The following is a 70,283-nucleotide window of genomic DNA, read 5'->3' as shown; positions in this document are numbered from 1 at the left end:
TTCATTTATTCACAAGTTCACAGGAACAAAAAAAATTTGTTACGGAGAATAATAGTAAATATCTAAATCTTTTTTTTGTCCATTCGCAACTGCTCGGAATACCTTGTACAATTTTCAACGTTATCATTCGACAGGCTTGGGGTAATGCTTAATGTAATGGTAATGCATTGGAATGCAATTACATGTTTTCAAAGTAATGCTAGTAATGTGTAACGCCATAAAGGATTTAAATTTGCATAACAAGTAATGATAATGTAATGCATTTATTTCCAAAATCTAATGTAATGCAGGCATTATTACATTGCATTACTATGCTTATCTATGCATCTTCATTTTTTGTCCCCCGCCGCAACGCGGAGCGGGGACATAGAAATGCCGGGCGTCCGTCCGTGTGTCCGTGGGTCCGTGCGTCCGTGCGTCCGTCCGTCACACTTTTTTGTAAGCGCTCTCATGCCTACAAATTTTGACGGATTTTCATTAAATTTATACCAAATGTTTATACCACTATTACCTTGGTCAAGTTCGAAAATCAGCATTGGTCGATACTTCTTGTTGGAGTTATGGGACTTTGACCACAATAATGACTCCGTTTTATCCAAAACTTGACCTTGTAAGCGCTCTCATGCCTACAAATTTTGACGGATTTTCATTAAATTTATACCAAATGTTTATACCACTAATACTTTGGTCAAGTTCGAAAATCAGCATTGGTCGCTACTTTTTGTTGGAGTTATGGGACTCTGACCACAATAATGACTCCGTTTTATCCAAAAATTGACCTTGTAAGCGCTCTCATGCCTACAAATTTTGACGGATTTTCATTAAATTTATACCAAATATTTATACCACTAATACCTTGGTCAAGTTCCTAAATCAGCCTTGGTCGATGGACTCGTTACTAGTATACTGCTTGACCGGCGGGGGACCCAGGAATTCTATTCTTGTTAAACTTTCAATTTTGAATTTAATGACTGGAATCGTATTTAATAAGAAATTATTTTAGAGAAAAAAAAAGAAAGAATTCTTCTGATAAAATTAATTTCGTTGTATTATCAAAAAAATAAAAAAGTCCATATTTAAATTGTCAGTAATAGCTAAAACAATAACATTTAATAACAATATTGTTCTTAAGAGTTTGAAATCATTTGAAAATGTAACTCTAATTAGCTGCGCATTAAATTAATTCTTTACTGTGAAGAATGTTTCAACAAGATACAATGCCTTCAGGTTTAAACAAAGTATCCAAACAGTCTATTGTTTTTAAGAAGTGCTAAACACCCCAAATCCCCTTCTCTTGGCTGTGACCCAATAGAACATAGGACATACATGCACCAATGAACGCACTATCCAACTATGATTTCTGGAAGCTTAAATTAAAACACTTTCAATATTATAACTTATTTGAAAACGATGACTCTCTCTCTCTCTCTCTCTCTCTCTCTCTCTCTCTCTCTCTCTCTCTCTCAATATTTGTAGTGTATATTGAGTACTATAGTTTGGACTGATAGAAAATACATATAACATGTGCAAGACTCCTGTATTCTTTTTATCATTGCCTGAACACCTAAGATAAAGATTGCCAAAGAGTGTTTTTCAGCCCCAGCGTCCACTACTCCCGTCAAACGTTTACTTTATATAACTGGTAGCTCATGGAAGATTTTCAAATCCAATAGGATGCTGTTGAAACTCTGATGATCATAAAGTCCAACAGCAATCTTGTATATTAAGTCATTAAATTTGAACCCGATAATGAACATGAACCTGTAGATATGATTATGTTAAAGTGTGTTTTATATTTGAAACATTTGTAAAACTCTTTATTTAGCTTTACTTTTTTGAAAACTTATTATGGACTTTTCAAAAAGTAATGGTAATGCATTACTTCAAGAAAACTAAGTAACGGTAATGGTAATTTATGCCCAAATTCATGACGTAATGGTAATGTATTGCATTACTTTACAATGTAATTCGCCCCAAGCCTGTCATCCGGGCTATTTCATGGCTTGCTGCAAATTTAGCAAAATCACCGTAGACTTTCTATTTTGGTTTGTGTATTAACCTGAGGCAAAAGAAGGGGCGTTTCAAATCAGATAATCTGGACATTTTTTATATTAGCGGGTGAACGTAGTTTGAGCACAAAGGTATTTACAATTATCGATATATCAAGCAAAAAGTGGTGGAAGCAAAAATTTGGGACAAAGTATAGTCATATGACCAAGATTAGATACTCGGTGGATCGATGTAAATATAAGATGACTGAGATAATTCAACTATACGTATGTGTATGGCACGCTTATAATGAATAGGAAATGTTAATTATATGGTTTACGGGTTATAAAATTTATCTGATAGACATTCAAGGAGATACACAGCTAAATGCGAGAATTGGAATATCTGGTGACTCTTTCTTTAAAACTTTAATTTACGACTCAAACTACAGTTGACAATAGTTTTGTTCGTTTATCACAGTTTATACGTTCCTCAAGATTTAGTAAAGAGTGTGAATGATTTGTAGTAGACATGTTTATATAATTTACAAATTTAAATCAAAGTTTATTTGATAAGTTTTAATTTGACCGTATGATTCACAACTCTAACAATAGAAAATGTAAATTAGAGTTCACTGATATTACAGTATTACAGGCACGTAGCATCGGGGTGGGGGGGGGGGCAGGCCCCCCCCCCCCCCAACTTTTTCTAGCAGCAACTATTTTTTTTAATTTACATATAAAATATTGAATTACTAGTATCATGGAGTTGCGCCCCCCCCCCCCCCCCCCCCCCCCCACGGAGATTAGGATTTGAAGTTTTTGGAAAATACAAAATTTCCTTCTTTTTTTTTTTTGCTTGTCAAGATTTTTTGGATGAGTCCCCCCCCCCCCCCCACACTTTCAAAAACGATGCTACGTGCCTGTATTAGCGATTAGTATGAAATTAATTAGAAGAGCATTTGTGCACTATTTAATTAACAATAGTTAGCTGTAGTTTTTTAAGATATATAGACTATTACCAGAGACATATAACTGATCCGTACCGTACGTTAACCAGTGGCGTAGCTACCATGTATGCTTATATGCCTGAGTATGCACATCATTTTGGAAAAAAGGAAGAAACTCAGCAAAAAAAATAAAGAAAGAAAGAAAAATTAAAAAAGAATTCAAGTATTAAGGTCCACACTTAGTTATTCCATCAACCCGTTTCCGTTACCCGGTCCTATTTTATCCGGCATCTTTTCACCTACACTTTTTTATTAAGATAATGGGGTCTTACAGTATCATATTAAAGAAACAGCACACAATGCATGTACATAATAAAGCAAAGATTTATTTTGCATTTGATTTTAGTTTTACACATCATTTTAAATTTCCCTCATAGAATATCACAGCTTTATTGAGATATTCATTACCATAAACTAGGTAAAAATGAACTTAAGAATAAAAGCTTTGAGTGGGTCAAAAACAAACGTCAAAAGTTTTTTCTTCTTTTAGTTTTTAATCAGTTTTGTGATTTTATTTTATGCCTAAACTATAACCAAAACAATTTTAACTGCCTAAAAATATGTTTAAATAGTGAGCATTCCTTTCAATTTCTGCGATGATTTTTAGTGTTAAAAATCGTCAGAATCCATGAGCTTACGGGGCCTCCCCCCCCCCCCCCCCCCCCCTGTGACCCCACCAGGCTTCGCCCTGGACCCACAAGTTCTTAAGCATGCACTTCGTTTCTGGTCTAGCTACGCCACTGTAACAACTGTAGTTAGCAGTCGATTAGTCAATGAATTATTAGTGAGTCCTCATTGTCAAAACTTTATAAAGTTTGGCGCGCCACACACATTTGTCAGTACGCTGCTAAATTACCCTGTTACCAAACATCGAGGAAGATTGAATATGACTCGATTTGTGCATCATATTTATGACATGCGCAGTGAATAAGATTCACTAATCGTGGAACGTTCTGAATAAAACTTAGTTGAACGGATATATTATATATAAAGAATGTAAGTTGGTACGTTTCGAATAAGGACATCCAACTAGCATTAGCTTGTAGGTATACACTGCATTAATTATTGATCTTTAATTTGATATTAATGAAGTGTGACATCAAGATGTGACTGTTATATTCTATTTAAATGTGAAAAAAAGTTTTATGATGGGGCAGAGTGCGCATAACGTTATATGCATATCGTCATTGACTGAATAATGCACTGCACCAACTATCGCTTTGTTTTGAAAGGCAGACACTCGTTTAGTTTTCTATGGTTGTCATTTTCCTGCCTTGCTTGTTTTAAATCAAAATCTCTTTCGTGTGTAAAACGGTGGTTTACACTTTGTTTTGGTACCCGTTTTACCGAATACTAGTGTACTCTTTTGTATAAAAGGTAAAATAGGTCATGTGAAGTGAAAATAAAACTAGAAGTAAAAGTTGGAAAAGTGTTTTCAGTACAACTAAACTAATCAAGGTATATATTTAGGTATCTTTGAATGAAATATTCATCTCAGTCTATGCACAATGAAAAAGTGCATGTGGCATGGATGCGTAAGCAGAAAGATTCTGTATTTGATATTGCTACCTTGTATTTCAGTGCCTTGGAGAAACTATAAATCATGCTGAATCGGGAGGTGCAGGTGGGGGGGGGGGGGGGGGGGCTTTGTGAATTACAATAAGTTTCTGTAAGAAATAGACCCCTTCACAATAACTGCGGTACTGCTCTCTTGCAGGGCAAAATGATATACTTTGCCGAAATTTCAGTAGGTAGATAATTAAATGACGTAAATAAAACAATTGACGTTACGTCATATTTCACCAAACCATGTCATTTTGCCCCGCAAAAGAGCAGTACTGCAGTTACCGTGAAGGGGTTGATATGGGGATATTTGTATTAATTTAGTAATTGAATAAATTTATAGTAAATATTTTAGGAAAGATGGAAAAGACAGATTTTGAATTGAGAAATATTTATGAAAATAAATAATTTTGTATTGTTAGATTTTAATAATTTGAATCAATTTGTTATAAAATATGTATATTTCATAACTTTTCACATCTCCAGGGCTCAAAATTATTTCGCTGTATCCCTTAATTAGTTATGATCAAGTTCTTAAATGTAAAATTTTACAAATATTTGTTAAGAGTTTTGTAGCATACTCCACAGAATTGCAGAACTTCACTATATGCAGTATTTTGATATATCTGTGTTTGTCTTAAGCAAGTATTACTGTACAGCATTCAAACAATGAATTTTGATCTCGGAGTTAAATTACTTTCTTAGAGTATGTAGTTGCATGAGCCATTGGCAACACTGGTTTAAAGACAATTATAAGTTTTTCTTTTACCTTAAGAAAGAGAGGTTTTCTTCAACTAAGTTTCCTTCTGTTTATATTTTAAGTTATGAGGATTGCTCCCTTGATACCGAGAGCCAGAAAAGTTGGTATCAGTGCATTATCCTGGGCAAATAAACCCTGCTTTTCAAAGTCGGCCAGTAATTCCCTGATATCTGATAGTGTTGTGAGTTGTTTCTATGTGTGCTTTTTGAAAAATTGTTTGTTTGACATTATTCTTTGTGGTTGATATTACAACTTATTTTGCCTGTTTGCTCAGATTTCATCACATTATACTAACTTACATGTACATTGGTTTATGCTAAAGTAATCCATACACTTAACAAACTTCTCAATGTTCACCCTGATAAATAGAACAATTTGATGATTTTATAACTGATATAGCTTCTCATCTAAACCAAAATGAAATAAGACTATACCAGTTGAAACTAATTATCTGTGACAAAATGTTGGATATTAGTCTTTGATAATAGTTTTTAAAGAAAAACACTTAAAATGTGCAAAAAAATCATTGAGGAAAGGAATTTTGGGATGTTGGTGTCATGATTGTTCAAACAACCAACTATTCTCACTTTAAATCTGCTTTTTATTTTGTCCTTGGCATTGTTTTAAATAATGAGCAATTGAAAGGATAGTTTATTTTAACATAAATTTTCTCTTTTATAAGTGTATCATCATTACCATTGGCTGAAAACTCTGTAGGAAATTCAACCAAATTAGATATGTAACACTTCTACCATCTTTTTAATAGTTTTTTTTAGATGATAGACAGTGTAATAACCAAAACAAAACAAAGACGAACATAAGCACATATGACAATGACATCAAATGTTTTCTTTTAAAGATAATAAAAATAGTCAAAAGGACTATGTGCGGTTTTATGCATTTTTTCCCCCCTAAAATCAAAGTTTTAGAAAGAGCTTTACAATTAAAGTGAAAGATAGTTAAAATCATATTGGAAGTAAAGGTGTAAAAGGTTATCACCACAGTGACGTCATAATGTAGGAATGACGTCATGAAGATTGCATTATTTTGATAAATTGGTATTTTGCAGCAAAATATGGGTGTTTTCCGATGGTTTTTCGACTGGGAAACATCGAGCGCAGGCTTGCTCAAGTACCATTTTTTAGTATAACGTGTATAACTATCTAAAGAAAAACATACGTTAAAATCGCACTTGAGCAGACCTGCGCTCTATACTTCCGAATGCAAAATATAGAGCAAAAATGAGAATATTTTCATTTGTTTGCAAATTTGCGGGAATTGGGCCATTTAGGTGACGTCATAGATAAACAGCGAATGGGCAATGATGACTAAAATCAATATTGAAGTTATAGGCATCCTCTATACAATGATTTGTGAAGATTTTATTTTTATACGATACTATTTAAAAATTGGTTGAAATCGGGGGCAGATATTTGACCATACCGCACATAGTCCTTTATAGGCTTAGAATAATCAGAATATACAATTATGAATTTTCATTGTTATTAAACTTTTTAAAGTTAATTAACTTACTCCATTGTGGTCTAAAACATGAAAAAGATTGACTGATGTTTCTACTGTGTTTTCCTCACAAACCGCATGAGACACTGAGTTTCACAAATCTCTACACAGGGATACAAACAGAACATACACAAATTTCACAACATGGACAAAAACGGATAAACACACAAAATAAGCAGTGTAACGGCACAAGATATGTTTAGAATATCCAGCAAAGGTCAAGGTCATATCCATAGGCCAAGTTCAATACATTTTTCTAATTTACCGGTACTTGAAACTTTAGTAGTTCTAAATCAGTTAACCCAATGGCAAAACAAATGAATGTTTGATTTCTTACAGTGAAACCATAATATTGGGTGAACATCTAGAACTTAGGTTCAGTGTACATGTGTATTTTCAAACACATTTGTTTCATTGAAATCTTTATAGAACAGTAAACTTAATCATTCTCTCCATTATGGAGGATTCTAAAAGAATTACCTTTTTTGTTGAATTTTTAATCAGTAAAGAGATGTCTTAGACTATCAATTAAGTAGTACATACAGAAGCCTTTGGGGGCTCTTGGTATAATCAAGTCTTGAAGATTAGTGTGAAACAATGTATGGTGTTAACTTTAAAAACACCACTAAATTGAATGAATTATAACTTATTTGTAACTAGATTTTTTTCTTCTAGAGAACCATGTCTTCCAAACTTAGTGGTGCCAATCGGATCAAGGGCACAGAGAAAAACATATGGTCAGTAAAGTTAATGTTAAACTCTGCTTTTTTTTTTTTTAAAGAGAACTCATGATTTATGGATATTGAAAATTGTTTGTTTTTAATGACAGGGTGGAATTTGGAAAGTTAGCAGTTGAGAATAAAGCTCTAAATCTTGGCCAGGTAATGACTGGGTGATGTATGAAGTACAGAGAGCAACGTATACAGTTCAGATCAAGTTGGGAATCAGTTCTTGTTTTTATTTGTACTTGTTTTTCTGTCCCACTTGTGTACCAGCATATACTGGTATTCAGATTTTTAATTAGAAAAACTCATAGGTAGATTTGTTTACCTTAATGTTATTATCTTGACCAGAGATAATTTGATGAGAGATATTAAAAGATTCTACATTAATTACAGTTTATTAGACAGTTTGGGGTTAATTACATTTATTTAGAAATTGTTTTCGTGTTTGTAGGGATTTCCTGATTTTAAGCCTCCACAACATGTGATAGATGAAATGATGGCAGCTGTTGCCAGTGACAACCACCTCATGCATCAGTACACCCGCAGTTCTGTAAATATAGACACACCATTTTAAGTCTTAAGACACTTCAAATTGTTTTTGAATCCCACCCCACCTTACTATAAGACCAATCCGAATTGCCATTGCAAAACTAGTACATGTAATGACACGCAGAACCCCCATAATTATGTGACATTGTTTTTGCAGGGTCATCCCCGACTTGTATCAGCTCTCTCTAGGTTATACTCGCCTCTGATTGGGCAGCAGCTGGACCCCAATAAGAATGTGACGGTGTCCGTGGGGGCGTACGGTGTTTTGTTCTGTGCCGTACAGGGACTGATAAACCCCGGGGACGAGGTGGTGATCATCGAACCATTCTTTGACTGCTATGAACCGATGGTGAAAGTTGCTGGAGGAATAGCTCATTACTGCCCCCTTAGACCTGTAAATATGCATATTGATAATTTAATTCAATTTTAAAAGTATTTTCCGGACTTGTTGACAAAATTTTCATTAAAATTTACTCAGTGCTTAAACATTTACTGATAATTAAACTATTCTTTTGTATGATGTGTAAAATTTCTTATTGAATTTAATACCCAGTACAATGAGTACATATTTGAAATCCTATACAAGTACATGTAAATAAAATGATCATACAATTACAGTCGTTGAAAATCCACAGAATTAATATTAATGTACTCTTGTATGGCAAGACTCAAATATTAATCTTTCAGACGAAAACAGAGGGTGTAACTTCAAGCAAAGACTGGATTTTGGACCCAAAAGAGCTGGAGAGTAAATTTAATCAGAACACTAAGGCTCTTATTGTCAACAATCCCAACAACCCCCTGGGAAAGGTAGGAATACTAGTATGTCTTCCGACAGTCTAGGAATACTAGTATGTCTTCCGACAGTGTATGACTACTGTACAATCCTATTTAAACGCGAGGAATTAATATCCGCATGAAATCGCGGGAATCATATCTCGCGATTTTTAAAATCTCACTTTTATTTTTTGGACATTGTAAACTTCATGAAACTATGATTTATTGGAAAAGGTCTGAATCGCAGAATTAAGTTCTTGCGTAAATTAAGGAATCTACAGTATAATTCACTCGGAATTCACAATCTTTAGCTAAAAAGTCAAAGAAGAGATGTTTACCTTATGACTATTGATAGCTTTGATATCTAGGGAATAATGTGAAAATCTCTAGTTACCGTGTGCCCTATTGTAAAGTTGCCAGAGTTCTTTTATGGCATTCTTTAGCTATATTGTCCTTTATAATTTGTTACGGTTTACCCCAGAATTTAAATTTATATGCAATATTGTATTTTGATTAAGGAATATTCCTATAGTTTCTAGTTTTTTAGATACATGTAATTAGATTGTGTACCGGTATATTTTGAAGAATGTATATTTTTGGGATAATTGTGTATCTTTAGACAAGATGAAATTAGCTCAGTTACAGTACATGTATAACTTTTTATACACACTTTACTTAATTAGGTTTTCTCTCGAGATGAGCTCCAGATGATGGCAGACTTGTGTAAAAAGTATGACACGATATGTCTGTCTGATGAGGTATACGAGTGGATGGTGTATGACGATAACAAACACATAAAGATAGGTAAGACAGCCATACTGTACCTCAGATTAGGTGTCTGACAATAACAAACATATAAAGATGGGTAAGTTAACCATACATGTACCTCAGATTAGGTGTCTGACAATAACAAACATATAAAGATGGGTAAGTTAACCATACATGTACCTCAGATTAGGTGTCTGACAATAACAAACATATAAAGATGGGTAAGTTAACCATACATGTACCTCAGATTAGGTGTCTGACAATAACAAACATATAAAGATAGGTAAAACAACCATACATAACCCCTGAGATGAGGTGTCTGATTTAACAAACATATAAAGATGTCTGAGTAAAAACTGTAATAATTAATGAAACATTGGTAGTATGAATGCAATACTTTTGAGGAGAGGTTTGATGAAAAAGGATTAAAAAATATCTACGATGAAATATCTGTTGTTTACTATTACTGTATGCAGGGCCTTTTCATCTGTGTTTTTTTTTCACCCAATTAAACTTGCAAGCGGTTTTGCCCAGTTTTGAATTTGTCCAGGTTCAGTTGTGTTAAAAGAGATATCCATTTAAGACAATCTAATTAAAATAAGATCAAAGATCTATTTTTAATTAGATGGTATTTGTTACATTAGAATTCGCCCAGTTTTAAATTCAGCTGCTTTCAACAAGGGTGAAAGGGTCAAATTTAAAATGGGGGTGAATATTTCCCTGTATACAGTATTACTGGTGAGACAAAAATGCTCCTGATACTGTATATTTTGAAATCTGTTGTAGAATTATGGGAAACTTCTCATTGGAAATACATCTAGTCAAAGTGATGTACAATATATGAAATTATATTGTATTCTTTTAAAATAGATTGAATGCCTTTAATGTAAGTTTTACATGTTAAAATGTATATGTAGTTTTGAACCAAGAAGTTAAACTTTACTGAGAACATAAAGAAGACTGGATAGTGTTGCATCATTGGTATACTGTAATACAAGTACCTGGATAGTATAAATGTTGATGTATGGTACATATACATGTAGTACCTTATATACAGTACATGTACTTTCTTATATACAGAACATGTAGTACCTGATCTACAGGTGTTATATGTCAGTTTTGTTTTGATTACTCTATAACTCTCCGTCGTTTCCTTACCCAGCCTCTCTGCCGGGTATGTTTGAGCGAACAGTGACCATGGGCAGTGCCGGGAAGACTCTGAGTGCCACGGGCTGGAAGCTGGGTTGGGGTATCGGCCCAGAACATCTGATTGCCCCGATGCAGGTCCTTCACCAGAACTGTACTTACAACTGTCCCACACCTGTGCAGGTGAGAAATAAGTGTTTTTACTGGAAAATATCCATGCATGATGCTTGGATTACAGTGTTTCAATGGTTTTTTTTATCACACAAGACCTGACATGTATTTTTAAATTAGAAATATTGTTGCTGATGTTAGAAATGTTATTTTTTCTGTGAGAATGTGGATTTTAGCAGTTTGAAAGTCAAAATGGTCATTTTCCAGATCATTGCAGACCCCCACTGATTTGATTTTCCCCTTTTCTTCCCATGCCAATCACATCCCTGTAGGCATGAGGTACATGTACTACACGGGATATTCTTTGTTAGTGGAAGCTAATACTGCAGTTTACGGTACAGGTTTACAAAAAGCTAACACTTCAGATCCTACAGTCAAGGGTACCATTTTCACAGTGCAACACAGTACTAAATTGTACGGTCTGTTTTTCAGGAAGCTGTCGCGGGAGCATTAGAATTTGAAATTGACCAGATGGACCAGCCCGACAAGTGCTATTTCTTCTCTCTGGCCAAAGAGCTTCAACCCAAGAGAGACAAGCTTGCCAAGATCTGCCAGGAGGTGGGCCTGTCTCCCGTCGTGCCGGAGGGCGGCTACTTCATGATGGTCAACACCGGCAACCTCAAAACCGATCTCCCTGACGATGGGACAGACGATCCGCGGGACTTCAAGTTTGTGAGGTGGATGACAACAAAACTGGTAGGTGTGGTACTCTAAAATGTAAATAAAGAAGAAATCTAGGCCTCAGAAATCTGTGCTAGACATCTTACGTGCCTTTATATGTTTTATTTTCAGAAACTTGCCGCCATTCCTCCTTCTGCCTTTTATCATCAAGAACATAAACATCTGGGGGAGAATTACGTCAGGTTTTGTTTCATCAAAGTAAGTGACTTACTTTGTTTGAACTACAAATTGCTTTCTTTGTTGAATCATATATGTATAACATTAACAGTTATAGGTTTTTGAGAAAAATCAAAACTCCAGTCAGCTGGTGGTGTAAATTTTTGATGCCTTGAATGCATTTGTTTTATTCGTTTGAATCAACAAAACAAAGCAGTTCATTATTTATGTTTAGTACGCTTTTCTATAAAATATTCATGTAAAGTGGGTAAAAGTGTGTATTAAGAACAATAAGTACATGCATGTTACGATGATAGAAGAGCCATTTAGTTCACATTTTACCTTTGGCACAGTCCCAAACTTGGTCATAAAACTCTGTCTGAATCTCCCATTAAGATAATTTGTTCCTTATTGTGAAGAACTACTAGTTTTCTTATCGTGAGAATTTTCTTGAGGAATGTCGGTACCTGTATTCTTTTATTAAAATTACATGCTGATGCACAAACCCCACTTTGCATATAGCAAAATTTTACAGGATATCCCACATGTTATCATTTACAGTAGATATTAAAGAATGAATTTTTGAAAAATTAGGATTGTCAAAAGTAAATACATTTTAAATTCAAAATAAGGCAAAATGTATACTCATTCACACCATTTCAAAATTTCATATTAATGTCCCATATGATTTAAGGTGGAATAACACACCTGGAAAAAGTCACTGAAATTAACAGGAATTTTTTGATAATGAAAGATATAATGATAAATAAACTATACAAATGTCAAATATTAAGCGAAAAATTTGCAGTTTGGGAATAAAAAATGAATATCTAAAATAATTATTCCAATAAGTAACAATAAAAGCCCCTGTGGGATTCTAACTCGGGATGTACGGATCACAAGTCCGTCACCTTATCCACTCGGCTATGGAGTACGTTACATGTTTCAGTCCATAAAATCCTTTTAATAAAATGAAATGTTGTTTTGATCAGCGGTCAGCCATTTTGTGATGATGTGTTATTCCACCTTAATTTTTCAATTTTAAGTATTCTTACATTAACCTTGAAGTGTTAGAAACATTACAATCGTGTTAACAGAATGTTTTTGCTTATGCAATGACTAGCTTTCTACCTATTTTTGTAGAAAGATGAAACCATAGAGGCAGCTGGTGATATTCTCAAGAAATGGTTTGGTTCAGTGAAAAAATAATCGCACCAATTGAAACACAACAGTGTGCCAACTGGGAGGTGGCCATGTCATGTGATATGTGTGTTGTGGACATATGGCACAGTCTTCCATTCTGCGAATCTTTCAAGCCTTGTTTCCATGCATTACAACAAAATGAATTTCCATACACCGTCATCTCTCTTCCGATCTACATGAATATGGCAACTTTGTGTGATTACGGATAAACTTGTCTGTGAAATTTACTGGGCTGTATAACTCATCAAATTTCTTGTTAAGTAGTTGATAGAACAGTGTAGGTGCACTCCTATGGAATGAAACCTTGCCTCCTCCTAGTCAACAAGAAACTTTATCTGTATTTTACCTGTACATGTATTTGTTGTCTGCTGTTGCAGAATCATTGTTAGATCTCAAGACTGTGTTGACATATGTGTTGACATACCAGTACATTTTTATACCCCTGCTCAGAAGGAGACTAGGGTATACCGTTTTACCCTTGTGTGTCTGTCTGTCCATCCTTCTGTCTGTCGTTCTGTCTGTCTGTAACAAAAATTTCTTTCATGTTTTTTTCAGCAACTATATATGGCAGATGGTTGAAATTTTATCACACTATTTTTTTAGACATGCCATATTGTAAGATATTTTTTTGTACCAATTGGACATCAGCTTCCTGTTTAAAGGGGCATTACTAGTATTACTAGTGAGCATTGGCTCACAGATATCTTGTTATAGAATATATTACATATTAGCTGTGTATTACTATAGAAAGGGAAGTAACTGACTGTAATGCTTTATACCTTGCTGTATAAATTATATTGTCATCTTTACAGTGTTGTTGTTAATTGATATTTTAAGATTGTTGTGATGAAAAACTGTTCTAACAGAATAAAATTTTTATTATCCCAGTAAATGTTTTTAATCAATACTCTACTTTTGAATCAACCAAATACATCATTCATTCAACTTAAATGTGCGTTTCAAATTGTTTTTGTGTATTTGTTCAACTGAATTAGAGGCTCATCTAAGGTTTCCTGATCAACTTTTGTCTGTCTCTATTTTATTGAATGCAGAATCACTGAGCCAAAATTCAAACTTGAATAAAGGGCTTGCAAATTTCCTTCTTGAGAACCAAATAATGGCTATTTAATGTCGAGGATAATCAATGCATACTGTATATCTGGTAATTTTCGTGATGATCTAATTTTTGCTTTTTTCACAATCTCTTTCAAATCACATTGAATATGCAGAAATTATATCCTGTATTATTTTCTATAAGAAACTTTTAAAATCGCAAAAATGACTAATGCAAATTAAAGATGCTGTATATTTTCTTTGACTCAAAAAAAAAAAAAACCCCCGATATATGGTATGAACTTCTTTTTTTAAGTACAAGTGTACTTATGAAAATGTATATCTCATTTAGGAAAGAAAGCAGCAATACTTAAAAACAAATGTCATTGCAAACATCACAACTCATGACTAGTATTTTTATTTTATTACACAATTTATCATAATTGATTTATTCATGCTATAAATAATTATATCTGACTATATGAACTAATAATGCATAATAGTGTGCAATATTGAGGTCTTCAACACAGGTTTCTTGTTAGTCAATATATAAACATGCATGAAGTTTAACAGCACACATCTAAAATGATTACATATGATGCAAGGTAGAGCATTCAATATGATAAAATCAATTGGTAAAAAATTAGAAAGTTTCTTTTTCTCTTTGAACTTCGATTGGCAAGCAATGATGCAAAGTGCTTCATATCTTACAGCCCCCCTCACTTCTCTTATAGGTTAAATCTACCTGATAATAAGGCCAGGACAATGTTGAATTTAGATAAAGTTAAAAAGAGACATCAGGTGAAAACTGGGCATAACACAAAACAGAAGTTAATGTTCAAGACAAAGTTTAAACAATATATATATGCTACTACAATTTCTTCAGTTCTTAGAAAAAAGAGTTGTTTTAGCTGGACTTTGTATTGATTTAGCCTGATAATGAATTAATTTTAAAAGTTCTAAATTTATTGTTCCAATACCTTGGAACATGATATAAATAATCATAAGCCTACACAAAAGAGTGATTCTTTTACAGTACACATCTTCAATATGTCTAGTGAAAAATTGCCAAAATTAACTTGAAGTTATACATACAAGATGTTCATGCTAATTTCTTTTGTGTTCCTGCATTTATTAGCTGCCTGTGTAGGCACTCGAATTCTTCATTTCATTGAGCACAAAAACTGTCTTTGATTGAGCAAATCTCTCCTACCCGCAAAGCAAGAGAGTTGGGTGTATTGGTAACAATCTAACGGTAAAGACCTTGTCAGATCAATCAAGTCTCTTGTTCAGTTCACAAAATAGAAAATAATATCACCATTTATAAGGGTACAATATATAAAAAATGCCAAAGTACATACCGGTTAAATGTACATGAAGAGATAAATGGAACGAAATAGTAATTGTCTCATTATTACATGTACACTGAATGCATACATTGTACACATTTATTCAAGTACAAGTTCATTGTATGATAATTAATCCAAAATTGCATTACAACAATAACAATGGGTAATAGCATTGCACAGAATGAAACAAGAGAAAACAACAAATATGAACAACAGCCCAGAACATAACTGCTTTGAGTAAAACAAGTATGTAAATAATTCAGTTCACAGCCAACAAAAGCACAGTTAGTTAATTTTATTAAGATACACTGTTTTGACAGTGTTCATTGGTCATAACACTTGTTTCAGACGATAATCTTAATCACAAATAAGGAAGAGTGTTTGCTTTGATTTTGCAGCTACACATTTTCCATAACTATAAACAAAGTTTAATGAAGAGTTATTAGCTATATAATAACTGGTATCATTCCAGTACCGGTATATGCACATATATGTAATAAAGATGGGGGATACACAACTGATATAATCAAACATGTTTAACATAAATACATCAAACACCAATTACTAAAGCATTACTGTAAAAAGGGACACACAGAACCATGAATTGATTAGATTTACTGTGTATCAGAGTCACGTCTCAATGCGGGGACTATCACACTTGTCACAAATGTCATCAACACTGACTCGTCACAATTATCACACCTGTAATTAACACCGACTGATCATACTTGTCACACCTGTAATGTATCACTAACTCAACAGCCACAGCTGACCACTACACTAGCGGTGCTGGAGGTGGGTGTTCAGTGGGCTCTGAAGGGAGGGCTGCCAAAAGGGGGTGTTCCGAAACCACGGCAGTGCTGAGTTTGATTCGCTGTACAATAGCTCCTCGACACAAGGGGCACTCTTTGAGGGGAACAGAGCACTCGTTACAGCAGCAAACATGGCCACAGGACAAGAAAATTACAGCAGACTATAAAATAAAATACAAAATTCTAAATTCAACACAATTTGCAGAATTATTCCACAGACATGCTTTGTAAAATATTTTCATGTAAATTTTCAAGAAATATAATATGAGTTCTGCCTTATTTTTTTCACCCATCAGAATCATGAAAAGAATCCTGCATACAGGATATCAAATACTTTTATACACAATACAAACAAGACTTGACTTTCTACATCTTTCACATAATTTACACTTTTAAATTTCAATCTATCCATGGTTGATGGGAAAGAATGGAAAAATGCAGAGAGGGTTATCTCAATGGTTCATTGGTGAATGTTTCTAAAGTGCATACACATTCATTTGCTTTTAAAACAAAATATGAAGTACTGTACCTGTCTGTCAAGACATATCACACATTCTGAGTTAAGTCCCCTTGCTAGAATGGACTCTTGTCTCATTAGAGGAGCCGAAGGGGCTGGGTGATCAAAGGTCACATCCTCCTGAAACAGAGAGGATTGTTGAACGCATGTATATACACGGTACATCTACAGCCCATGCTATGCATACATGCCAGTACATTACTGATTTGTTATCAATCAAAATTATGATCCACACAAATATAATAGAAGTATTGTGTTTTAATTCTTATTTATGGGCATTGATTAACTTTCTTAAATTTCTTTAAAGTCACACTTTCAAGGATATGTAAATGAATGGCCAATGATATGAACATTTAATGTTGTGAATCAACTCAACGTCAAAATCCAGATAATTGGAGACCACAGCATCATTATTGATTTATCAAAGCGAATTGGTTACCGTATTTCTGAATTTGTCCATATTGACGTGACTTGGACCTGCTTCTGCCTCTTTTTGTACTGAGGCTCTTTTTGATGTCCTAAAATTTTCAACATTTTTCAAAATGGATTTTCGTAATCCAAGCTCATGAACTCCCATCTGAAAATTTACAAAGTATACAATTATATACCATAGAAACAAGCGACGATTTTAAAGTTACACATGCAAAAAACCTGCTAATCACTGAACCTGTTTAAGGTCATCATCTGTCATTTGCAGCAAGGTTTCTATGGTGATACGATGTCTAGCAAACACAGGGAGGTAATCCTGAGCCCCAGAATCATCTAGCACTGTTACCACGGCGATCTCTAAGCGATGCTCCTACAGAAAACAAAATTACATTAACAAATCTTTGTTTAAAAAAAAAAAATCTACCATATTAATAAACAAGATTGGTAATTGCCGCTGAGATAAACAACAGACCTGGTCCATGAGAGCCTGTGGTTTGCGGTCCATGAGTCGCTGGTACTGAACCAACCAATAGTCTGTCTGTCCATCCTCCTTCTGTTGCTCCATCTCAGCCTTAACACAGAGAGACATACATGTACACTGAGTATACTCAACAAAACACAGTCAAACATACAATGAGTACACTCAGTAACTCAACTGTCAATCCATAAACTGTGAACCTTAGAAATACACTAACACTGAGTATACTCAGTACCTTAATGTAACCTAACAACACACAGTCAAACATACAATGAGTACACTCAGTAACTCAACAGTCAACCCATACACTGTGTACCTTAGAAATACACTTCTAACAAACACAATGTATACTCAATAACTTAATGTAACTTAACAACACAGTAAACATACTGCATACAGGGTTATTCACTTACATGTATTTTCACCAAATTACAGATTTCTGAAATTTTCCCCCAACAGATTGGCCCTCACACAGTACCGGTAGGTATATTCAATTAACCCCTAAGGCCTTTTAAATATGCCCACTGTCAATGAGAGCCATTAGGGTCACAAAAAACCCATGTATCCAGGAAACTGAGCACATGTATACTCAGTATTTAGTGAAATAGTCAATGATTATACTCGGAAAATGATAAGAACATAGTGCAACATACCCAGACTGAATTTAACCATATCAAAAAACCTTATGGAATCTTGAAGTAAAATGGATCTAGAGTTTTAAGCATAAACTAATGTGCTTATTGCACTTTGCAATTAAACTATGAGGTCCATGTTTAAATCCATACACATTATTTGTAATGAATTTAGCTGTTAAGTTTTAAAATGGCTCACAACATTATACAGAGATTTCTCTGATGACATTAAGTTAAGACGATTACCAGTCGCTTTCTGAGCTCTTCTCTTCGGCTCTCCTGTTCACTCATCAGTTGAGACAGTAATCCCAATAGTTCTACTCTCTTCTCAGCCAGACGATTCTGTTTTAAAACATAAGTAAAATGCTAAATTTCATCTCCCTGGTGCCAAAAAATACATTTTGTATTTTGAAGGTTAAGAGACACCCTTCCTTATTGAATTCCTCTTAATAGAGTAATAATCCATGCTTACAATTTCATCGTCGGTCCGTTCCTCTTTCCTCTGAAGCTCCACTAGAGTGAGACCAGCGAGTTCTTCCTCTATCATATTAATCTGCTGACTAATTCTCTGGGTTTTGGCATCCTTCTGAAGCTGTAGGGCCTCAAAAGCATCTCTCTGGAACTCTTCCTGAAAATCAAAGATTTGCATACCATGTAAAACTGGTAGGATGAAAACATAACTTCAAAGGTGCAGATATATATCAATCTCCCTTAAAACCAACTTGGAGATGTTTGATAACAATCAAGGTTGAATAAATCACCAGCCAATATTGCACAGAACTTGAGAGTACCTGTTTCTGTAGGACATCTATCATGTTGGTGAGGGCGAGGTCCTTGTTATGGAGAATGCTGTGGACCTGCCCCTGACTCGTCACCTCCTCACTGAAAAATCAACTCAACAGTCACAATCATCATCTAGTTTTGTTAAACCTCAGTCGGTGAATATTTTCTATGTATTAAAAATTACAACAAATAAACATGCTATTCTATCTAACTGTGAAATAGTTTCTGTGCTATCTGCCTATTTGGACGATTGCAACTTTATTGTCTTCTTCGACAGCAACTAATTCCCTCGGCTTCGCCTCATAAAATAGTTCCTATGTCGGGGGACAATAAATTTGCTATTGTCCTCATAGCAAGTAAATAGGTACATGTATATAATATTGCTGAATGCACCGCACATATTCCAACCAATCAACACGAGTCTTTGACTAATTGTACTCACTCATGTAGGGCCTGTCTGAGAACGTTGTCCTTATTGTTGACATAACTTGATCTGAGACTCTCAAACATGTCCGACTCTTGTAGCATGGACTCCATAGCTCCTATAATAGATTCAACCCAAACTTTGATTTATCTGGTATTTTGTAATAGTAAATAGTAAGAGTAATTACTAGGTATCATAATGATACCTGTAGGTCTTTATGCTGATGTGTTTTAGCAAGAGACTTGACAAAAAACTTAATTAAAAAAGCGGAAATTACATTCCACCTAAATCACTAAACAAAATACACAGCCAAATGTAAAATATTACAGTTGTAAAATAATAGGTAAAATAAATTTTATATTCATAGGTCTTTTATAGATCTTGTTTTTTTATATTTAATGCTGTACTTTCTGCTTGCACTCTTAATGATCTCCGATCCTCCGCCATGTCTATTAACTCTAAATTATATGTCATTGGGGGGTTTTATCGTACAATAAATCTGCCTTTTATATAACTTTGTGAAATGCATGGATACCATCAATAAATTTCAGAATCTTTTTATTTCATTTCATTTTTAACATTTGAAGGACAAATAACATCTTTATGGTGAAAAAAATACATTGAGGCTGAGGGTCGGAGAACCTAATTCAGTGAAATACAAATGAACTTCAATAGTGAGTAATACGTACTCAGGACTTCCTGTTTGCGTAAGTTCTGCATCTCCTCGTTGCGGACCACAAACAGCTCCTCCTCCTCGATCCGTTCACGCTCCATTAACTCCAACAGTTCCTCCGTCTTCCTCGCCTTTTCTTGCATCTCCAGCATGTTTTTAATTAACACATCTGTACCGATCTCAACTGAACAGGATTAATAACAACAGTTATGTTTATCATTTAGACCTGGAGTTCATGCTTTATTTTTTTCACAGTACATCAGATTATTTTCCTCATCAAAAATATATATTATCAATATAATATTGCATCAATTTCTTAATACTGTATACTGTTAAAAGGATAATATGACTAAATTCAGCAAGTAAGATATTACTATACAAAATAATAATTTGTTAATCTAAAATCATCAAAAAGTTTCAATTTAGGAATATTTTGTATGCATACAGAGATATAAGACAACAAACATAAAATATAATAGCTTACCTTGATGCATGTATTCTACAAGTTTCTTTCTCTCTTGCCCCTTTCCATGGAAAATAGTCTCCAGTTCCTTGTCCATCTTATTTTGATCCTAATAAAATAAAATGCCACCACAAAAATAAACAACCATGGTATTTCATGTTGAATTACTTTGAACTGTATGATCACTCACAAACTAATCACAACTGTAAGTGCTGAATTTTTCGGAATTAAATGCCCCTTGTCTACAAATAATAAATCATGACTGCCCATGTTGAACATCTTAACTTAATGCCCATGGCCTACAATGCTGACCTGAGCCATGGCCTCTATGAAGCGCTGCTTCTCCTCTATAGCCTGACTGGCCAGCTGTGCCTGCTCCAACATCTCCAGCTCCAACAGTCTCTCCAGCTCTATCCTCTCCTGTCTCTTCTTGTCCTAAAACATTTGAAAATAGAAATTAAGAAATGGGTATTTCTTATTGCCTCTATAAACTTTTCAGTTTGACTTATGGTAGTATGATGTTTTGTTATGTGTATCAGTTATTATATAAAGCTCACTTACCATTATTGAATTGTAACTATCAATGTTTTTCTGAAAGAAAAAAACAAACCAGATAGTGAATGATCAACTCAATTCAAAAATCTTTTTTTTTAAATTTTACATTTACATACAAAAAGATCATTGCAAAAAAGGCAGAATTTAAATCTCCTGGGCAAAAAGAGCTCTGTCTTGATACATACGTAAAATTAATTGTTAAAGCGAAAAGATTTCATTTTTCTCTTTAATAACAATCTTATGACTAGAATTAACATATCAAAATATTCTAGGTAAATCTGATAGGTAAAAATAGCCCATCCTGCCTGCTTTAAAACGAAACCATGTATCAAGTACATTGACACTAAAAGTCTACATAGAGTCATACCTGTAAGGCATTCTCTTCCATTTCATAGGCTTTCGAGAAGGAGGATTCCTTGGGGGTCAGCATTAGATTGGGGGGTTCCAGAATGTCTAACAGGAACTTTGAGGGTGGTTCATACTCCATTTTACACTCTTTAGAAAAACCAAAACAATGAACTACTGGTCTATGTCAAAAATACATGTACATTGAATCATTCTCCAAGCATAAAAAAACCCATTCTCATGATTAAAATTTCATCAAAGCCATGAATCTTAGCACTTACCAGAGCATAAAAACATCATTATTTTCTCTGTGCCCTGTTTACATATATCTAAAAAATAAACAAAACAAATTTCATATGAATTTATTTAAGTTAAAGAGGATAACATCATCATCAGTGTTTAGAACAGTAAAACATGCTTATAATGAATTGCCAGGGACAGAAATTTTGCTTCATTAAAAACGTAATACGTTATATCTGATAGCTTAACAATATGTTTAAAACCCATGGAGAATGTGAATCACTTCACTATAAGGATCAATTTATTATAAGTGTGTTCGCTATAAGCATGTTTTACAGAACATGGTATAAAAAATATCAGTTAATATATTGGTTGTGTCATTGTTTACAGAGTACACACCATTAGAGGGGTAAGTGATCCTGTGGACATCAATGACTAGAGTCTCCAGTGTTCTAACATTACACAGCTGTGGAGGCAGGGAAGTGATCTTATTCTCAGATAGGTCCAGTGTCCGTAAACTCTTCAGGCCACAAAGAGATGGACTCACAAGTTTAAGTCGATTTCCTGTATCAATCAATCAGTTTAACAATGTGAAGAACTACTGTAAGCTGTAAGTATTAATGAGCCAAGAATCATGTCAACAATAAGAAAATACATGTACATCATTACCTTTCATATTCAATGTTTGCAAGTGCTTCAGATTTTCAATACTGTTTGGCAAAATTGATATTCTATTTCTTTCCAAATTCAGGACCTGCAAAAGAAAGAGTACATGTATGTGTTTTTTGATAAAAACATTCATGAAAAACATAACTCCCTGGTTTTAAAAATAATTTTTAAATTGCAATTGTAATACCGGTACACAATTTAGTTTAACTAAATATATAACTATATAAGACAACAAAGTTATCCAAGACACATTTGCATTACAGTACCTGTAAACAAGTCATATTTCCAATATCTGTAGGTAAAACTTTGATTTCATTGTTGTGGAGGTCCAAAACCTGTAGGGTGATAAATCATTGTGAACAGTAGCTTTTATTATTTATTTTTCTAAAAGCCCAAGCCAATAACAAAGATATAAAGCAGGGTTTAGTGTCCATTTACATTCCAGAACTATCTGCGTCAGTAAAATGTACACTAAACTTGACATTGTGGCTTATGAATTTTGGATAACAGCAGTCATCTTAGATATTATTTAGTTCAGTGCCTTAACCCCAAACTCGAAGGCATGAGAGGAACACAATTAATTAAAGATAAATATTTTGTCTCTGTAATGCTCAAAGTAGACTTTGGAAAAGATTTGATGCACACACGTATATATATATATATCTATTATCTATAACCTGGTACTTGGGTACATGCATAATTATGTACAAGTACAGGTAGATCTTTGATCTAAAAGTCACAAAAATGTATTCAATGCCAAGACCTTTTTGCATAAACCTTAGCATAAATACAAGTGCAGTAGATATTTGATCTAAAAGTGACGAAAATGTATTCAATGCAAAGTATGACCTTTTTGCAAAAACCTTAGCATAAATGCACATCTTACATAAACTTGCTTGACGAAGGTTATCTGACACCCTTTAGGGAAAATTTTAAAACAAAATCAGAAAAAAGATGTTTATCTTGAATTTATTTGTATGCCCAAAAGGAAGTCTTTCACCTGTAATTTTTATAGGGGCAGCTAGAACAGGGAGGTAACTCTTACCCTGACAGTCCTCATATCAATACATTTTCCGCCACTTAGTGATCCAAGCCAGTTATCTCCTAGAAAAACAGCCTACAAAACAGAAGCATATTAAACATCAATTTCTTGGAAAATTTATTCTCTAATTTATGATAGCTGTGGTTTTTGTAATTTTAATTAAAATTTATCTGTCTTACCTCCTTGCTCAGAATTTTACTGAGAGAAAATACAAGGGGTGGTATCTACAAATAAAATTAGGACCAACATTTTAATTCAGCACAAATGACAAATAAGTACCAAAGAATTTACGATAGCTCGTTAAAAAGAATCAATTAATACAAAATTGTTAATTTTTTTTTCATGTAAAACACATTCATTCCTGTTACATGTAATCAAATTCTATCATCAATCATACCTCTTCCAGTTCACACTTTGATAAATCTATTGTTGGTTCAGGACTTTCTTGTGCCTGTAAAGTACCAATGTAAAGATTCATTTCTTGTTGTTTAAGTCTAATATACACACAGAGATACAACAGCTAGTAGTTTAAATTCACCATTTATTCCGCATTTATGCAATAAAACAGCCTACAAACATATTCTAAGATACCCTAAAACAGTACTGAGGTAATTCATATAGTAACTGTGTTTTACTGTACTAAGATAAACACCAATGTAATTTTGATAGCTGTCGTCTAGTAACTTACCAAATACAGCTGGTGGTCCATACGTTTCTTGCATGCATCGCTCTGCTTCCTGAAGAGAGAAGCCATGCCGTGTTTGAGTCCTGATGGGGTGGATGGACTCTGGCTAGAGGAGCTGGTGTCTACTGAGTCAGAGTCAGATCCATCCCCTGAGGCCTTGCTCACCTTACGGGAGTGACCGGGGTTGTGGTGTTTACCGGTGGTTTGTTTTCCTGCATTCTGTCCCATCAACAAACCTGCCGAAAATGACCTAGTTTCTTTTTATTGTACAAAAAGTGTTAATACTCAATACAAATAAGCAGAATGAGTTCGTTAGTGAACATCAGAATGAAGAAATTGTGGAGAAGTTCACAATCTGAATGTCGGGCCGTGATCAGTTATATGGTCTCACCTTGCAATCTGAGGAATCAGCAATCAGGTTCTTTTATGTGAGGTTAGAATTCCTGTAATCAAAATTCAGATACTGAGAGAATGCACATCAACAAATCCAAACCAGTTTACATAAGTAAATACTACTGACTGAAATATCTCTCCTCTCATCTTGAACATATCATTGCATATTGGTAGCCTCTATCATGTTTTGAAAGATAATTGCTGAGACTGATTCTAAATCAACTTGTCTCAATACCAAACACAATCAAATCAAGATACTTTCATTTACAAAGATTTGCTAATCAATGAATGAAATTTGACACCTTATATAAAATAGGAAATGAAATATGAATAATTAATAGTCTAGGTGGCTTTAGGGTAGAGATATACAGACTGAATACTAAGAGTTGTTATAAACAGTTCAACATGCCTATGCACTATGTTAAAGGACAGTATATCTGTGAATAATTACATATTCTCGTAAGAACAGGAAGCCCCTGTATGGATTAAGGTTTAATAGATGACTTGGTTTGTTAATGACTACTGGCCACTGCACCTTATTATCAGTTTTTGCATATCATTGTATTAAATCAGTTCTTGCATATCAACATACAATGTATCAACGGTTGAGTCACACTTTTGTTACCCCCCCCCCACCCCTTTCAGAAAAACAAACAGAAAAGTGCATACATGTCTTTTCCTTAAGCAACGTGCAACATCTTGATTTTATCAACACAAAATTTTTTTCCCACAAGCAAAATTTAAAAGCTATAATCTTTATTTTGTCATCTTCAAACCATGAATTAAGTGATAGATGATATCAATTCCAGAAAACAAATACATAAAGCTACAAGGATTAATGCGGTCTACATACATCGCATAATGTCAATTTCCAGGCCGGCATAATATTCAAATTTGGCACATAAAACAAACAAAAATGGGTAATATTTGCAAAATATTACATTTCATGAATAAAAGTTGTAAAAAAAACCAAAACAAAACAAGATCTTTAGGTCATATAAGAAAAATGGTTTTCTACATTGCAGATATGTATTGTCATGGTTTTTATATCAATCAATATAATTACATAATGCATGTATGATCACAGATTGAATTTATCTGCATGACTTCCTCATTATTAGCTGGGTTTTTTTTTGGTCATAAACAGGACTTGACATTAAGAAGTCATTACCAGGCATTTTTAACATAATCAGTTAGTGTTTATAATTTGTGTCTGCATGGATGACCTGAAAGTATTGATTTCCCTAATAAAAAATTGTTGATTAGCTGATTTATGTGTATCATGTACTATCTTTAAATCAATACATCATTATAACACATATAAAGAGAATCAATAACCAAATTACCAGTACACTGTTCTAAATAAACATTATTTCCAAGCCCTCCCCCAACCCTTGTTATATAATAATTGCAATTTAAAATATTTCAAAATAAACATAGTAAGAAAGCCAGTGCTAGTGCTAAATATGCCTCGAGTAACTTAAGGTAAACAATATGGTATGTCTTTTCCAGGAGTCTGCAGGAGTGATCCTAGTAGGAGACCAGGTTTAATAATCTTAATTATGGTGAGTACATCGACAGACAGGTGGCAAGCCCTGAACCTGTACCAAATACATTAAACTACAAGGTTTATTGTCTACAGGGATTTTGTATTGAGGCACACCCGGATGATAATATCTAAATATTGTGGGAGGTATTCCGCTGGCTTCTGAATTGATAAATCTCCGTAAGAAATCTGTTTTCGTTCCTGTGTATTTTCCCGAGTGAAAATGATAATGTGTCAATGAAGATATCTTGGAAAATTTCCCTTTCATCGATTTCAATTGCACTTCTTTCACAGGTATGTGTATTTTTATTAAAAAATCGGCAAAATGTGCTGCATAAATATCTTTGGAACAACTATAAATTCATTTAAAGTAACCATTCTCATGATTTTTTAACTCTTCCAAACCTTTTATGGCAATATTTCTGTCACTCGAAAAACAACGGAATAAAGATCAGAATTTTTTTTTACATATATCTTACTCCCTAAGTCAAATTCAGTTATGTTAAAGTTTCATTGAAATATCAACAGATCAATCACAGTATCTCATAGAAAATGTGAGGTTTATCAGTGTTTATTATTGATTGGGAAGCTGGGTTAAAATATAATTAGAAAGTTGTGACATGGCAGGCACCATCGAAACTCATACAAATAGTATGACAGTTAAAAACAACATAAACATGAATACAACATAAGACAATGAAAATAAAATGCAACAGAAATGTCAAAATAAAGTGTTATCAAACAATAAAGTTGGGCGTTTTATTAAAACTTTTATATAATAAAAAACGTGTATAAATTGTGCCAATATGTCGATACATACCTTGTTATAGTCTTAAACTTCAATAAACTCGTTGATCTTAAAACGAAACGGATGAATGGTCATTTTGCAATATTTACAACATGACTTACTTTCTCCTAAAAGAAGAGAACCAGCCAACAAGAATCACGTGATACAATATTTATCTTATCAGCAGCGAATATTGACTACTGTTTGATAGGATAGAATTCATCACCAAAGCAAAGTTTACAAATGTCAGTATAAAAAAATTCTAGGTTTACTTGCCTTGATTCAACAAATCTCAATTCAATTTTCTGTAGGCTACCATATAAGAATTAAGTCCCACTGTTGCAAACGCAAACGATGATACTATAGTCATACTACCCCCCCCTCCCTCTTTCTAATTTTTTTTCGCGGGATAATTTAATCTTGGAAATGTTTAGTTTAAACAATATTTATTCATTATAGATTCAAATACATTTACATGATGATAATTACAATTGTAAGATCGGGAAACAAGCCATAGGGCTTATACTAATCCCTCTCTTGCATACACTGCAGAAATGAGAGGTGTGAAATGAAATGTAAGTACAAGGAACAAAATAGAAAAATGTGTCAAAAATCAAAGTTGGAAACACATTTTATGAGGTAATGAAAAAAAGTTAACAAAAATAAAATATCATGAAAAAAATATTACAATATATTCGTTGGTTGAACATCAGAACAGAAATCTAGTATACATAATCACGTGTTAATGTTCAAACACATCCATACAAAAAAGAAAAGGTGGCTTTATTTCTTACACCAGTTATGTGTACGTTTTCAGTACAATTTTAACTCAATACATGCTAACACATCATAGAGATACCGTAGGATTTTTGCCGATTTACATTAATTATTGTCATAAATATAAATATAAGTGGTGGGAATAAGATAAAACAGGCAACCGAAAAAGGGTATTATTATTGTACAACATTCTACGTGATATTATGATTGCTGAATCTTTTACTCTCAAGTATAAATCTTTGTACGGTGTGAAAAATCTGTTCATTTTCTACAATACTTAGATAATTAGGCCTAGATCCGTAGAGTAGTAAGTTAGGGTCTGTACAATTTGCGAGTGTGTTTATTGTTATATTTCGTATTGTAGCAAATTTTGGACAATGCAAACGGTAATGATCAGTGTTTTCTACTGACCACACGAACAAAAAGGGGATGGACAAAGGTTTCTGTTGAACATATAAAGATTTAAAGTACTACATGTAGTAAATGTTTTATATCAGATGTTTTATATTAGAATTTTAGTATGTAATCATTTTACACTTTCACAGTTTAGAAATTGCCTATCGATTAATCGTTTACACGTAAACATTTCAATTAATATCTATTAGTTTAACGTAGACAGCCCTGGACGTTTATACGTCCCTGGAATTGAAATCCACATTTTCCCTGCGATTAACTCGTAAGGGAAAGGGGGGGGGGGTGGCATAGCATGCAGTATTCATATATCTACTTCAGTTGCCTTCGGGTGAAAATAAATAATCTATTCATTGTATATATGCGTATGAACCCACTTTATTAGAGACATAATGAAAAAATGAATCAATCATTTATTTGATTTTTTTTTAATCTCACCAGTTTTAATCTGGGAAAAATGAATCCGGACAGTAGCATCCTAAAAATACTTTAAAATTTAACACCCCCCCCCCCCCTCTCCGGATTAGGATTTTGAGGATTCAATTTGATGAAAAATTGTTTTTACTGCTCGTCAAGTTTTCGAATAAGTCTAGACCCCCACCCCCACTTTTGATTTGCTTCCGACACCTTTGCATTAAAAGTTTGAACAGTTCGCGGATAACCACTGCCTTATCCGTTTTTCTTTTTTTATTGTTCGATTTTCGTTCATCAGTTTTAATCCAAATTTGCTAGCTTAAATCTATAAACCTTTTAAAAAAATTGTTATGCTTATTGAATTGTAGGTTGCTGCAGAAAAAAAAAAGAATTAATAAAATGGTACAATATAATGTATTTCTCTTCTCTCGATCGAAGACTGCATACAAAACCATAGGCGTTGGAACCGGGGGGGGGGGGGGGGGGGGGGCTACGGGTGCTTAGCCCCCCACTTTTTTTGCAAAGTTAGACCTAACCATTAGGAAAATTGCTTTCAATTTGCTTCCGACGCCAGTGAAAACAGATACACCATTGTGCACTTGACTTTTGTTTACACAGCAACAGAAAAGAATTTTCAATTGTAAATTCAGATGCATTTGTGAGATCGATTACAATCCCACTTCTAGGCTAAAAATTCGTTTGAAGTTTGACTTTCCGGTTAAAATGAAAGTTGTGACATCCCAATGCAGAATCGCGCCCAAAATACACGATCCCCTCCCATTTTGGCCGATGGGAGCTAGGACGACCACATGCAGACTATACCATGGCTCGATACGAATTGTTATGTTGAAATTTTTTAGCAAAATTTTGTACTTACACCCATTAAAAAATCAAAAATTTTTATATGACCTCATCGCATGCAAACAACTGCCAACTACAGTGTATGTAATAGTAAGTTGTATGCTGACTCCGGGCCGTGGCTTAATATGGTGCAATATAACAGAAAACAGATGCAAGAGGGTCCCTGGTTTTGGCTTCGTAATTTTTAATTCATCACAGACAATTAATGGTTAAGGTTTTCCTGTTCCCGAATTAGCCTTCTGAAATTAATTCATCTTTATAGATGAAAGTTCAATTTGAGGTAAAATGACTCTAAATACACTGAATAGTAGGCTTAACATATAGCTTAAATCTATAAACCTTTTAAAAAAATTGTTATGCTTATTGAATTGTAGGTTGCTGCAGAAAAAAAAAAGAATTAATAAAATGGTACAATATAATGTATTTCTCTTCTCTCGATCGAAGACTGCATACAAAACCATAGGCGTTGGAACCGGGGGGGGGGGGGGGGGGGGCTACGGGTGCTTAGCCCCCCACTTTTTTTGCAAAGTTAGACCTAACCATTAGGAAAATTGCTTTCAATTTGCTTCCGACGCCAGTGAAAACAGATACACCATTGTGCACTTGACTTTTGTTTACACAGCAACAGAAAAGAATTTTCAATTGTAAATTCAGATGCATTTGTGAGATCGATTACAATCCCACTTCTAGGCTAAAAATTCGTTTGAAGTTTGACTTTCCGGTTAAAATGAAAGTTGTGACATCCCAATGCAGAATCGCGCCCAAAATACACGATCCCCTCCCATTTTGGCCGATGGGAGCTAGGACGACTACATGCAGACTATACCATGGCTCGATACGAATTGTTATGTTGAAATTTTTTAGCAAAATTTTGTACTTACACCCATTAAAAAATCAAAAATTTTTATATGACCTCATCGCATGCAAACAACTGCCAACTACAGTGTATGTAATAGTAAGTTGTATGCTGACTCCGGGCCGTGGCTTAATATGGTGCAATATAACAGAAAACAGATGCAAGAGGGTCCCTGGTTTTGGCTTCGTAATTTTTAATTCATCACAGACAATTAATGGTTAAGGTTTTCCTGTTCCCGAATTAGCCTTCTGAAATTAATTCAACTTTATAGATGAAAGTTCAATTTGAGGTAAAATGACTCTAAATACACTGAATAGTAGGCTTAACATATTGTCGGAATTCATGTCTGCACTATTCCACTGGCTGGGAAATCTTAATTCTGCAAGATAAACATTCTCATTTTCTACTACATTTTTTATCATGTTGATCTGCTCATGGTCTGTTAATGAAGTTGTATGTGTGCATGACTCTTTTTTTGGTCAATGACCCTATCAACTTCTATGAATTCTAATTTTAAAAAAAATAGAAAGATCGATTACTTAAACCAAAAATGCATTGCATGTATATGACATAAATCTAGCAGACTTTTACAGGCACCTTGCAATGTTTTGATGCCATTCGTGTTGGTGCATAAAGTTAGTTTTGTACGTAACTTTAATGCATGTATATAACCCATATAGGCGCAGCAACAATATTTAGTAACAAAAAGCGATTGGAAATCCTTGCTTGTATGCAATTTTCAAACTTGTATAAATAAACAATTCTAGAGAGAAAAAAAGCTTTCAGTTCTTTCACAGAGCCCATGTATTGATTCAGACGACCGGGTCTTTTGATTAGAATAGAGTCTGCGCACTGCGGCGTTGCTACACGCCACCGCTAATCCCTTACATTTGAGTGTCATGAACGGGTCTCCAATACACGATTTAAAGATTTGATCAAAGCTGCATGTCTATGTAAATTTTCACAGGTAAGGCATTTAAATTTTTGTTTAAGTTTAATAGTTTATTCATCAACGTCTCTGCTAATTGATCCCACCAGTACTGTCATATTCTCTCGCGTTGCATTCTGATAATTGGAAATCGGTAACTAATTAAAACACTTGGTAAAGATTTTTCAAAACACGCGACGTAGATAGAAGTTTGTGTATCATGCAAGACATTACTTGTTGGCAGCCACTATTTTGGTCAGAGATTAATAAGTCCCGTTAGCATTTAAACTACAAATCAAACTTTTCCAATGTCTCGAGTGCACACAGTGTTCTCGATAATTCTCCGTGTGCCAACAAAAGACATTGTCGTTTTTCAAAAGAAAAAAATAGTAAAACAATAACATTCTATTCTGATCAAGTGGCCCCAGTTGAACTAAACTCTTAACAGTATATATACAAACCTACTTCAATTTAAAAGCATTTCATTTTTTCAATAACTATCGAATACTGTTTTGTCCTCTCTGCATGTACATAAACCATTCAGTTTTCAGATTTACCGTTTCCTTAGACGTGTATATATAGATATATGTTTTAATAAATTGAATTTCTTATTTTTTTTAAATTTAGAATGGCCAAAGTCATTGCCGTGTTTGGCGCCAATAGCGCTCTAGGTGCTGCGGTTGCAAAGAGTCTAGCAAGAGACAGTAACTTTATGGTGAAAGCCGTCGATCCGGACGGTTCCGGTCCGTACTCTGCGGACATCCGGGCTAGTGGCGCCCAAGTGGTACAGTGCAATCTGGAAGATGTGGGAAGTATATGTCAAGTGCTCTCTGGATGTGAATGTGCTTTTGTAACGACTGTGTCCAATTTCAATAATCCAGATTTTATGGACGAGGAAATTAGGCAAGGAATGAACATTGCAGACGCATGCGCAAATAGTAAAGTATCACATGTTGTGTTCAATACCGGCCTTCACACAATTAAAATCATTGGAATAGCTGCCCGGCATTTGGTAGCCAAAGCTGAAGTAGAAGCCTACATGAAAGGGAAAGGTGTGCCTCTGACATCACTCATTGTACCCACCCCCTACGAAGATCTCCTTGGCATTCTTCGGCCACTTCCGGCCGGACAGAACAACAGGTGGCTGGGTACGTTTATCGTTCCCCGAAATGAATTTTTAACACTTCATTTATATTAGTGCGAATTCGGATAGGAGGAATATTGATTGTATTAAGTTTTCAATTTGGCTGCTATCGCTCTCTTGACTTTAAATTGTAATTGTTCAATGTGATAAGACACAAGCCATTTGGTTGATAGATTAAGTATATGTCTTCCCTTTAAATTTGCTGGATAACAATCTTATCGACGAAAAATTTCCCTTATTTCATAAATAACTTGTAAGCAATAGTTCAAACCATTCAGGTAAACCCAGTTCAAGCATTGGCTACGCAGTATTAAAAGAGGACCCGGGGTTTTTTGCAATTTATTTTGAGATACATGTATATGCTATTATGCATCCGTCAAATTCAATGTAATGACATTGGATTCTAACGACCAAATGTTATATATGTAAGAGAGAGAGAGAGAGAGAGAGAGAGAGAGAGAGAGAGAGAGAGAGAGAGAGAGAGAGAGAGAGAGAGAGAGAGAGAGAGTCTCTGTGGTAAAGCCATGCAAACGAATCCGAGAACCAAAATTTCAATCAATATAAATTTATGTAACCATTTGAATGAAAAAATAAACTAAAACAAGATACATAGACATAAGCATCCTATTTTTGTAGCAATCCCAATGGGCATCACGTCACTGGACATGATCAGTGTTGATGACGTTGGAGACATTGTTCGCGTCATCTTCAACAACAGAACCGGGCACCTGCACAAAACACACAGTGTCTGTGGCGATAAGCAGACCATCAAAGAGATGGCGCAGATTCTGTCCAGACATCTATCCCCGCTCTACTTCCAAGACAAACAGGTACTTGTATGCACAGGCACCTGACGTTATATATTTTTCTCATAATAAAAATAAATACCCCATATTATTAGATAAAGGGTATTTATTTTTATTATACGAAAGATATCTAATGTCAGGTGCCTGTGCTTGTATGTTATGGCGAGAGAAACTCGGCATCGTCGCAAACTGACTACGGATGAATCCACAAGCTCCATCAAACCCGTGGTTGTTCTATATTTGTGTTTGAATATCTATACATGATTCATGAAAATATATCTCCGCATAATATCTGAGTTTATGTGAGCAATACATATATATGCTAGGCATCATCCCAAGCCTCGGTCCGGAGTCTGCATGGCTCACTCCTCTAAGGTTATGATCGTATACATGTTGGCCGTGGTTTGCCACTATACATTTCATATAACAGTCGATCTCGGCTGAGATTCAGCTCGGTTTGAGCCGAGATACATGTATAGTTAAGGCTTGTAATACTGTAGTAGTTCCTGTTTCCCTACACTTTGGTTCGATCGGTGGACTAACCCATTCTCTTTCTCCCCCATATAGGTGACGATACACGACTACCAACAGCTGAACTGTCAGTTCCCGTGGTCCCAGGACTATGCCAACATGTTCGACTTCTATCTCCGAGTGGACCAGAGATTCAACGTGGACGCCACCCAGAGAATCAGCCCCTCCGTGCGGATCAGATCTTTCGAGGAGTGGGTACAAGCAAACGCAGGGAGGCTCAAGAAGGCTTTCTCTTGAACTCATGGTGAACATTGTTTTAACACTGTAATTCAATGTACCTATATATGCCTGAAATTTTGATTTTGTTCACATTCACGAAACAATTCAGCAATAATTAGAGAATAGTCACGGTTCACTGAACGCAGATTTTGATTCGCATTACGTTGTTTTACTCCGTCCATGAAATGTTATACATGTATGTATATTTGTTTTGTATTTATGGATGTTTGTTTTGTTATTTCTAATACCAGAATGAATCTTTTATAAATAGAGCTTTAAAAGCGTTTGTTTTTATTTTTAAATACAGGTAACTAAAAACTCATTATATGTTGTATACATATATCAAAGCAAATTGTATACAATGGACTAAGTATTGTGTTTGAAATTCTATTACTACAATTTGATAATGTCTACATCTTCTATTGTGCCTATATATGGATCTTGTTAACTCTGCAAACCTATAACAAAGAAAAAATAAAAGATTCTTTATTTTTAAAATATCAATTTATTGCGCCCAGTCGAATGAATCAATCTGTGGTATAACTTTCTAATATGATGGAAACCTGCTTTAGCCTTATTGCTATTTAAGACACTATGCGGGTCTCGCGTCTAATACGAGTCTGCTTTGGACTTTGTTCTGTTGCTTAATGTGTCGAATGGATGGCAAGTTCCGCCAATCAATCCACGAGATAGTTCTAGCTGTCACTGAAACCATGCCACTACAGGTAGCTCTTTTTTAACCTTTTTTTTTTTTTGCATCCTCAATTAATCTTTTAACGTTTCTTGTTACTTTTTCTGCTATCTATACTAAAGACTATAGTCAAACTTTTCACTGATTACGTATATAAAGAATCCACCGTATCCAACCTTATAAAAGGGACTGTAGCCATCTGTCTTCTATATACTAGTGTCTTTTTCTAATTAATACTGATGACTCCATGACTTAAGACTAACTGACAATTGAAAATTGTTAAGCAGTAAAAGACACCTGTATACCCTCTCTGGTCCTAATATTCTGGGAGTCCCAATGCTTCCTTTAAGGGCTAGGGCTACTTGTAGCTAGCAGCCTTCTTCACAAGGTACAAACACTGTGGACCCAATAATGGCTGTCCTCTAGTCCGCATGCAGACACAGGTGCAGTGACTTTATGTTAGGTCGCTGTCATGTCTGGACAACTTCGGAGGATATTATACAAATGTAGTTACCGTTCCAGCTCAACCTGTATCTCCCAATCCGATCCATCTAAGTGTAGCAGGCTGCCACGGTACTTGCCCTTTACTTGGTGGACTGTTTCACGACTCGTCTCTTCTTCCCTTGTTCAGTGCATGTGTGCTAAGACTGAGCTTTTTGTCGTGTATCCACCAATATCTTCCTTGCTGGAGAGCCATCTTGCACCAGAAGAGAATGCGTGCAGTCATAACCCTTTCCCCCACATCTGATGATTTTGTTAAGTCCCATCTCAGCAGGTCAGGCTTAACAAAATCATCAGATGTGGGGGAAAGGGTTATGATTGCACGCATTAGCAGATTGGGATCGATGAAGCACGAGGCTATAACCTCTAAAGATCGGACCATGTTATGTACATTTCTCAGCTCAAATTTAATAAAACCATCTTGTCACCAATCGACAGCTTGCATGGTCTTTTCTACAATGATGAAAAGGGCATAAATATATCTAAAGTTTCGAAATATGGATTAAACTTGTGATAGTGTCACGAATCCTTAACGAATTACATTAAAAAAACCCAGACCTTCTTCTTAGTGCTTATAGCATAATATCTCCAAGAACCTTTAATTTTCAAACAGACAATTCATTGTCCACTTACTACACAAATTTAGATGAATACATATATACCGTTTAAAATTTGGTCGATAAAGCAATTTCATAACTAACAATTATGAATTTCCTATGGAGTTGAATCTTATTACAAAAATGATCTATAAAGAACATTATATGATATTAGTCAAATTTGGCCCCCAAAATTCGCTATTTTTAAAATGATTCAGGTACATTAATTTGTTGTGTTATTTTATAAAAGAGTTGACATGAAATATGTTTTTCACCTATTTATTTGATTTATATGCTCCCACTGGCAGTATATGACGTCAGAAGTGACGCTATTTTTATAATTCAATCAAAATCAACCAAAAATTGACATTTTTCTTATCTTTTTTCGAATGGGGAAACATAGAGCGACTCTTTGAACAAAAACGAACTTTTTGTCACTTATAAGTATTGGAAAGATACATCTTTGGTGAAAATATTTTGTTTGTTCAAGTAGTCGCTCAATGTTTCCTGAAAGAAAAACTGCCTCAAAACAAGCCGTTTTATGCTGAAAATGAGAAAATGGCGGCAAAAGATAAACTTTATGATGTCATATTTTTAAATTGTGGGCACTTAAATCAAAATGAAAATTATGAAAAAACTTCGAATGTATACTTGTACAAATAAAACAAAGCATTACAGTAAAATGACAATGTTCATTTTAGGGGGCCATTTTAGGCTAAAATCATATATAGTCCTTTAAAAATGATAAAAAAATTAAACCACAGGGGCCAAGCCCGTTTTAACATTAATTTCAACGGGCTTGGCCCCTGTGCTTTAAACAATAAATACCAAACTTTTGCGAAATTTTGGAAATTTGGCCATTCAGTGGGAGTGGAATAACAGGATTTTTTTCCGGGGGGGGGGGGGAGGGTTGAGGGATATTTGACTTTGCCGGGGGTCCGAGACATATATTCATTGCGTATGTGCACTACAGATACGAATTAAAGAAGATAAATAGAACCATTTTAACAAGAGCTTGGACTTTGGGTAGTTGAGTCAAACGGCAATGTGACGTAGGCCTATCTATTTTATTGTAGGCCACTGATCCATGGCTCTTTAAAATTAACAGGATATTTGTCTGGCTTTTGAGCGAAGAATACGCAATCGGTGTATATTTGGCTTGAAACCAGCGTCATTTTAGCTTGTTTTGACACACGAAATAGATCGTTACATCCTACTGAAAGTCCAAGGTCTTGTTAAAATGGTTCTATTGCTTCACATTACGATAAATTGCGCTCTCTCTCTCTCTCTCTCTCTCTCTCTCTCTCTCTCTCTCTCTCTCTCTCTCTCTCTATCGCTCTCTAGTCTTTGAAGGTAAAATTAGTGCATCTAAAAGCGAGCGTGTGTTTACAAATGCTGAAACGATGAATTTACGGGAAATTAAATTAAAGATAGGGTTACTGCATTGAACGTTCATCATCGATAGATTGTAGATCTTCTATCAAAGAACCGCGTTTAGAGCAGGTAATCTTTGGATTGCAATGGTCTTAAATGTGATATGCATGCAATATTGAACCGCTAATTTGCAGTTGGTTTTTTCATCTGTTTATATCAGCTGTTGAAAGCTGTTCATCGTTAGTTCAAAACCTGCTGTATATATTTCTTCAAAAATTCTTAAATCAGATCAGGACATGTTAATGTAAGTAATGCTGGTAAAATGTTGCATTAATTGATTAATGAAGTTCTACAGTACTGCAATGTATCACCAAATTGTTATTGATTTAATTAATGAACTCTTATGCAGTTGTTGTGTACAAACTACAGATATCATTTGATTTTTATTCATTATATTTTGTATGGATAATAAACAGATAAAACCTTTTATTTTAAATGATATTTCCAGTATTGTTGACAAGCTAGAATGGCAGATTTACCAGGGAACGTAGAAGTACCCAACCAAGTTTTGAAGAATTTGATGTCGCTGGCTTCCATGGAAGAGCACAGCATGCTTAAGCTTGCAGGCTTGACCTTGGTACAAGAATTTCTAAAAAGTGACAAAAAGGGTGAAGTCAAGCTGACTTTCCTGCAGAATGGAATCCTGGAACCACTGTTGATGGCTTTTGATAAAGGCATGGCTAGCCATAAGGACTTGGTTTATCTTAGAGTTTCTCTGAGCTGTATCTTCTTCCTGTCGGGCCTTCCTGTAAGCCCAGTTCAGCCCCTGATTTGTGAACAAGTGATCAAAAGAATGCTACAGGTCATTGATCAGAGGAGTTCCTTTTATCAGTACCTGCCCATTGTCAAACTTAATCTCCAGAAGATGTGTGAAAACAAACATCTTGTTGGTAACATTCAAGAGACTTGCATTAATGTTGAACAGTTGAAAAGCATAAACAGAACGTCAAAAAACCAACTGAAATCTATCCCCCACCGCCCCAGTGTTCTGTTCCTGTGTGACATCACTGATTCTGGGGTTTGTGAAACAGGGTTAAACATCAGAGAACATTTACTGAGCAGAAACCTGACCTGGGCAAATAGGAGTGTAGTCAAAGCCCCAACAAAAGGTTAGCTAGCACTGTCTTATTCCATGATTGAGACAATTATAAAATAGTCACTATTAACTAGTCAGTTATTAACCACTAGCAAGGAAAGAACTATTTTTAAAATCAGTGTTTATTCATTTCAGTCTTATCGTGACATGTACTCATGGTATAAAAAATACTTTGTTCATTTTATTTAAAGATAATGAAGAGGATTGGAAAGACTTGCTAATTACACATGTTGTGGAGGGACCAGTGTTTTGGGCTCAGGTGGGAATAGAAACCATCCAGAATGCCCAGAAAATCCAGGCCATATTGAATGTGTACTGGAAAAACGGGGCCCTGGAACACTGTGGCTGTGAAAAGGGGGACAACAGGGTGGCACTACAGATCATTGATGACGAAGTGTGTCCGGTCAGAATGACTGTCAAGGAGGTCAACACCAGAGGAGTGTGTGGGTGGGCCATGGATGGGGGCCAGGTGATACAAACTGACCAGAAGCATGTTTTTGCCTTGCCCAATGAGGTTCGTTTGGAAGCCTACCCTCCTCAGGCTTCCCTTTGCTGTTTAGATGGTAAGATGTAAACAGGTTTATCAATCCTAAATTACATAAAAAAGCATGTTGATTTGGTAAAAAATTAAAGCAAAAAATATCTCTGATATATTGCATTGAAAGTGCTTTCAATCAAAAATTAGACCCTTTATGTTTCCCTAATTCGTTATGTCACTGAGCATATCGTAGAGGAGCGGATAAAGTATAATTTTAACTCGATTGCTTCACTGTTGAATGAATAAGGGATGTGGAGTTCAGTGCATGGTAACCGTTGTTTGTTTGACAGGTGTGCAGGCACCACCTGGATGTGGATCAGCTGTTGAGACAAGTCTGGCGGTTCTCTGTAACCTGACCAAGCGCTCCTTTCCAGCAGGTAAAAGTTTCTTAAAACCCATTAACTGTATAAACACATTTTTATTTAAAAAAAACCCCAGCAACATTCTAAAGATCAGTAGGATACCAATATGAAGAACTTGGTTGAAATGTGGCCAAATCAAGGTGTTGTTTAATTTACATTTTAGGGCAGTTGTTTCAGCAGATGGGGGGCTTAGATGTATGTCTGTCCTTCCTGAAGACCTGCCCTTCGGTAGACCTAAAGTTACAGGCGTGTCAGCTCATGTGTAACCTTTCTTGTAACCCAGCAATCTCGACCAAATGCTCAGATAACCAGTTAATACCAGTCATGATAGGTGTGTTACAACATTATTTCAAAGCGCTGTATTAAATATATTTATATTTACAATGAGTTCATGTATTGCTGTACTGTGGTTTTATCAATATTCGTTGAACACCAATTTTCGTGGATTTCGTTGTTAAGTTTATCCATAAAATTAAATGTTCATTGAAGTGGAATTTGTATTAATAGTTTGTATTGATAGGGTCATTGGCCACGAATTTACGTATCCTTGAAACTGTGATTTTCATTTTATCCACGAAAATTGATACCCTTGAATATTAATGAAACCACAGTAATTTATAAATGACAGTGAAATAAGCTGGCAGCATTCATTACAGAACATATTGTTATGCTATTGTTATCTTTTGTTTTAAGGTCTTTTACAGGAATCCTTTGACATGAAGTCTCCAGCATTGAAGAATGAGCTGATATTGGCCATTCTGAGAACCCTATCCAATCTGATGTATTACAATGATGTCAACAGGTCCATATTCTATCAGTTTGAAGGTAGGTACAAATTTTACAGGTGTTTTTGAGGTTCGATTGTAAGCGCTATTTTGAACAATAATTCAAAGTATTTCAAAGAATGACCTAAAGTATTTCATCTAATGTTTTTTTGAAAAGGAGGTATGTATTGTTTTATATCTAAAAGGTGTGGAGATTGTTACCAAGTGTTGCATGCTGTACGGTAGAAGTCATGCTGTGTACAAGGCGGCCACAAAGTGTATTAAGATGTTCATCTGTAAGGCTCTGGAGAGGAATGGGAAAAGTGACACCCCCTTACCGACAAAAAAGTCCAGCCCTGTTAAAACAAGGGGCTCCCAGGTCATGCAGGATACCCCACTGTAAGTGACCCACTGATTAACAGATACTGTTAGATTCTATCACCTGTGTCATCTTAGCGAAATATCTCCAGCTTTAAGTAAATCTGTAATAATATCAGGTATTTGTATATTGAATAAATTTAAGGAACAGTGTCCTGACCAGTTGTATAAACTTGGAACTTACCATTTTCATGTAATGTGGGGCTAGTTTTTTCTGGTCAGATAGACTGATGAATGTACTTATTGCAGAATTATGAGGAGAATTCTTCTCCAAAACTCAGAGACAGACAAGTTTATATGGAAACCAAAAGCAGTAGAAAAAGTGGTCGATGAATCAAGATTCCAGGAGGTGTGTTGAATTATAACTTATTCATGTCTGAATGATTTCAAATATCCCAAGCAATCTCTGTACATGGTTTATGTTTATTTGACAGGCTGAGAGCAGTGACGATGAATTAGCAGACCATCAGTTTTCTTTGTTGGACTTGAAGCCAAGAGAACTAGTAGAGGCTTCTTCAAGTGAGTTTAATCTGCCTTGTCAACGTACATGATTTGATCATCCTGTAAAAAAGTCAAATTTTGGACTTAAATTGTTTTCCTTGTATTTTTTAATCTTTCCAGCAAAAAATTCTACTTGATTCAGTGAATGCCTCTGAACATTGCATAAAAATCTCACTTGTGTAAATTTCATACATTGTACACTGAACTAATATCTCATTTGTTTTTCATTAGATTGTAATTAATAACTTTTTTTTGTCTGGAATTGTAGAAAGACAAGCAATGGCAGTAGATGTAGCAGAAGTTTACAGAAACTCTCAGCAAAGGGAGGTCTTTGTCAATGGTTAGCACACACCCACCACTAGAAATCAGCTGTATTATCCTTTTTGATTACTGTTAGTGGAAAATGTGAAAGATTGACTCTTTTTTAAATCTAAAAACAGAGAAAAGGGCACCATATATGAACAGCCGGTATGTCTCTGGCACGTGGAATTGTTTTTTGAAAACAGGGGGGAGGGTTAGACCTAATTTTGAAGAGCCAAAATAATCTTGTCAAATACATATACCGTTATTCATTTCCATTACAGACTCCATGGTTTCTATCCAAAATAATTCCACCAACGAACTTAGACCAAACAAATCTGTCACAACAATTTCTGCCAATACAGTTGTTCAGCATGTCTGTGGAATGCTCAACAGTGGTAAGATTTTATTTTAAATACATAGGTTACTGTAGTGTACAACTGTGTTTGTTCATTATAGTAATCGAAGCTTGATTAATAATAGTTTAACTAAAACAGCTTGTACTGAATTTTAAATGATCTTTACATGTGTACAAAGAAGGTGGAATATACGTTGTTTTTATATTCATATTGCAGGTAAAGGAGGAAACATATATTTTGGATTGTCTCCCTTGGGAAAAGTTGTAGGAATCAAACTAACTCGAGATGAGAGAGATGAGTTCAGGCTCGGTGTAGATAGAATGATGCTGGATCGACTCAGTCCTTGCTTGCTCCACTCGAGCTTTGATGTAGTGTATACACCTGTTGTACGGAAACGGACCGTAGAGGAAGACATCATCCGCGACCCAGAGGAGATCCCAGACTGCTTTGTTACAAGTAAGTCCTAGATACTGAAAATCTTTTTTTATCATTGCCTTTTTAGTGTGTATAAGTTGTTATTTCATTTGAAATAAATGTAGTTTCTCTGTGTGGATAATGCTTAATTTTATAATGTGCAAAGAATCTTTAAATGAAATATTAAGAGTGGGAATTATTATACATATATGTACTCTGTCTAATATTGAATATGGATAAAATTTCACCATTTAAGACATATAACAAGAAAACTGAAAAATGTTATGTTATTATCAGAACTTAATGCTGCATCATGTCATTTGATTCACAAAAGTTTTTATTTGATGAATCAATAGTAAATGATGATAAATACATTTATTCAAAAGAAAACTATGAGAACATGATTGCTACATAGTTTTGATATTTTGTGAATTTTTTCTAGAAATTGTCCTGACCCCAACCCGAGGGGCCCTCCACACTGTGAACCCCGGGGAGGAGTGTTTCTACCGGTTTGGATCCCGCACTACATCGTTGTCCATTCAGGTGTGTACACTGAATGTGAAAATATGTTGAAATATGCCAAAATGTGAATAATTTCGTTATTTGTTTCATGCATTAAGTCATACTGAATGGTATGTTTGAATTATTGTAAATTGTGCGAATATCTGAATTATTGCTTTGCATTGGTCAGAAAATCAGTCCATCCTTGTGTCTTAACTTTTAGGAGTTGCGGCACTTGATAATACTCGAGGAGGAGGAAGAATTTCGGGACAAAATCAAAGTACTGAACACAGAACTAAAGGCCCTTCAACAACAGCTGGGAGTGGACAGATGATATTTCGGAATAATTGGGTCAAACAGTTTGAAAGTTCATTTTGTGTTCTTTTGCTTTAACTACTTTTAAAAGAGAAAAATCAAGTGCCAAAATTTTGTGGCATTACACTGCATTTAAATACTCAGGAATTTCCAGAGAGAAATGTTTTTATAACCTGTACCTGTTTTATACTTATGTAACCCTTGTTTTAGTTGATATTGTTTTTAAAAGACCATGTGTTTACTTAATTAGTGTTTTTCAGACCTTTTTTTCACTTTTTTCTCTATTGTGAAGTCCCATTCTCCTCTACAACACACCTATTTTTTTCCACTGGAATGTTCGTTGCAGAGACAGTGCAAAGTGGGTTTGGTATTACCGGTAAAGGTGATTAGTGAAGCATGAAAGTCATCAGTAAATGTGTACTGGACCGACATTATGCTCTTTTTGTTTCGTTTTAGAACATCATTTTTCTTTATATTGCTGAATTATATACGGTTTTAGTTAGCTCACAAAAGTTGTTTAAGTTTTCTTTAATAAAAGACATTTATTGTGTTAAATGCAACCTTGCATTCATATTGGTGTTTTTTCAAGGTCTTTTGGCGATGAATAACATGAGAAAAAGATCTCTAAAAAGTCTTAGGGAGGCTTTGTCTAGAACACTGGAGAGCAAAATCAAACAGAGAATTAGTTTTACCCTTGGGTGTTCCTTGAACTTGAAGTGTGACACCATTTCATTGGGCTGTGTGGTCTTGAGGAGGGAAAACATCAAAGACATTTCACAGCACAGTGTTATGGTAAATAGGTGAATTGATTGTTGACAGAGATCTCAAGAACTTACTTTAAAGAAAAATTGTGTACATAAAGTTTTTTTTAGTTATTTTAATTTAACAGTTCATGTCTTGTCATGCCTTTCACCAAATTATCAGGCTACCCTCCCCCCCCCCCCCCCCCCCCCCCAACTTTCCTTTTGGAGAGATGCAATGTATTATGGCTAGGCCGGATATCCTCTCATTGCTAGAATATTAACGTTGATCGATTATGTGTTCACTAATTATTATTTCATTATTGTTTTAGTTCACCTGAGTCTTAATTTTATTTGCACATGCAATATACATTTCTAATACAATTGTTAGATCTGTTGACAGAATAAATTTCAACAGTTTATAGGAAAAAAGAGGGAAAGTAGGATATGGAGGGAGGAAGAGAGAATGGGAGGAATTATGAGAATGCATGTATCATGTCAGAAATATTTTACATATGAAAAGGCATAACCAAAACAATTTTAATGCAACCAAATATTATACCTGTATCAGAATTAAGATTGAAAGTGGATTACGAACATCTGAAGTCATCACTCAGGATCCAAGGATTGGAAGTTATAGAAGCTCCTGGATAATAAGGATTAGCCATCTCATCTAAAGAAACAAATGCAATCATTTCAATTTTATAATGTATATTTAAACATGTATATTCCACAGGAACCTTGGCGATAAAAAACTATTGGTGTAAAGAATACTTCTTTAGATTACAAACTTTACCTAGTACAGTCTTCTCTCCTAACATTTTGGCATTGTAGAAATCCATTTTACTTTATTGAATTATTGCCCACATCTTGTAGAGTTAATTTCACTAGAATCTCGTGTTGCCCGGGGTAGAAAAATTCTATCAAATGACCATGTTTGCTCTGCAAGTGATTTTAAAGACATAGACTCTGTACCCTAAGAATTATGATGATTTTGAAAAAGGATAAACTAATTCTTGACAAATTCTTGATAAATTAAGCGATTTATTTGAAAATAACATCGTTTTCCAATCGAACATTTTTCCATCGTATCTTTGAAATTAGATCGTTTGATTCTGATTTATTACCAGTCTCTCTTTCAACTGTGAATTTGGCAAGTTTTTTCGGTGCTGAAATAGAAATACTTTTCATGACTGCCAAACTAAAACAATAATTCATTTTTCTGGTAAGAAAAAATGTCGTTGGTATTCAATTTTTAAAAAATGTTGAAATAAACAAATCGTGAATTAGAATGCGGAAGCGAACCCAAAAGACGACAATTTGAAAATAATTGATATGTTGTTAATTGTAAGAGTATATCTTTTTGGTGGGGTTAAGTTTCCTCTGCCAACCACAATTTTAGAATCCTCTTTGTTTCGAATGGGTAAAAATCGAAAGGGTGTGTATACGTTGAAATCGCCATCGTTTACATGTACATACATTTTGCAGTCTTACTAAAGCAAGCTCCTACTAATTCACTTCGACACGACAACGAGTAGGAGCTGGCAAAAGTCCGACTGGTATATTTTGTCGAGAAAACCCCGATGTGCTTTTGTTTAGATTTTAATTAACTGACATGCATTTACGAATTCTTGTACATTTGCCATACAGCGGATTTTAAAATGAAAAATATGAACAAACTTCCCCGTATTTAGTTTGTATGGTTACATGCACTGTATATGTAAAATATAGATCTTCGGAAAGTCGTTTTAATTACAGAAATATTCTTATCGAACTCGAAAAGTGATTAGACCCTCGATGTCTTGTTACAAGCCGTCTTACTTTCAGTATCGTACGTTGTTTAGAATCTCCTGGGTGTTTTTTTTTTTATGGAATCATGTATTTTGATTGCGGGAAGGCAGTTATCTTGACTATCATCTATATATTTACTGTGAACGCATAAAATCATCGTTCTGCTTAGTAATGGAAATAATAATAGCGAGACAGGATTTGGGAACGGTGCAGTATTTAGCATGTAAACAGTTGTAAGAATAAACCATTGTTGCAAACTGCAGAATGAACCCACACAAGAATTTGATATATTCAAACTAGTTTCGTAATGAGAGCCTTTACACTGATGCGCTGTGTGGGATAGTCGCACCACTCGCGTATTATCTATTCATACAAACATAAAAGCTAGTAAATACATATAAGTAGGTGCAATGTTTGATTTTCTAGGATAGTGTTCCCAATGTCATTGAAAGGCCCTATAAAGAATTCCGTTTTTATTACGTAAAATATTTGGTAAGAGTGTAGATTTTCATAATATAACTTGTAAACAATATTGCAAGGATACAGATATTTGGGGCAGGTAGAAAATGAAACCTTGAGAGGAACAGGGTCTGCTATCGTATGGTCATTTGAAGTGATAATTGGAAGCGATGTTATTGTTTTTATAGTGTAAGGAGGAAGAATATTACAGGGGAACTTGATTAACTTGGCGTTTCCTGGATCCAATCTTAACTGACATATTTAAATGTGTTTATAGTTTTCAAAAATTATCAGCGAAGGGCATTGTCGAGCATTCATTCATTTATTCCTCATTCACTCTAGACTGTACATCGTACCCGTATTTATGATATAAATTTAATTCATGCGAGCGAGTGGTACAGGGGACTATACCTTATATTAAGGTAAGATGAAAAAGAATATAATTATTTGTTAAAATTGGAATCGCTTGAATGATTTTAAAAGTTTTTAAAGTTGAAATATTTTATGATTCAACAATTGATCATACGTATAAATGAAGGTTGGTTTACATACCAGCATACCTTTGTAAAATTTTACGATGTTAAATTATTCCGACAATTATTTATAAAGATGTTACAAGGGTTTTATTATATGTATATAACCTAATTTCAGCGGCGTTAAGTATTATTCGAAAAGAAAATCTACCACAAATCAATTGAATTGAATTGAAAAAAATAAGTCCAAGTTAAGAGAGAGAGAGAGAGAGAGATTTAACTAGGATGTAATATATATACGTAACAGCGACCGGGAAAGAAATTAAAAGTCGTGCAGGTGAAAACAAATTGCATCGTACGTACCACTTAGTATAACAGCATTGATTATCTCATGTAAAACCCCCTCGTACTCTGAGCACGAGGCTTATTTAAACATTTAAAATGAGTAGATATACGTATATTTGATCCAATAATAAACCGTCAAGCTTATTCAACCAATCAAATGCGTCGAATATTTTTAATCTTCCTATTTGTTGTTTTTCGCAGGAAGTACTTATATTTCATAGTATATATAAGAAATGAAAACACAATTAACAATCTGTGTAGAAAACATTAGTGTGGACTTCAAAACAGTGTGCTTTTTGGATTGTGATACTTTTGTAAAATGTAGTATTCGATATATCAAATTCATAAGGTAAGTTTTTAAGGACTTGAGTATCTTAATAATATTATTATTTTTCATAGCTATTAAATAATATATACAGTTCAAATAAGATCTAATCATGGACATTTGTCTCATTATATTAAAAAAAAAACCCTTAAATAATCATGGTTCGTAGGAATTGAAGAAATTTGAAAATCAAATCTATCAACATTATCAAACCCACCCAGAAACTACTTAATTTTATTTCAATTTATATATATTTGTTCTCGAATCAAACATAATTTTTAATTAATTTAAAAAAAAAAATGAAATTAACATTTTTAGTATAATTATAAAAATAAAGTAAGAACTTTCAGGTCGTGTTTTGTTTTGCAGACCCATCATCTCAGAATGTAGTTCTTGTTACATCACTTATTCTTCTGAATCAATATTGTTCAACAAAATTTTGTTCCATAGACCAACTCGCCAAACAGAATCAAAAGCCTTTTCAAAATCTATAAAAGCACAAAATATATTATTTTAAATGTATAATATATCTGAAATTGCCGTATAAGCATTTTCAAAAATCAACAAACAATTATAGAGTTTAATCGAGGCAGCACTAATGAATAGCTATTACAATGTACATATATCAACTCTATAATTAAGGAGAACACTTTTCCGTTTTCAGGTCTTCCGTCTCGGCTTGATTACAGGATGAGAACTTGGTGGTTCACCTATCTGACGTTTGTTGCTCTGCACGGAATCTTTCTCCACGTGGCCCAATGTCGTAAGAAGCGTCAGAGGGCCCAGACCCCCGTGAGGTGTGAGGCGGGCTCTCACACGTTCTATCACCATCAGGCGGGGGCGTGCCTTCAATGTGACACGTGCACAGAGGGGTACTCCCTAGTCCCCGAACAGGTACAGTGTAGTACAATGTACTTCAAAACTGAGGAAAATAAAATTCAATCATCTATTCATGCAAGCGGTGTTTCAATACACTCAAATATGTTACAATATTTAATGGTCTCCATGGTTCGTTTTTAGGAGTTTAGTCTAAAAATGGACCAAGAGCACGGAGTAACCAATTGCTTGCCATGCAGAATATGCGAACCAGGAACGTTTAACGACAAACGAACTTTTGACTCTAACTGTAGAACTTGCAGGAACTGTACTGCTTTAGGGAGAGTCGAGGAAAGCCATTGTACACATAAAGCCGATGCCGTATGTGGAGACGTCATCGAGTGAGTTTTGTGAAACCATAGCATTGATTTGTCATTTCATTTAATGTAATTAATTCCCGATCATTTTAACAACTGAAAAATCTCATCACAGGTTTTCGATTATGCAAGAACTGCAAGCATCAGCAAAGGAAGTAAAAACAAATACATATCAAGGTGAGATATTAATTGGTTTATCATGTATCGATGTTCGATCTAATTATTGACATTGATATATTAACCACCCCACCCCCCCCAAAAAATAAACAAAACAAAATAAAGACAAAAAAAAATACAAAAAAAAAACCCAACCAAAGTACCAAAATTAAAAATTAAATCCATCAAACTCACAAAACAAATTTTAAACATGACCAAAGACACACAAATTATATTTAATATAAGTAAATTTATTTTAAAAAAAAATGAAATTAACATTTTTAGTATAATTATAAAAATAAAGTAAGAACTTTCAGGTCGTGTTTTGTTTTGCAGACCCATCATCTCAGAATGTAGTTCTTGTTACATCACTTATTCTTCTGACGTTTTTCACCCTCATCACCACCGCCTTTGTGTTCCTACGCCGTGCCTACAGGCGCGCCTCCATGCGACAAAGCAGTAAGTGGGACAGTACATTATATTTATTATATGTGGGTCAAGTAATGGCAAACGCTGTGTGGTTTTATAAAGGAACATTCTGTTATATTGTAGTTGAGGACGCGAAAAAGAAAAGTGAAGACGAGGAGTCTCTTCAATGTCTTAACAAGTAAGTGCTGTGACAGCATATACTCTGCATTAGTGATATATTAATAATTTCCTAACAATCACAGAGTAACCTGCTGTATCGCGAAGTTTTTATTCAAAATCAAATTTATTTGTCATTATAAGTTATAGATTATAATAATATAAAACTGCTTTCCAGCTATCAACCAAAGAACTCTCAGCCATCAACTTCACCTGAGTCCACAGTACTCGATATACATGTACCAACAGAAAACGAAGAGACGCGTCCAAAGGAGAAAGCGCACAATACAGGACCGAGTGCTCCACAGAACACTATAAACAATGAACCGAGGGGAAGAGTGCCATCATTGCACCTTAACTCCGAGTGTACCTCCGTAAAGACCCCCAAATCATCCAACAGTAGCTCCTGGAACCTGGGAGCGTCCGATTTCCTGTCAGCGACGCCCGGGGGTGCGCAGTTCACCATCGGGTACACGAATCTCGCCCTCTCACGTTCACTCACCTGCCCGGCCAGCGACAGGTGTTCTGTACCTGGCGATGAGGACGAATCCCTGGAAATGTTATCTCAATTTTCATATGTTTTAGATTAAAATATTAGGCACCATATATTTAGAATTTATTTAAGAACACAAGAGTGATATTATTTATATGTATATGTATGCATAGTTTATATGGTTCTATTTTACCTGTATTTACAACAGGTCACATAAATCAGGATATAATCTTGTATGTAGTTTATTATACAGGCACGTAGCATCGTTTTTGAAAGTGGGGGGGCCAGACTCATCCAAAAATCTTGACAAGCAAAAAAAAAAAAAAAAAAAAAAAAAAAAAAAAAAAAAAAAAAGGAAATTGTTAAACTTTTCCAAAATCTTCAAAATCCTAATCCGTGGGGGGGGGGGGGGGGGGGGGGGGGGGATAGTATATAACTTCAATTTCATTCCTTATTTCCTTATTTTCATATCAATTTTTTACATACTCCTAAAAAAGTGGGGGGGCCAACTCTATGATAATTCAATTTTTTATATGTAAATTTTAAAAAATTTGTTGCTGCGAGAAAAAGTGGGGGGGCCAGGCCCCCCCTGGCCCCCCCTGATGCTACGTGCCTGTTATAGGTCTACATTTTTATACGTTGGCTGTTTGATAAAATATAGGCTTCATGTTTTATATTTGCATACAATATCAATCATTGCCTAAATAAATTCTAGATCTATGAAAGCAATTTTTCTCACTAATCAATGTTAATAGATAACTTTACATCCATTTGATTACATTGTGAAACTGTAGTGAAACTGTACATACAGATAAGTTTTTCCCTTGAATTTCCAGTAGTGATTACAGAGAATTCGTATCTTACATCAACAAATTACGCAATTTTTCAAATAACGTATAAAATCATTTTCGTTATTGAAGTAGGGATTACTGGCGGGAGAGATAAGCACCGAATCAACCAATCATTTTCTAGCCAATCAGAATGGTCGTACTTTACTATGTCGTTTCCGAGCAATTTAGATCAAAGAGGAAGTACTTATTATATCTCAATTGTTTGTTTACAGAACAAATCATTAACGAATGAAAATAATAAAAACCGTGAACGTGTACGTTCATTGAAGTATACAGCGTGTAGTGTTATTTGTTACAGGTCCTTCTTACAAAAAAATTGTGCGTTAAGAATAAATTATTGAATTAATAAACATGTGCATGTACACTGTGCATATACATGTATACAGATCCAATCATACAGACCATCTGACGGACTCGGTTTTTGAATTTTAAAATGAACTAATTCAATCAGTTTAAAAGGGGTTACTTTGTAACAATATCCAAATAGAAGTAGATAAGAAAATCATCAGCTTCAAAATTGTAAAACTTAGATGGTAAAAACGCCTGATTTGCCAATATCCCGAACCGTCTGAATAAGCACATATACATGAATGTAGTAGGATGATCTGGTGAAATTTTCAAGTGTTCTAAAGTCGTGGTGGAAGGATTTGCATTATTTTACTTATCTGAGCAAATAAAGGGGAAAAAAATGATCGGTTTCCATATGAATATCAATAGCAAGTGGTGATGTGATATTTTTATTGATGTTTGCTCCTTTTAGTCTTTGATTACCGAAATTTCGAACGACAGAAATTGATTTGGTCCTTTCTTTTGGTGATTTTCAATAATAAACTTTTATATTGGTTTGGGATTATTGCTTGGAATAAAACTTCAATAAAATCAAATTTTATTCTTTCCTGCTCTTTACTTAGTATATAGATCATTGCATTTGCACCCCTCCTTTCTGAACGAAAATCGTTTTTTGAAATCTTAAGTGACAATACAATGATTCAATAAGTAAAATTGAATTTTTGATTGAAAATATTCGTACTAAGTACTTAGTAATATTTCCAATAATAAATGTATACAAGTTTTTTCATTTAAAAATGGAAAAAAAAATGTACAAGAGAGATATCGTTTATTATGCATGATAGAACGATTTTTTTCTTTAAAATTGCATGTATACACATTAAATGCACATCTATCAACCGAAACAGAAAATAGACAAAAATTCCAAAAAATTAATTACGTGATCGATATGTCGTAAGGCTTTGGAAACCTTCCATCTATGTGCCATTATTAGTAGAGGCGTTTGTTAAAGTTAAGGACAGCGACCAAGAGGGATTCCTGATCCTTTCGGAATCTAAAACAGATCGAATCCGATACTTAGATGATTTTGATCTCTCGTTAAAAACAAATCCGATCTTGTTTCTTTGAATATAGACCTTGGACTTTCGGAAGGACGTAACCATATATTTCTTGCAATAAAACAAGTTAATTAGCTAGTGAAATATGCATAGATTGCGTAAAACTCAAAAGCCAGACAAATCTTGTTAATTCTAAAGAGCATTGGCTGACAATGAAATAGACAATTGACACAACAACCCAAAGTCCAAGCTCTTGTTAAATTGGTTCTGATAGCACTGCATGTCAGTATACCTGTATGTTGGATGCAAATAATCTGACTGGTTTTCATTGGGTTATTGATGGCATTAAAGCATATATTTCTGATATTGACTTGTATAACTTAAATACACAATCATGGAAAATATTGAAAAAAAAATCATTAAATTGACTTTGTTGGTCTTAATTGGCCAAACAGAAAATACAAATGTGTATTATAAAAATGCAACCGTTGTATTCGATGCAAGTGCATCTTTCTCAGCCTTTACGTGGTCGGTACTCGGGTATCAACGAATTTTATAGCTTTATTTGCATGCTATTTATCACACAAACCAGACATATAAGTAAATGCAGAAGCAAAATACAGTACATTGCCGTTCATAGTTAAAAATCTAGTCGAGCTTCGTCTGTACTGTGACCGTCACAGTTGCTGATTCCGAGCGAGGAGGGTCTTCACGAGAACCTCTTTTCCGGGGCCTTAAAACTCAGACAATGTCATTTTGATCCAAAGTCTCACTTTGCCACTAAGTATGACTTTTGTAAACGGGAGACTTAGATCAAAACTGAGGTCGTCTAAGTTTTATGGCTCAGAGGTAAGAGATGTGTGGTCTTAGACAAGTTGGCGAGCAAGAAAAAGGAAGCAACTGCTGCAACGCCATGCTTATAACGTCAGTTTTCAACGTGGCGTCATCTGATATAACAACAGGCACCTGAATTAGCATCAATCAGCGGCTTAATAAGCCTCAATAAGTCTCTCTCTCTCTCTCTCTCTCTCTCTCTCTCTCTCTCTCTCTCTCTCTCTCTCTCTCTCTCTCTCTCTCTCTCTCTCTTAAACGACTGATTGATAAAAATCCTGTGATATAACCATACAAACCAAGTTCATGAAAGGTCCGACATTTAAAAGCATTTACCATTTAGTATTAATTGTAGAATGATTGTCATGTATGTCATGGGGAACCAACTCAAGACAATATTGTTCCTTGATTTGTTCTTTAAACATTAATTATGGAAGATACAAATTTTGTTTTGTATGAGGGCATCAACAAAAAAATAAACGGATAACTTCATTAGACGCGTCGATATGAGAATTTTCTTTTATTATTTTAACTATCTTTCACCTTCTTTTTAAAGCTCTTTCTAAAACTTTGATTATTGGGGCAAAAAATGCATGAAACCGCACATAGTCCTTTATGTAATATTGTTTAATTGATCTTTTAAGGATAAAATTAAACAAGAGAAACAGATGGACAGTGTGGATTTTTTATAAATATGTAGTAGTTCAAGCTGATAAATTTGAGTGAATCAGCAACACCAAGCGACAAAATAAAATATCCGCTAAATATTTATTTCATCTAGGTTTATCTTTCTTTGGTCTGTTTATGCATTTGATTTTACAACATATACTTGACACATTGAGTGTATGAACTTGTTGTATTTATACTGTATTTTTTTAAAGGTATGCACAAAACACAGGTAAAGCTGCAATCAGGAAGTTAAATTCAAGAAGGAGCCTAGCCAAAGGTTGTCATAAGGGGTCAAAGGAGATTGAATGTGCTTAACACCGATCTAAACGATGAATAGAAGTCATTTAATGTAGGCTTAAAGTTTGTAAGATATTGTAGTTTTAACTGAAGGGAAAACAAATTTAAATAACAGTGAATAAAAATTGTAGTCTGAATGGACGAGGTGAAGGAATGAATGAACAATTCAATGAACAACAAGTGTCTGAGGATGTGAACAAGTAAATGTTAACCAGCAGAATGGTTGAGATACGGTAGTTCATGAATACGAAATTAACGGTAATGTTTTAGTTCGATAATTGCCTCATACAGTTCTATCAATCCCACGGTGTTTGGATCTATAAATGGCCTTTTCCCTGCAAAACTTAAGAGGCATATTTTCAATGCTCGCATTACTTCCATAGAAGATATGGTATAATGGAGCATTCGTTCAGTTGCATAGATCTACACTTTCGGTACAATTTATAAGAATTGCCTTAATTAGGCCAGCCAAGCACATGTTATACTATGTTACGCTTAGTTACCCGTTGGTCGATGCAACAGGATGCATTTTTAATATCTAATAAAGCCAAGTAACCATGGAGCAAAAGTAAATATTTAAATGGTCTGCTAACATATAAACAAACGGGTAATTTTAGGTGAATTCTTCAAAATATAATCTATATACTCTTTTTTTTGGGGTTGAAAATTCATCCATATTTTTGTGTATTTTCTATACAAGACCACTGTTCCAAAAAAAGATTATAAAGCTTATTTCTATTTTTAGAAATCATACCATGTTCTGACGTAGCGGAATTCTCAAATTCAATGTTTATTTACCTGACGGAACAGAAAACAGTTAGTTTAAAACCTCCAGCTGACAGTGGCTAACATTTAATGAATTCACAAATGTAAGTAAATAAACATGGTTTATCTTAATTTTTATTCAATATTTAACTTGCGTTTTAAACAATTGCTCAAATAAATTATCCAAATCATTAAAATTTTAGAATAAATGCCTTTGATTAATTTGAATGGATGACAATGAGATCCAGAGAACAATTTCAAAGACTGTTTTTTTTTCTAGAGACATAACAATAGACGCATATAGTACCCCTATGATAAACATTGAAACCTATTAATTTGAATATAAACTGATTAGTTGAATGGATGGGAATTTCGTGCAGGGTTAAAGGCAAAAAAAGAAAACTCAAAAGTTTACTTATTGGAGTTATTTAATTGTTATTTGTTTGCATCTTGACGTATATTCAATAATGCTGTCGATTTTTCTTTATGAATATATACTAGAAGGTAGGTATAGGTATCGATTGTAATGCTAGATCAGGGGACTTGAACAAGATATTTTGGATGAATAATTTATCCCTCAGTATGCAATAATAGGGCGTTCCAATACATCCTTGTTAAAAATCACCAGAGCTTGCGGATATTGAAATGACTCGTTTGATTACGACAGAGGCCATGCTTTTGTCTTGATGTTGAATTAATAAGACAAATGTCCGCTCATCAATCTAATTCAATGCATGCGGCCAGCCCTAAGAAAACGGATTTTAAAAGCTACATAAAAACACCCACTAAATTGTAGCAATTCCTCTGCTGCAATATTAAAGCTGAACATGACTCATTTTAAAGAAGATTTAATCTTTTTGAGGCCGTTTCGTTCCATATCAGTCGTTTCAATTTTTTTTTATATAACCCTCTTAAATTACCATCACAACGCATGTATAATGTCACCGAAAAAAACGGTCCAGTGTTACACCCCCTCTCCACTGGCGTCCAAAAGCGGCAAGCATATATAATAACATCTCCTCTGCACGTAATCATTATAGAGTTTTCCTTTTAAAACCACACTGGTTAATGAGTTTACCCTCCTGTTTTCGGATTTATTTGCCTGGAAATTTTGTCACACCATTTGCTATAATTTTTTTGCATTACTTAATTATTTCAAACGAGTGAAAAAGAAATAAAACTATAGAATAAAATAATTCTAACTGGACAAAATGTTTTATTTTAAGAAAATTTATATATAAACAACTTGAGTAAATACCATAATTAAAAGAGTTTTTATTAAGTTCAGCACAATGCATGTCATCATTATTCGTTCCCGCTTTGTCAATCTTTTATTGACAGTGCATGTGAAAACATCACTAAATGTTATTGGTTTATCATTACATAAAAATATTCAAATGTATACATTAAATACACTTTTTAACAGGATTGAAACAGGGGGTTTTAGTGAATGTTTTTATTGCAATACACAGTTCATATAAGATTACGAATTTTAATCATTTTTGTCTTCGGAACAAAACTAAAAATTGCATTATCCGTAATTCGAGCCCCAATGAAGTTCACGTAATTCATATATATCACTAGCAAATAAATTTAACAACCGATGTTAAGTGCCTGCGAAATGTTCATTGACATAACAGTTGAAATTGTAAAATCATTTTCGTCATTTATGTATGATAAATTTCTCTAACGAGAATCAAATAACTAACAGAACGTTCTACATTTGGTCGTTGTATCCCCATGCTATGTTGTATCGTTGTAGCCACACGCTATGTTGTATCTTTGTAACCACACGCTATGTTGTATCTTTGTAACCACACGCTATGTTGTATCTTTGTAGCCCCATGCTATGTTGTGGATGCCACTGAACTGGTGTATACTTTTTGTCAGTCTGGTCGTCGCCGAGTCGCGGAAGGCCAGAGTTGATCATGAATTTCTTTGTACCAGAGATAAAAATAAAATTCTTCTTTCGCTGCTGGCCGACTTACACACAAGGATAAAATTACACGAGATTATCGGCAAAGAAATCCAGGTAAATACTGAGGTTTCATCCGATTACAACAATAGGTAGATCATATCTTATTCAAAGGTACAAGTTGCATCCACTTGAATAACGAATGCATGTTTGAATGAATTAACTTTTATATCCATATAACCATGTTTTTATTACCTTCCATATTTTGTAAGCAGTCTATATGGCTTAACTTTTAGGAATATAAGGATTTGATGAGATCAGGCATTGAAAACACATCATCCAAGTCTGATCAAATCCTGGAATCTTCTTTAAGTGAGTTCCTTCCAAACTCTGAAAATATCTGGTCAGTCCTCGCTACTCTATTCCCCGAGGAAGATGGGGAAAAAGAAACAAGGTATATCGACCAAAATGTTCTACTTTTTCATCATTTTCAACTTGCAAAAAGACTTCCACTTTTAAACAAATACATAAAAGGTATTACTTGATAGTTCTATGAAACGTTTCCGAACATTCAGGTTTAAAGTGAATGTATTGTATAAAACTTAAGATTTTACAAAGTATTTATAATCAAATGCATCAATGACCATAAAAATATATGCGAGAAACATCTTTTTGTAGCGAGGTTTTCGATTCTATTAATGGAAAGAAAACTGGTTACATAACATCATGGAAAAGTAAGTACATGTATGTCTTAAATAGATGAACAATTCTAATTGTCGGCTAAACTCACTCTTGATTTTTTGTTTCTGATTTTATAAAACGTAAAACAACCCATTATACCTTACTTGTTTCAGCGTATACGTGCAGCTGGAGATTTGGATGTCTGGTCGTTTGTCTCCTAATAACATTTAAAAGAGGTACGTCACAATGAAAGATTTGAATTATTATAACTCCTTTAATAGTTCGGAAGATTCGAGACTGCTATTCATAATATAATGACATTTACTTATTTTGTAGATTATTTTTGGAAAAGAAAATTAGAAAGGCAAGTTTTCAATAATGATTTACGTATCTATCATTCATGATTTAAAAAGTCACTGATTGACATTTTTTTTTACCAACACATCACTCAGGCAAAATTATAATAATGAAAAAATGAACTTTTTACAAAAACTTATCCGTATCACGAACCGACGTTAATTGATTTGTGTATATTGCAGCGTCTCTCGAATGGATGTATCTGTCCAGTGTTGTATGGTGGACTGGCCAGAGGAGGTTTCGTTTGTCCCGTACTTTGCTCCTCTACGCGAGGATGACTTAGAAACTGATGCCCTGGGTCGAAAATGTCCAAACTTTTATAGTCTGCCAGGAGAGGATAAGAAATGTAAGTAGTTTCAATAAAATATCGTAAGATATCATACAAAAACGAACTTATCTTGGTCTGTAGTATTTCATCGATAGGAGTATTCGACCATATAGCGCATATTTTGAATTATTAAGCTTCTTCAAGTTCTTGTGAGGGTCATGAGGTATCAGTTAATGTAGCTTCATCACTTGTAGACGAACTCATCAGAAAGTTGTCAAAACACTTGGCCGTGGGAGAAGCCATGGATCGAGTGGGGATACTTCTGGGGTTGACGGCAACGAATATTTGCATAATTAAGCAGGACTACCGAGGGGATTCCATAGAGATAGCATACCAGTGCTTGAAAAAGTGGACGGAGATCAGACCGAGCGAGGGATGCAGAGAGCTTCAGGACGCCATAGTAAGGGCTGGCCTGGGTGGTATTCTTCGCCGAGTTTCGTTTTAGTGGAACCCCCGGCTTTATATTCAGTATTGAAGACATGCATACGCTCTAATTTCAACAAAGCACAGTTTTTACTGTTGGTATAGTTTAGCTTAAATATTTGATGGACAGTGAATGTATTCTCTGTTGTTGGGTGTTATACACTAAACGAAACAAATTATAACATATAAAATCGTGAAATCTGATGGTAAATCCTGTTTTTTATGTAAAACATGCCTATTGAATTAGTCTTTATTACACCTATAATTCGATACCCCCTTTATACAAAATACGTTTTTTTTTTTATAAACATGGTTTCATTTTGTTTACTTTTTGGCCTCTAATCAAGATCTTTCCTCCGGGTTCTGTAAGTCTTAAAGTATGAAATACGCTTCTCTTAACAGCGACCCGTATATCAGTAAATATTTTAAAATACATTTTAATTCTTTGCGAAGCTGTTGTGGTTTAGGTTGTTATGACGATTTTAGTCTAAGATTCCAAAATCTGAGCAACTACACTTGTCACACGACTTGAATATATGAGGTTTCAATGACTTTCGAAAAAAATATTTTTAAAGCCAAAGCACTTCATTGCAAAAATGCTACACTTATAAATACTATAATTATTGCGTATGTATGGTGCATTTGTTTGTTTTTCATGACGTTTCATATGAAATCAATAATCTTTGAAACCGAGAAAACCTTATATCGATGATACATTATGCTTATATCAGAATGTTTATGCATTATATATGACACTATTTGGAATTTTATTACGTTTCTAAAGAGAATGAAAATCTTCGAAACCGAGAAAACCTTGTATTTATGATACATTATGCACTGGCGACATTTGCTTGTTTTTCAGTGGTATAATGCTGTGATATATGAAAACTGTTTGGATTTTTTATGACGTTTCTAAGGAAAATCAAATACCTTAGAAACTGAAGAAATCTTTGTATTTTTTATGAATATCTATTCAATTTTCCTACTTGAACTTTATTAAATAGCTATGTTTGGTTTTCTATGACGTTTCTTAAAGAAACTGGGTTTCCTTTGAAGCCTAGTAAAAATATCATTAAATTCATATGTTTATTTTACTTGAGTTATATGTTGACATGTATTCTCTATTATATTTTGTGGAACATAAGCTGTGTAGCTGTAGGTTGCTTCTTATGACGTTTGCTGAGAAAACCAATCTCTTTAACCGAAGAAACATTTTTGAATATTTATGTATCATGTTAATCATGACCATGTTTACTCACGATTATCTTGTTACTTTTTAATTTATACGAAGAAAATTCATTGCTATCATTTTATCTATAAAGAAGAATGTTTGTGTAGCAGGTTATATCCCGATAAATCGATTTGTTATTTGTTTTGTTCATCCATGAAAGACACTTGGACATGTTTAACAAGATGTCGTTTTTACACAAGATGTGCGAGGCATTGTATCATATTTGTCATGACGTTTTGGAATGTCCAACATTCCATATCCGAACAAATAAAAGTTGCTGTTATAGTTTTAACGATATTGTTGTTTTTCTTTCATTAACTAGATCTCCACTCATGCCAGAATATAAGAAAAATAAAAAAAATTAAAAATGCTTTCAATGCTATGTTTAAGAAACTTGAATAATGTGAAACTCCAAATGAAATGAATTAACAGAGTAGGATCAATGTACAAATATAGTGCTCAATGAAATAGTTGTACCATTTTGTACAGCCTAAAACTTAATTATTATGCCAAAGTCTTCCCATGCTTAAACCAAAAGTAATTAGAGTGATAAAATAAATAATTTTTATGGTGTATCTCGGCAAGTCATAAGTCATGTGGTGTTCGTGGTAAAAGCAAAGTTTGGTGGTACCTTCCTTTCGTTACATCTGCAAAGACTTGAAAAAATATATGTCCCAACCCCAAACACCACACATACACCCGCGGATGTGAGAGTTGTCTTGAAAATAATGTAGGATTTTTTGTGTTGGCTTGTTGAAAAATATTTGCATATGGACTCTCGGGGGGAAAAAATCGAGGACGACTTATCATGCAAAATTCTATTATATTGATTTCATCCGACACAGAACGCTTCAATAGGTAATATTTCTGTCCAGAAATCTCTGCACAAGTAAAGAAAAATAGACCATATACTGTATACATCACACAAAAAGTTAAGATTATATTGAACCTTTTCAAAGTTTTAACATTTATCGAGAAATTATTAGCATTAATTTTACAACACAATTCAACGTATTTACAATTACATCATAATCTACAAGTTCCTCTGTATGTTTAAAGAAATTGAAGAAAAATTACAAAGGCTTTAAAAACAAAGTCTTGAAGATAGGATTCTTTGTCTAACAACGAGATAAGTAAAAAATAAAGCAATCGTTTTGCTTGATTCACGCAACAAGTTTTGAAACCCAGCGCTCACACTACTACCTCTTGGTATAAAGTAAATTGATCTCATATAATGATTGCTGTTATTCTCAACATTTTTTACACACTCATAACATCGTGATGCGGTTATTTTGTCTCAAATTTTAGTGTCTCGTTTCCTACGGGTAATTTTTAAAGGACTATCATTCGTAGTGGAAAGTGGGCGAGGTTAAACTTGCAATGATTCAATTGTAATTTGACTACACATGTTACTTTTTCAATGATAAATGTACCAACCGAAAGAATACAATGCTAACTGATAGTTACATTCAGCTGAAAATTAAATGAATTGCATGTATTTATATTAGGTTCCACAGTTACCAACTTTTTCAAACTACTCAGCTCAGTTTTCAACTCAAATCCTGCAAATGCAAATCCATGAATTTGAATTCTCGGACTTGAGTCAGGAACGTTGACTCAAGGTAAGTTGATGACTGCGAGGCCTGTTGTACTGGTCAGTTTGAGTCGAGTAATCGTTACTTTTAAGGAAAGCCCACGTCGATAAATCCATGCATAACCCCATCTATTCTAGTTTTTGCCCACTTGCAGACTTATTTTTAGAAATACTCGCAAACAAGAATTTAAAACAAAAATATATTATTGCTTTAACATTTTTGGCATTATATTATATATCCTGTACCAGTCCTGTTAATTATAAGAAGAAAAACTGGAATTTAGAATAATTGAGACAAGGAATTTAAAAATGCTTTTATCTACCGTACGCTTTTGTGTCTTTAAAAATGGTCTGTTTAACTTGAGTCTGTCGTTATTACAAAAGTGAAAGACATGTATAGATGAAAAGTGTATGTTAAAGTTAAGGTAATATGTGTTTTAAATATGTCGGACTTGAGTGTCTTTTATTTACACCTTTCTTTGTGGATAACGACTGTCTTGACAACTACTTTATACCAGTAAACATATTCTATCTTTTGTACAGTGTTTTGCATTACGTTGTTAAGACAATTTTTGTCAACAAAGTTGTCCTATAGTTCGTGTTTGGGTCTGAATAAAAAAAATCTTTGTTGATGAGAGATGGGGCCGGGGGGGGGGGTATGTAAGTGTTTATGACCCAACTGAAAAACTCAGATTCTTTTGAAACCGGAAGAACATTGGATAGTGTGTATAGAATACAGCTTGGTTCCAAGAAATAATAATCAGTTGTTAACAATATTTTAGATTTCTTTAATATCAGAAAGAAAATTATAAGATCAACTTTTCTTTTTATATATATCTGTATTATCTAAGGTTATTTTTCCAAAAAAGGAGAAAAAAGCCCCGAATTTTAATAGTGGTTAAACGAATTAGATAAATTATACATTAAATAAATAATTTGTATTGCTTATCAACAGTTCATCTACTGAAATGTTGAATTTTGTACAATTTCGTAAATATAGATACATTGTTGTAATACTATATGTATAAAGATATCTTCTATTTTCTTTGATTAACAAAATATACCCATTGAAAGAAAAAGAAAAAATGGATCGTCTGTAGAACGTCTTGAAATAATGATGTTTGTAAATTGATAGAAAGCGTCAGAGACGTCGAATACAACATCAGCTGTAGACGTCTGAATGTTGCTAGAAGTTTTCATATACTGCTTGCATTACTAAAAAGTGACATCGTAACATATTCTTAAAGTTTGCTCCCTTTTTATGCACCAATTCATTACATATGATAAAAAAATACTATAATTACATTCATTAATTTTACAGAATACATGTATATATTCAATAGCATTTTCACAAATGCACGACACCTTCATCGAATTACAACAAAAGAAAATTAATGTGTGTGTATATATATATATATATATATATATATATATATATATATTTATATATATATATATACACACTAAGAAAGAAGCAAATTTTACAGCTGTTTTCTGGTTACTTTACAATCCAGACAAAAATATTAAAACATACTAAGATCTATTCATCGATCAAAATGCAAAAGTATATGAATATGCATATATATCAATATTGAAAAACTTGTTTAAGTATAACTGGTTTCCATCAAACCGTGTGTCGTAATTATTTTGACAGTCATTTAGCTTTACTATCAATACTCTAAATTCACACTATAAACGATACATGGCTTTGCTTTTAAAATCATAGATTAAATGATCTATATAACTTTATGATAACTTTACAAACATACCTATATTGCTACTTAGAAATGCTATCTGCATAACTGAACTACATTTTGTTTTCACACAAACTAAATTTACGCGCATGCAATGAATTACTTAGTGTTAACAATGACTTATAGGTCCAATGGGCCGGGTGTTTGATTTATGTAATCGTGCACTATTTAATTGTAAAAGATGCAGGGGTCACTATAATAAATGATTTACTTACCAACAAATACTCACGTATAGTTTTTCAGACTTATCCTACGACAATGAAAACGAAATAATGACAAAAAATATCATACAATATAATTTTTCATATGAAATCACAAAAATCTTCTTACAATAATTGAAATTTATCAACTGATTATTGATAACTTAAATTAATGCTAGCTTTTTAAAGCTTAACTTTTACAGATGGTATGCTATTCTAAAGAATGTGTCAGCAATAATAATTTACTGAATTTGAACTAGTACAAGTACCATAGGGTGCTCCATAAATTCTGATACAATTATAAAACTTCACAAAAATTCATTTTAATCGCTTATGGCAATTTTTTTGTAACTCACAATTGCAAAATATTGAAAAGATTTACTTGAACGAGAAGCAATGACGTTATAAAATTGTTGTCAGGTTTTTCATAGTGCCCCTTCTTTATCAAATGACTACAAAATCAGGCTTCTGTATCTTGAGTCTCAAAATGAAGGCATGAAAAATGTACCCTTATGGATTGTTTGGTTTGAAAAAAAAATAAGAAAGAGAAAGTTTCCTTCCCTATAGGACTGAGCCTAGAAAGACTTACTGCTGCGAAACTTATAACCTTGGTGTAAACCTGGGTTGGGGACTTTTATTTGATGTCATTAAATAATCAAGTTGATAAATAAAACCTTAAAATCTTATTGATAAATAATAAGCTGCTAATTGAAAACATGTGGAGATAATCCAACGAAAGTGTAGATTAGGTTGCCATGACAATTTCATAAAAACTCTATTTTTGGCTTGCAAAACGAAAGACGTCAAATAAACCATATGAGATAATATTGCTACTTTGATTTTAAATAATAATTAGTTCTAACCTACATAGTATAAAACTGTATTCCTTGTATATTCATATGATATGTTTCACTAATTCTTATTTGTTGTTTTAAACAGTAATGTTAATTCAGAACAGTCTCAGAATTTACGGATCGTATTGTATATTTAGGTAAAAGAAAAAGATCCAAACCAAGGCCTTAAATACATTACAAATACTCAAACAATAATATGAATGGGTTTCTTCTCCCTATGACACATGCACCTATGTTCTAGGATGAAGATGGATATGTCACATTTGGAATTTTTTTTATAATCAGACATCGTGTAAAAAAGTTTGAATCTAAGTAAAATGTCCGCAAAATTGGGTGAAATGCAAAACACATCTATTAGTTACAGTAAAAACAGTTTGCTTGGATCCTGTCGCTTTTGGAAAGGTATTTAACACTATAATTAGATATAAGAAAGACCCTTCTTGTTTGATTATATGAAAGTGTAGGATTTGCATATTTAAATATTCAGGTCCGTTATCCAGACATTCCTTCCCCGTTATATCACGTTGCCTTGTAACAACAAAGTAAACATACTGGTATTTATAAATGCTAGAGAAGTCGTTACCCCCTGGAGAACCCGTACCCTGGAGAACTCGTACCCTAGTAATAGGGCACGAGTTCTCTCGGAGAAGTCGCCACCAGCTATTATATTCGAAATGGTTTCGTACTAGGTTATTAATAAGCTTGTAAGGTACAGAGGACCCCGTGATGGAGGCGTTGACAATGGCAACCGATACTCTAGAGTTTGCAACACCTAAAACATCTTCCATGCATGATGTCAGTAATTGTAAATACAAGTTTGAACTAAATGTAATTCCTTTCTAGATCTGCATTTTACACAGATCAGCAAATTGAGTACAATTACTTCTTTTTGTAAATAGCTAATTTATATACTCATTCTGTAAAATTCGTTGCATTTTTACAGTTAAAACAGAGCAAAATTTTGTCGGACGATGCAGATTGAGATTAGGTGCAAACATCCGGAAAAACCTTTAAAATTCTACGTAGCATTATCTTACAACCCCCTCCAAATGGCATACTTGGTCTCGTATGAAGGCGGAATGAAAATTTAGTTTTCGAAAAATTTTCCCTGGTTAGTGGGGCCGTAATTTTGTTCGTAGCAATTTTGATATATATTAAACAAATGCTCGTATATACGTTTGTGGGGATGTAAATTCGTGGGAAAGGTTTACCCATGGAAGCCACGAACATTGTTCCACACGAACAATAATGATTCAACAGTATTATGAATTTAACAATTTTATTCCAGACTCCTGGATGGTCAAACATTAACCATAAGATTTACGTAAAATGTTCAGATATGATTTCTTTAGCTTTAAAATGATTCTTAGTTAAGAAAAATCTATAAATTTTGCCTTTAAATTTTTATATTTTCTTATATATACATTTTCCAGTGTCTTTGCCTGTGATAACACTTCGTATCGATTTTGTACAATATAACCCATAATACAAATGACGCCAAATTGAGGCGCCAGCGGGTTTTGCTGATTTATATTTTAATATTTAATCGTACGATGGCTTAAAATTATATAAATATAAGTAAAAAGGAATCATTCTTTGAATATTATGAGGTGATAATTTCGATCGGGCGTGATCAAATCTATCAAAGCGTTTCGGGCTTTATTGGATTTGATCACGCCCCGACCAAAATTATCACCTCATAATACTCAAAGAATGATTCCTTATTCCTTATATATATCGATATAGAGTTCTTCTTCTTAAGGTGAGCAATACAGTCTCACATGGCCACGACCATGGAACGTATGTAAACAGTGCAAGATGTCTCCTCTACTTCTTCTATTATGAACATGAAAAGAGCTAAATTTATGAATTACAATATGTTAACAAATGGCGATCAATAATGTAAAATTAAGTAGATTTAGTAGTGTTTTGATTTGCAGGTTGGAGATATGCTTTATGACTTCTAAACTACACGGTACATGTGTTGTAAAGATAGCGATTCTAAATGGGTCAACATAGGTGCACAGGTTTAACTGTCCTTGAAAAATTTGATTTTACCCTTCTCAAAGAGTATCACATATTCAGTAGTAGAAAACGCCCTTTAGACTTACTCATGCTTATGGATATCACTTTTTTCCCTTTTAACAGGTGTCACTATACAATAAAGTCAGTGTGATAGTTCATCTTTTAAATTCAGTCAACTTTTGCCACGTTATGATGTTAACAGATTATAGACTCCGAAGCAGGACCCGACCAAGAGAATGAGATACTGGAATCCAGTTGATACACGAAATTTTGACATTTGTAAGCATAGAAATATTTAAATAATGATACCAAAGACTAAAGTAAGTGATGATTCACCCCATGGTTGTTTTGAGACTTTTTAAAATCAACTGGTATATCTCCACCTAAAAACTCTATACATTTAAATCCATTGTGTTTCTGTATAAATTGCAAAAAGTACTCAGTGAGTCAGAGGATCAAATGATTCTGTTAAAGCAAAGACATGATAACATACGAACGCTGGTCTATCGTTAACGTGTCATCTTCTTAACCCCTCATGAAACTTCCGCCAGAGTTCGTTTGTACCAAACCAAAAAACTTTCACTGAAGCTGCTTGTTTTTTTTTACTCGTGAAAATGAACACTTGTATGGTGGCATACTTCTACACTTGATATCAATAATTTTGTTTGAATGACACTAGTCCACAATGCAGCATTCAATAAAAGGGTGCAGGCTGCTGTTTGATCCATGTTTGGTGGTCCTGAGAGTTTTATGTGAATTTGTATACTAAGTATTTTTTACAGTATCCGGTCACAAACATTTGTTGCTAATACGAGAACTTTTTGTTGTTATTTTGACCAGAAGTCATATTCTGACTACTAGTATTTTCTTCATCAAAAATAGTATCAAGTATCCTGCCAAAATTCCACTGTGTAAATTTTTTTTTTTTTAACTTAACCGTCATACGTGTATAAGGATCCCATTTGAAATAAGCTTTTTAACAAAGCTTTTATAGGCTATCCTTAGGTAGTAATGATCATTTGTATGTCATGTAATCTATATATAATAATTATTGAACAAATTCGTCCCTGTGAAGTTGCATAGCGCTGAGAAAATGTCTGTTTTTCTATCTGATATATACATGTGTATTTATGGCATTCTGTGATATATTATATTTACCTGAATATTATAAAATGAAAAAAAAAATTGTAACTTTTATGCCTTTGCTATTTTATTACGTTATTCTGCTAAAAATCCTAAATATTGTGTTCATGTTGTATTAAAAAGAAAGGAAATGATTATGATTATTAACTTAATATCACTTTTCCTCCGCGAAAATCATGACATGCATAAAAAAAGGTGACATTTGAAATAATGAACAATGAATCAAATCTAGAAAAGAAAAGTCTTGTCTCTCTTAGCTGATTTTACAATTTTCTTGAATACAGACGTATGTTTTGAACTTTTGGTAAAAATCGTGTAAACTAAAAAATGTAAACGTTGTATTAGTAACTATTCGTATGTTCTGATAAGAATTTGACAAAGCTATACAACTCTACATGTTTATCAAACATGTCCGAGTTATTTACCTTTGTACCGTCGACCAAACTTTTTCTCAAGAAGTTTTCACCAAGTATTTGCTAATAACATTAAGAATCAAAATAAATAAACAACGTCGACTCCATGCATATAATCTTGGAGCATATTTCTTTGTTAATAAAAATACAAAATCAGTAAAATTTGTTGGTGACAAATGTTTGATGATTGAAGAGCTGGTTTCGTTATGGTTAAAGAGCGGTGTCCCGGAGACAACAACTGGAGTCCTCTCAGTATGAACGTTCTTACTGAAAATCGAATCAAAGTTTCAGGTCTTGGAAACGTAGGGTATGCGTTTGCTGTTACTTAATGATTTTGCCTTGAACTCGAATACCGCCTTGTTATTTTATAAAACTACAGTCATTATCATATTTAAATATATTGATATCATTATGTCATATGAATTGTCAGTTGGACATCGACTTCTGTTTTAAGCAAATCAGATTTTGGTTTGACTAAATCTGCCGTCTTACAGACCGAATTTTGATGTCTAATTAAATGAATATTTACAAAATTTGATGTCGGGTCAACGTCATTCAAATGCCCAAATATTTTCCATTATACATGTATTATTCAATCTTGCATATTTTATGCTAAAATATTGTACTCAAGATTGACACAGTGCTTTATCCGTTGTCAAGCAATATACACATCATAATAATTGTAAATTTTATACATGTACGCGGATAGTATATAGAATATTACTTACATGAGCAGTTGATATAACAAATCCGATTATTTCTGAGTTCACTCCCAAGTCTTTCTTGGTACCTACGTGAGTAATAATTCTTGACATTTTCAAGAATAAGAATTATGTCTCTATTATCGACACTGGAATTCAAGAATGATTTTTATGAAGAAATGGTAAATTTATAATCAATATATAATTATACAGAAACTCACTTCTAAAAAATCTAAAAAATATAGATTGTATACTACTAGTTTAGAACCTTAGAAACCTCACGCAATCAAACAGATAAGCCCAGTGTAGAGGACAAGAGCAATAATGAAAGAAAATGATAAAAAAAAATCGGTTAATCAGTATATTGCATAATACATGTAATTATTCAAATGTCATTGGTAGGAAAAAAGTTTTAATGTTCTGTTCAAGTTCCGGTGGCTATCAAACATCTCGGGTTTTAAAGCAAAGCTAGCGATATTGGGTTCCGGTAAGATAAGGTCCTACAAGCGTATTATCGTATTTACACACGTCTAAGGTTTACTCTTTGTGTGTCTGTCATTGCGTGTTTGCACACATAATCGACGTGCTGAATACCGAACCAGTGTGCGGATCTAGCTTCTCGTCTCTGCCAATGGTACCTGAAGAATTTAAAGTTCTCTGTAAACAGGCACGGGGGTATCAGTATTGAAGTCGATGTTATATACCACTGAAGGTACATGTATATTATGTCGGGTCCTCTAACAGCAATTAGATCAAATTACAACTAGATTGCTTTATTTTGTCTGATCTGATATTGGCATTCAGTCACTAAATATTTCCTTTGCAGTTGCAACTCCGGAAAGAAGTAATTAATAACCTTCTGTAAAATGTCGTTGCAAACCGGACCGATAGTTAGACGCTGTAGCATAGTGTTGTTCTTGGTTGGCCTCTCATTGGGGACACAAAACGATGGAGCGGACAACGTGGGGGATAGCGGTGACTACTGTGATGCAGACGGTTGTGGAGCCGTGAGAAGAAAACTAGTGTATAACGAGGATTCTGTCAGTCTGGCCATCACGGAAAACGGAGTCAAATTCATAGAACAATTCCTCCCGAGTTCCCTAAAATCTCTTCCATCGACCGACTGTCGTGAATCTCGAGGCGACTTTTGCCTGACGTGGGGGGATTCCATTAAAGCAGTCGTGAAAAGGAAAGCCCTAAAAGGCCATGGATGTTTTGAGATGAATTTCAGTTCGAGACCAACATCGAACACACTTCCAACCTCGTGTATTCCACTAGATGGTGCCGCTTGGTACGGTGGGGCAGAATTGCACACACAGAGATGGCCTCTAAATGACGTGGACCTGCCGATGCAACCGTTCATTTCAAATGATATCGTTCCGGAAAAGTCATCTTTTGGCAACGTACTTGAACCATACTGGATTAACTCTAAAGGAGTTGGGCTCTTCGTCGATGACAGTACTCCGCTGCATGTTGCAATCAACGAAAAGAAATCGCGCTTTTTGTGTCTTCAGGCAAAATATCAGGAGCCGCACTTTCCAAGAGCTATGTCGGAGTATATAACACTTAATTATACAATATGCAAGCAGAGAAATGTGCGGGAAATAAGAAATTTTGTTCATGATTTATTATTTGATATTCCAAGTGGTATGCCAGACAAAAGAATGATGAAAAGTCCAATTTGGTCGACGTGGGCTAGGTATAAAACTTTAATAAACCAAACCAAAGTTTTACAACTAGCTGCAGAAATAAAATCACACGGGTTTTCCAACAGTCAGATAGAAATCGACGATAAACTCACAACAAAATACGGAGATTTTGACTTTGACCCCGAGAAGTTTCCTGACCCTCTAGGAATGGTCCAGCAGCTGAAAACAGACGGATTCCGAACAACAGTTTGGATAACACCTTTTGCGAATTTAGATTCCGATGCTTTCATGGAAGGAGTCGAAAAAGGATATTGGTTGCGAGATGTCTCCGGCAAGGTCCCAGCGCTTGTGAAGTGGTGGCAAGGTATCGGAGGCATTATCGATGTCACCAACGAGGACGCCATAGAATGGTTCGTCGGACGTCTGCGTGAAATGCAAACCGAGTTTCATATTGACTCCTTCAAGTTCGATGCTGGTGAGATGACGTACCTTCCATCATCTTACTCCACGAAATACAGGTTAGGAAATCCGGGTTTCTTCACAACTCTGTACGTGGATATGGTCTCAAGGTTTGGCGATATGATTGAGGTCCGTTGTGGGTACAAATCACAGAGACACCCAGTGTTTGTTCGAATGGGAGATAAAGAGTCCAACTGGGGTTATGAGAATGGATTTAAAAGTCTTATACCCACAATTCTCACTCTTGGAATTCTGGGATATCCTTATGTTCTTCCGGATATGATAGGCGGGAACGGCTATGGAGAAAACCTAGGCATTGACGTTGTTTTACCAGAAAGGGAACTCTATATTCGCTGGTTGCAGCTTTCTGCTTACCTACCCTCCATGCAATTTTCCTTTGTTCCTTGGGACTTTGACGAGGAGGTGGTAGAGATCGCTAGGGAGATGGTCAAAGTTCACGAGGATATCGTGACTCCTCTACTGTACCAAGCCTCCACTGAGGCCCAAAAGTCAGGTGTGTACATTGAGTGTACATCCATGTGCCAATAATGCTTTTGCTTGAGAATACAGCAATGAAATAATAATGATCTATTATTACAATTTCAGGGGCCCCTCTTATACGACCGTTGTGGTGGATAGAACCTGAT

General features: G+C 34.4%; 7 protein-coding genes and 1 long non-coding RNA gene across 19 annotated transcripts in view; 6 read left to right on the top strand and 2 right to left on the bottom strand.

The window, feature by feature from the left end:
• Positions 1–3,942: 3,942 nt before the first annotated feature.
• Positions 3,943–13,825, top strand: LOC128156695 (kynurenine--oxoglutarate transaminase 3-like). Of its 8 annotated transcripts, none has more exons than XM_052818933.1 (12): positions 3,946–4,040; positions 5,384–5,502; positions 7,518–7,579; positions 7,672–7,723; positions 8,019–8,117; positions 8,274–8,510; positions 8,804–8,926; positions 9,577–9,697; positions 10,824–10,990; positions 11,411–11,674; positions 11,771–11,857; positions 12,959–13,825. In XM_052818933.1, the coding sequence occupies exons 2-12, from the start codon at positions 5,386–5,388 to the stop codon at positions 13,022–13,024; spliced, it is 1,395 nt and encodes a 464-aa protein (XP_052674893.1). In that variant the 5' UTR covers positions 3,946–4,040; positions 5,384–5,385; the 3' UTR covers positions 13,025–13,825. The 8 variants fall into 8 exon arrangements, with proteins under 8 accessions (XP_052674896.1, XP_052674893.1, XP_052674898.1 ...); XM_052818934.1 differs by having other exon boundaries at positions 4,027–4,044; XM_052818932.1 differs by lacking the exon at positions 3,946–4,040 and adding an exon at positions 4,362–4,456.
• A 655-nt stretch (positions 13,826–14,480) lies between these two features.
• Positions 14,481–27,109, bottom strand: LOC128155384 (E3 ubiquitin-protein ligase LRSAM1-like). The gene is made up of 24 exons (XM_052817075.1): positions 26,927–27,109; positions 24,559–24,610; positions 24,171–24,403; positions 23,880–23,933; positions 23,662–23,706; positions 23,486–23,557; positions 22,707–22,775; positions 22,441–22,525; positions 22,171–22,335; positions 21,813–21,860; positions 21,554–21,681; positions 21,193–21,222; positions 20,944–21,066; positions 20,653–20,740; positions 20,185–20,352; positions 19,514–19,613; positions 19,080–19,170; positions 18,761–18,916; positions 18,535–18,630; positions 17,651–17,749; positions 17,417–17,548; positions 17,189–17,326; positions 16,762–16,869; positions 14,481–16,393 (listed from the first exon to the last, which is right to left on the bottom strand). Exons 3-24 carry the CDS (start codon positions 24,393–24,395, stop codon positions 16,196–16,198), a joined length of 2,418 nt encoding a protein of 805 aa, XP_052673035.1. The 5' UTR covers positions 24,396–24,403; positions 24,559–24,610; positions 26,927–27,109; the 3' UTR covers positions 14,481–16,195.
• A 3,931-nt stretch (positions 27,110–31,040) lies between these two features.
• On the top strand, positions 31,041–34,113 carry LOC128155309 (nmrA-like family domain-containing protein 1). Its single transcript, XM_052816952.1, has 4 exons — positions 31,041–31,179; positions 31,768–32,288; positions 32,921–33,114; positions 33,658–34,113. Exons 2-4 carry the CDS (start codon positions 31,769–31,771, stop codon positions 33,856–33,858), a joined length of 915 nt encoding a protein of 304 aa, XP_052672912.1. The 5' UTR covers positions 31,041–31,179; position 31,768; the 3' UTR covers positions 33,859–34,113.
• Positions 34,114–36,975: 2,862 nt separating this feature from the next.
• Positions 36,976–43,155, top strand: LOC128155307 (uncharacterized). The gene is made up of 14 exons (XM_052816949.1): positions 36,976–37,131; positions 37,511–38,171; positions 38,350–38,721; positions 38,987–39,073; positions 39,222–39,389; positions 39,752–39,883; positions 40,029–40,221; positions 40,450–40,549; positions 40,635–40,719; positions 40,970–41,041; positions 41,286–41,399; positions 41,577–41,816; positions 42,217–42,317; positions 42,499–43,155. Exons 2-14 carry the CDS (start codon positions 37,529–37,531, stop codon positions 42,607–42,609), a joined length of 2,418 nt encoding a protein of 805 aa, XP_052672909.1. The 5' UTR covers positions 36,976–37,131; positions 37,511–37,528; the 3' UTR covers positions 42,610–43,155.
• On the bottom strand, positions 40,628–46,480 carry LOC128155310 (uncharacterized). The gene is made up of 5 exons (XR_008239588.1): positions 46,417–46,480; positions 44,458–44,499; positions 44,127–44,272; positions 43,893–44,003; positions 40,628–40,761 (listed from the first exon to the last, which is right to left on the bottom strand). It is a non-coding gene; the product is annotated as an uncharacterized LOC128155310 (long non-coding RNA).
• Positions 45,545–49,456, top strand: LOC128155308 (tumor necrosis factor receptor superfamily member 27-like). 2 transcript variants are annotated; one of them, XM_052816951.1, is made up of 7 exons: positions 45,545–46,002; positions 47,388–47,617; positions 47,744–47,940; positions 48,032–48,093; positions 48,409–48,531; positions 48,625–48,679; positions 48,836–49,456. In XM_052816951.1, exons 2-7 carry the CDS (start codon positions 47,414–47,416, stop codon positions 49,245–49,247), a joined length of 1,053 nt encoding a protein of 350 aa, XP_052672911.1. In that variant the 5' UTR covers positions 45,545–46,002; positions 47,388–47,413; the 3' UTR covers positions 49,248–49,456. The 2 variants fall into 2 exon arrangements, with proteins under 2 accessions (XP_052672911.1, XP_052672910.1); XM_052816950.1 differs by lacking the exon at positions 45,545–46,002 and adding an exon at positions 46,600–46,747 and having other exon boundaries at positions 48,836–49,455.
• Positions 49,457–53,230: 3,774 nt separating this feature from the next.
• Positions 53,231–59,139, top strand: LOC128157151 (uncharacterized). 3 transcript variants are annotated; one of them, XM_052819565.1, is made up of 9 exons: positions 53,231–53,402; positions 53,890–54,013; positions 55,750–55,941; positions 56,121–56,278; positions 56,503–56,558; positions 56,679–56,741; positions 56,842–56,869; positions 57,045–57,208; positions 57,385–59,139. In XM_052819565.1, exons 3-9 carry the CDS (start codon positions 55,759–55,761, stop codon positions 57,633–57,635), a joined length of 903 nt encoding a protein of 300 aa, XP_052675525.1. In that variant the 5' UTR covers positions 53,231–53,402; positions 53,890–54,013; positions 55,750–55,758; the 3' UTR covers positions 57,636–59,139. The 3 variants fall into 3 exon arrangements, with proteins under 3 accessions (XP_052675525.1, XP_052675527.1, XP_052675526.1); XM_052819567.1 differs by having other exon boundaries at positions 53,238–53,344; XM_052819566.1 differs by lacking the exon at positions 53,231–53,402 and adding an exon at positions 53,733–53,751.
• An 8,352-nt stretch (positions 59,140–67,491) lies between these two features.
• LOC128192587 (myogenesis-regulating glycosidase-like) overlaps positions 67,492–70,283 on the top strand; it is a 3,106-nt gene continuing 314 nt past the window's right edge. Inside the window, exons 1-3 of one of the 2 annotated variants that reach the window (XM_052865378.1) lie at positions 67,492–68,240; positions 68,355–70,150; positions 70,243–70,283. The exon at positions 70,243–70,283 is cut by the window's right edge and continues 314 nt beyond it. In XM_052865378.1, the coding sequence (XP_052721338.1) occupies positions 68,395–70,150; positions 70,243–70,283 (1,797 nt within the window). In that variant the 5' untranslated portion in view covers positions 67,492–68,240; positions 68,355–68,394. Of the gene's footprint in view, positions 70,151–70,242 lie in introns of both variants that reach the window. The other variant, XM_052865377.1, reaches the window with a different exon arrangement.

The sequence above is a fragment of the Crassostrea angulata genome, chromosome 7, assembly GCF_025612915.1.
Source record: "Crassostrea angulata isolate pt1a10 chromosome 7, ASM2561291v2, whole genome shotgun sequence".
NCBI classification, from domain to species: Eukaryota; Metazoa; Mollusca; class Bivalvia; order Ostreida; family Ostreidae; genus Magallana; species Magallana angulata.
This window is presented reverse-complemented; position numbering and strand designations above follow the sequence as displayed.

Bases quoted from the DNA above. Each gene is read 5' to 3' on its own strand.
- LOC128155308 (XM_052816951.1), top strand. From the start codon at position 47,414: ATGAGAACTTGGTGGTTCACCTATCTGACGTTTGTTGCTCTGCACGGA. The intron at 47,941-48,031 runs GTGAGTTTTGTG...ATCTCATCACAG, and splicing joins GTATGTGGAGACGTCATCGA to GTTTTCGATTATGCAAGAAC. The intron at 48,094-48,408 runs GTGAGATATTAA...TTTGTTTTGCAG, and splicing joins AAAAACAAATACATATCAAG to ACCCATCATCTCAGAATGTA.
- LOC128157151 (XM_052819565.1), top strand. From the start codon at position 55,759: ATGTTGTGGATGCCACTGAACTGGTGTATACTTTTTGTCAGTCTGGTC. The intron at 56,870-57,044 runs GCAAGTTTTCAA...TGTATATTGCAG, and splicing joins TGGAAAAGAAAATTAGAAAG to CGTCTCTCGAATGGATGTAT. The intron at 57,209-57,384 runs GTAAGTAGTTTC...CATCACTTGTAG, and splicing joins GCCAGGAGAGGATAAGAAAT to ACGAACTCATCAGAAAGTTG.
- LOC128156695 (XM_052818933.1), top strand. From the start codon at position 5,386: ATGAGGATTGCTCCCTTGATACCGAGAGCCAGAAAAGTTGGTATCAGT. The intron at 7,724-8,018 runs GTAATGACTGGG...TCGTGTTTGTAG, and splicing joins AAGCTCTAAATCTTGGCCAG to GGATTTCCTGATTTTAAGCC. The intron at 11,858-12,958 runs GTAAGTGACTTA...CTATTTTTGTAG, and splicing joins TCAGGTTTTGTTTCATCAAA to AAAGATGAAACCATAGAGGC.
- LOC128155384 (XM_052817075.1), bottom strand. From the start codon at position 24,395: ATGGGACAGAATGCAGGAAAACAAACCACCGGTAAACACCACAACCCC. The intron at 22,526-22,706 runs GTACTGTAATGC...TTTCTTTTGCAG, and splicing joins GAAATATGACTTGTTTACAG to GTCCTGAATTTGGAAAGAAA. The intron at 17,327-17,416 runs GTTCAGTGATTA...GTAAATTTTCAG, and splicing joins CAGATGATGACCTTAAACAG to ATGGGAGTTCATGAGCTTGG.
- LOC128155307 (XM_052816949.1), top strand. From the start codon at position 37,529: ATGGCAGATTTACCAGGGAACGTAGAAGTACCCAACCAAGTTTTGAAG. The intron at 40,222-40,449 runs GTAAGTGACCCA...TACTTATTGCAG, and splicing joins GTCATGCAGGATACCCCACT to AATTATGAGGAGAATTCTTC. The intron at 40,720-40,969 runs GTGAGTTTAATC...CTGGAATTGTAG, and splicing joins ACTAGTAGAGGCTTCTTCAA to AAAGACAAGCAATGGCAGTA.
- LOC128155309 (XM_052816952.1), top strand. From the start codon at position 31,769: ATGGCCAAAGTCATTGCCGTGTTTGGCGCCAATAGCGCTCTAGGTGCT. The intron at 32,289-32,920 runs GTACGTTTATCG...CTATTTTTGTAG, and splicing joins ACAGAACAACAGGTGGCTGG to CAATCCCAATGGGCATCACG. The intron at 33,115-33,657 runs GTACTTGTATGC...TCCCCCATATAG, and splicing joins TCTACTTCCAAGACAAACAG to GTGACGATACACGACTACCA.